General features: G+C 38.8%; 1 long non-coding RNA gene and 1 pseudogene across 3 annotated transcripts; one reads left to right on the top strand and one right to left on the bottom strand.

Moving 5' to 3' along the window:
* Positions 1-43,064: 43,064 nt before the first annotated feature.
* LOC122685284 lies at positions 43,065-67,108 on the bottom strand. Of its 2 annotated transcripts, XR_006338329.1 has the most exons (4): positions 66,941-67,108; positions 65,957-66,281; positions 44,209-44,260; positions 43,065-43,084 (listed from the first exon to the last, which is right to left on the bottom strand). It is a non-coding gene; the product is annotated as an uncharacterized LOC122685284 (long non-coding RNA). The 2 variants fall into 2 exon arrangements; XR_006338328.1 differs by lacking the exons at positions 43,065-43,084; positions 44,209-44,260 and adding an exon at positions 61,263-61,467.
* On the top strand, positions 44,304-44,950 carry LOC122685283 (annotated as a pseudogene). The gene has a single exon (XR_006338327.1). The product of XR_006338327.1 is annotated as a 60S ribosomal protein L17-like (transcript).
* Positions 67,109-72,089: the final 4,981 nt, after the last annotated feature.

Below are 72,089 nucleotides of genomic sequence, written 5' to 3'. Positions count from 1 at the left end.
AGAAATTGAAATTGAAGGCTTTGGCAATTGGAATATCTTCACTGAAGATTATGAAAGAAACCATATAGATTTGTATCAATAATGGGCAATTGCTATAGCCAGAATCAGCACAAAATGTCTGGATAAAGAAATTTTTATGTTTATTTCCCAGCAATCTGTTATATTCCTTCATTTAATCCTCATAGCCACCCTGAGAGACAGATAAGGCAAATATAATACTCATTTTAGAGTTGAGGAAAAATAAGGCACACAGGCATTGACTCGCTTTTCTTCACTTTATAAAGTAATGGCAGGATAAGAAGTAGAAGCTCTATCTTTAGTCCATTATACAGGGTCTGGTTTTAAGAATACAGCACAGTGTTCTCTTATGTCATGACCCTGACTCATGTGTCTTTTACAAAGCTGTAGAAAATGCAGGTGGGCAAATGTAGTTAGTGTGTTTATTCACAGTAAATGATCTCTTCTAATTCTTTGTTTGGTTCTATTACAGATTCTAATTACTGCCGTTGGAGGATATGCTCTTATTTGGAAACAGCTTTAAGAAGTTTATTAAAGTACTTATGATAGAACATCTGTGATCTCTTTGGGATTATTTATCATTCCCAGTGTTATGCACGATTCTTTCATTATGCTTGTCTAGTTTTCCATGTCATTAGAGAAGTTTAAAGACTTCTCTGTTCAGTGATATAGTTACAAAGAATGGCCAAATGTATATGACATGGTAGATTTTACTTCCCTCAGAAGCAGAGTGTGCAGCCAGCACGGCCTCTGCTCTTTCATTCTGAAATCCTCAGGAGACAACTGCCTGTATGCCAGGAACAGTGTCAGGATTTGTGAGAAACATCCTGGTAACTTCAACGTTGTTCCCAGAGGAGTTCACAGATGTTTAAAGAAGCCTTGACATGAAGCAGGCACCTGTGAAAATATCAATAACTCCTTCCACAGACATTTCTGTGGGCCTCCTGTATGCCTGCTCAATTGCTAGATGCTGAGGATAAAAAAGATGGAGACAATGTCCCTGTACTTCAGTAGGGATCTAAAAATCTAAAAGGTTTTCAGCTGGAATTTACAAGCAGTTCTGCTTTTGTGACATTATTTCATCTAGTTTTTATAATCACTGCAAAGTATATCATCCCATTTCATGGATAAGAAACCAGAGGTTCAGAAAAAATATCTCTTTCCCAAGATCACAAGAGTGGACACAAAAGAGTGGCCAGGTCGAGACTCAAACACATATCTTAAGACTCAGAGTCTCTATAGTTCTCCCCACAGTTGTATTAAGGAGGTTTATTCTAATAATTATGCCTCAATGATACTTTCTTTATGAAGGAAATTGTCTTCAATGAAAACAGATTATTGATTTAGGACAGTTATCTGATGCTAGAAAGACAACAAAAAGCAGAGAGAGATTCAGCTCTCAAGTATGTAAAATTGTGGGAAAATGGGAAATGAATCAGGATACAAAAGTAGCCAAACAACCCGCTGAGGGAAAAGGTGTGGAGAACACATTTTTAAAATGTTTTTCTCTTAACTCACTATCATGCCTACTGCAGGACTCAGTGAAAAACAGTAAGTTTAAAGAACTGTGCTGAATTTTGATTGTTAAATGTTTATTGTTTCTCTCATGTGAGATCCTTCCTATATACAAAGATCCCAATAATTATAGCCTGGCAGGTAACTTTGGAAATACAAGCAAGAAACAAGAAAACATGTTTCTCAAGAATTATGAGCATTTCTTATTTATCAATATCCATTTCCTCTTTCTATTTTTAGCCACTGATATTTATAACAGTTTAAAAAATGAAGAACTAATGTAAAAGCAGTTTTCAGAAAATTTAAAAAAAAAATCTAATGCTGTGTGAAACACACACAAATTCAGGGAACTTATTGTTGACTATCAGTTTTCTTTGGCTTTTTTCCATATGCCCCTAGCTGAGCACTAACTCAGTCACAGCAAGCACCTCAATCAAGTATCCTCAATTAGGTTGAAGCAAACTAAATTTATTCCCAAGAAAGGAGTTAAACACCACTAAATAAAATCAGTAGCATCTGAATTGCACATTATCATCTATATAATGCTATGCTATTTAATTACTGCCATTTATCCAAAGTACTCAACTACATTTTCAAACAAAGGTATGCTCAGTATACTTTGATCAAATACTTGTGACTTATCGTGGTCATTCCTGTACATTGAGGAAATTAGAGTAAATACCAAACTGCATGTTTTCTCCAAAAGAGTTTAGGCAAACTAGGGTGTCTCATTCCATCAGAAAAGTGGGCACTGGATCTCTAAGGAGTAAGTAGCTTTATCCTGGGGAAATGTTTTCTAGGACTCCACATTCACCATTTTGCCACCCCAAATTAGAGTCAGGAATTGAGTTAGAGACTGACGTCAGCAGCACCCAATCAGAACCAATCTTCCGGTTAGCTGTCCATAACAAATACAGATTCTAAGCTCACTGGCACCCTCTTCTTAAACATCAACAATGCTTCATCTGATTTTCCATCCTCTGTCTTTATAAACTGGGATTGGAAGGGATGACTGGAGACTACAGAAATGGAAAGGCTGCTTTTCTCCTTAGATCTCTGTTGGTATTAGTAGCTTGGTGGTTCCCTCTCCCGTCAAAGCCAAGCCTGAGGGCTGAGTACCTGAAAAAGCCTGGATAGTTTCAGTCAGTCAGTCAATCAGTTCAGTCGCTCAGTCATGTCCGACTCTTTGTGACCCCATGAATCGCAGCACGCCAGGCCTCCCTGTCCACCACAGACTCCCAGAGTTTACTCAAACTCATGCCCATAGAGTCGGTGATGCCATCCAGCCATCTCATCCTCTGTTGTCCCCTTCTCCTCCTGCCCCCAATCCCTCCAAGCATCAGGGTCTTTTCCGATGAGTCAACTCTTCGCATGAGGTGGCCAAAGTACTGGAGTTTAAGCTTCAGCATCAGTCCTTCCAATGAACACCCAGGACTTATCTCCTTCAGGATGGACTGGTTGGATCTCCTTGCAGTCCAAGGGACTCTCAAGACTCTTCTCCAACACCACAGTTCAAAATCATCAATTCTTCGGTGCTCAGCTTTCTTCACAGTCCAACTCTCACATCCATACATGACCAATGGAAAAACCATAGCCTTGGCCAGACGGACCTTTGTTGGCTAGTTTAGGTACACCTTTTTCCTGAATCTTCCCAGCAAAACAATAGGACAATCACTAGTATCTCCATGTTACAGATGTAACAAGTGAGGCTTGAACAGGCGAGAGGAATGCCTTAGGCTCCCATAGCCTGTCCAGGCTCAAGGCCTCTGACCTTTCCACTATTACATGCTACCTGTTAAAGGTTTTGCTCCATGAGTCAGGGAATATCTCCATATATTCTTTTCTGTCCTCCTTTAACCCTATTTCTCAGTTCTGCTTTCCCCAGTTTCCATCATGTTACCTCACAGCAGAATTCTGCTGGTAGACGTAATACTTTTGTTTTTTTGTTTGTTTGTTTGTTGGTTGGTTTTTGGGTTTTTTTTTTTAGACGCAATACTTTTGAATTGATACCCTAGTTCAACTGTCTACTTGGTTGTCTCTATCAATTTCTGCTCTACACACTTCTTTAGAAGCTCCTGGGGTTTCAATCCTGTACCCAGTTCAGGCCCCTAGGACACAAGACTTATGTCTAGAACAGAGTTTGGATGAGTAAATGGTCATCTATATATGCTCCAATCTTTTTCTTCAAGGATTATGAGGAAAGTCTTGCAATAGGAAAGAGACAGGAGAGAAGTGAGTGGAAAGGGAAGGAAGAGAGTAAAAAAGCCTGTCCTTAAAATGCCAATTCTCACTCAAACTGGGTCCCCTGTCATTCTGTGAGACTTAAGGCCATCTGTAAAATTGGGCTCAAGGTTGGCAGGAGGCTAAGGTCAGATCCAAGCACCTGCAAACAAGTTACATATCAGGTGACATTTGAAAACAAACATAACTGTTGGACCAAAATCCCACAACTCTACAGCAAAGCTGTGCCTAGGAGCACATGGTCCACTAATAACAGAAACCATGTATCTGCTGCTTACCATGTGCTGAGAACCATGGGAAGATTTTTACTGACATGTTCTAATTAACACTGTGAGGTGGGCATTATTGTACTCATTTTACAAACAATGGAACTGATACAAGAAAGAGGTTCAATGTCACAGGTCTAGTAAGAACCAAAACTTGTTTTTCAACCCAGGTATATTGATTTCAAAGGGCACATTCTTAGCCATTATGCCATTCTACCTCCAAATCCCTCTACAGAGCTAACATATTTCAATCAAAATGTTTACCTGGTCTTTAAAATAATTGCATTCAATATACTTTGGGAACTACAAAGAACCTTAGTCATTTTTCTTAACATTGCCTAACTGATCGGCTTAGGATTTTATCATCTGAGTCAATGACTGCAAATATTACATCATCTCAGACTAAGGACCAGGCTTCACATTTATTCAGCAAACATCTGAGTGACTACTATGTGTCTGGCTTACCTGGAGCTTGGCTCTCAGGATCTGGTTGTGAAATAATCACAATCTATGGCTCCCAAGGTGCTCACAACCTAGTAGATGAGACAAATGTGCAAGGAGATGGTTATTATTCAATATGGCGGCTACCTCTGAGCTAGACCCAAAATGTGCTTAGAAGAGGCAGACCTAAAAATGTTTGCTAGAGAGCTAAGGTTTTAAAGATGAACTCCTCTTCACTCAAGAGGCAGAGAAGAGGGTGGTCCATGGAGCAATCTCAGCAGGACCAAAGGTGTGGACGTGAGAAAGAGGGTGGTGTGTTTAGGGTTCCCTATCTTCCAGTCTGTGTTTTAGCGTCTATTATCTAGAACAACAATAAACACGGCTATGGCTACATGAGGCAAGAATTTCCAACTGCACTGTGTTCTTTGGCTCAAAATATTCTTCCTCATCTGTTTTATTTGTCTAGTGTACACAAAAGACATAAAAGATAAGGTGGGAACTTGTCCAGGTGAGGTCATTAACTACCCAACCAAGGCCTTGTCTAGAAGCCTTCCTTCTATATGGAAGAAACAGAGAACTGAAACAAAGGTTTAATAAAAGAAAGAAAAAAGGGGGTGGGGAAATAAGAAGGAAAAAAGTTATTTCTCAGCTAAGACCTAACAACAGCTCAGGTGAAACAATTTTATCTCAATATATTTGAGTTTTTCTTCTGTTGTCAATCACAACACTTGAATAAAACTATCTCAGAAATCACCATATGTACTACATTTATTATTGTAGATAACAATATGAAATAGCCCATAAACCAACAAAATGTGAGTAAAACTTTGTAATCTATTTCTTTTCTTTCTCTTCACTGATCATACCCAAGAAGGAAGTGGTTCAACTGGTTTGTGTTTATTAAAAGAAATAACAACATTAGTCCAAAATGTCTACAGAGAACTTCATATATTAGTTAAGGACCAGAAATTAGACTACAATTGATTTAGATGCAGCAGCTTTTACATGAGTAAAAACTGAAATAAATAAAATGTGACTCTTCTTCTTTGTTTTTGACTCTTAGAAGGAGTATAGAATAGCATGGCATTTGAAAATTAAATCTTAGTTCTGCCACTGCAGAAGTCTATAAGCTTGAGTAAGTCACTTCACCACTTTAAATAATTTCTTCATCTTTAAATAGGGTTAATAATAATATCCACAATGCATACTTGATAATCAGACAAGGCCATGGCCCTAGAGTTCACCAATGAGTCTAGACTCTGGATTCTATTGAGTAATGACCCTGACATTAATTTAGTTAAATCTTTTGTTAAGAACATGCTGGCAAGTATTAATAGAGAGACATGTATGGGGTGTTAAAGGGATTCAGAGTTTGGACACTTAACTCAGCAGAGGAAGGAAAAAGTTAGGCAGATAGAAAAGGGCAAAAGGTATTGAAAACTACTTGTGAAAAAAAACTGAATGCCTGCCAGTCTGGCCCATTCTGAAGATTCAAGTCATTCATTAATCCATCCATCCAATTATTCATTCATTCATTCAAGTTTTACTCTATTATAATAAATTACTCAACATTTCATTCATTCAACACATACATATTGAGACATAGTATGTATAAGGTGTATATTATATCCAAGAGATTTAACATGTTCCCAAGGGGTTTCCAGGCTAGTAGGGAAATGGAAATTGAGTCATGAGGACAAAAATACTGTAAATTCATACTATGGCCATACTATGCACATGATGATGGCAACCACAGAGGAAGAAAGGGCACTTAAACCAGGCTGGCTCATCAGGATGCCTTCCTAGAGGCGGTAAAGCCCGAGCTAACTTTAAGGCAAGTCTGGAGGATAACCAGATGAATCAAAGGAGAATGGGAAGAAGAGTCTAAGGTATAACCACACATGAGAAGGTAAAGACAGTTGGAGACTTAAGAAAATCCAGGTGTGATTGGTTGGGGGAAGTAGCAGGACTTAACTCTAAAGGGACAATGGAAAGTTGTCCCTCCACCACACTGTGGAGGTAGACTTGACTGTGAACTCTACAGAGAGCCACAGAAGAATTTAATTTGGACCCAGCCAAGATTAGATTTGCATTTTAAAACTTTATTTTGGCTGTAAGTGGATCAGGGAAACTGTGGCAATGATACAGTCAATGAATAAGTAAACCATGAGAATAGCGAGGTAATAAATTCTAGAAGATTTTAGAAGGTTGAACAGTACTTTGTGAACAGTTGTAAGATGGAGTTTAATTGTAGGAGAAACAGGCCCAGGGTGACTTCTGGCTAAAGCAATTAGGAAAAAAATCCAGAACAGCCTAACACTTAATAAAAGTTTTCTATGTTCTAGGCATTATGCCAGTTGTACATGTCATTGATATGTACAATAATAATCCTATGAGATTATTAATCTTCATAGTAATTCTATGACATAATTGTTACCACTTCAACCTCAGATGAAGTTTAGAGTCAGAGACATAATTTTCACAAGAGAGTCCAAAAAGGCAAAGACAGGTTTTGGATTCAGATGCATCTGTCTGTCTTATCTGTCAGATGACAGTATCCTACTATCCATATCATCTTGGGTGGATGGGTCCTCTCACTAAACAAGACAGCAAATTTTGAATGAAGAGCAGGTTTCAGAGGCAACCGGGTATGGAAAGGTTGAAGAAAAAGGACTATCCATGTGATTAAGAGGTAAACAAGTACTGAATGTTAATGGTGGATCCCAGGAAATAGAGTGAGTGATCACAATGTTGACGACTTGTAAACAGATAAGATACTGATTGACAAGTGTTTATTAGATTAGGTGACAAGAATTTCAACAGTAGGTAACCTTGAAAAGAACATTTTGGGGTAAGTAGTAGGGGGGAAAAATGGTTGAAAAATGGCAATCAGAAAAAAAATTAAATCCAACTTGAAACTCTAAGGGCCGATTTGATGTAAAAGAATGAGCTGTTTTTAAGGGGTAAGCCTTATCAGGGAAGGTTTCCTGCTGGACAAGGCTAGCAAATACATATTTATGGCATCTAGACCCCTGAATAAGGTGTTGATATTAATCTTAAAAGAAATGTGGGAAGGTTTCTTGTTCTGTACAACTGACATAATGGGTTTACCCCAAGGATTCATCACCAAATGTAGCCCCCAAATCTTCCTCAACTCTTACATGCTTTATACTACATGGAACCCCAGGGAGGGAAGGGGAGCACGGGGCAGGCAGTAGGGGTAGAATGTGATCAGGTTCACAACACACATTGAGAGAATTAGAAAAAAAAAAAAAGCAAATTATATCAAGAAAAAAATGTATGTAATTGCATGTATATGTATATCCATATTTATCTACATAAACATCTGCTTGTACCTTTAGGATATGTCACTTGCAAAGATGACAATCTTGAAAATAAGCATCATTTCAATACTTAACCGCCTGTGTTATTTGAATACCTAAGCTTTGATATTCTAAACTCTGCCCAATCTAACACCAGGTGTACACAAAGAAAATAAGAAAGTTGTAGAATAAATAGTACTACTTTGAGTTCTTTTAGAAATATCTATGGAACTGCTTTAAGTAACAAAATGCACAAGAAAGCTTATCTTTCAACCACATAAATTTCAAATAGGTTTACAATTTATTAATAGGTAACAATCCTATATACTAAGTTCTCCTTAAATTATAAAAGATATCACAATCATCAAAAATTTCAAAATATCTTGTTTAGAAATTGAGCTAGCAGAAATTGTAACAGCTTTGTATTTAAGCTGTTCTTAGCAATATATTTTAATATAACTAATTTTAATCATTTTTATTTGGTCACCTGGAGGTCAGTGACTTTAATTTCAATTTTAACAGTTATAACTGAGAATTTTAAACTATACTTCCTCAGATTTCACTTCAAAGACATAAAGTAATACCAACTGAGCTCTGTGGCTTATTTCATAAGAAATTATGTAACAAGCAACCTTGAAGCTGCAAGAAAAAATTTTTAAATCAGCAATTTTGATATGAGAGAGCAAAGCCTGATTATAGTGAGAGAAAACTGTTTCATTGTTTGACACTCTTGTGCTATAGTTTATATATAAACTATGTACAAACTGAGTCAGAAACAATAACAAAACTAATAATCCCATGAAATGTTCTCAGAGTATAAATTTCTGATTGGTTAATTAGGGAACTTTTTAGGTGATAGGAAAGATTTCAACAAAGACAATACACAAGAAAGATTTAAAATCAGGGTTTCCTTGGTTTTATTCTTTATACCAATTCTGATACTAATTCAAGCTCATTTTTCCTCCAAAGATATTTAGCTTTTCATCTTTTTGTGAACTACCCAAAAGGATACATTCTCCCACAAGGTTTTGGGCATACTCTGTGTCTTAGTTCAGACTGGGTGGCTTAAAATACAAACATTATTTCTCATAGTTCTAGAGTCCAGGAAGTCCAAGATCAAGGTGCGAGCAGACCTGTTAAGAGCCCTCTTTCTGGCTTGCAGATGGCTATCTTCTCATACATATCATCATATGGCAGAGAGCAGAGAGAGAAGAAAGCCTTCTTCTCATAAGGCACTAACACCATTCATAAGGGCTTCACCCTCATGACCTAACTACCTCCCAAGGGCCCCCACCTCCAATACCATCACCCTGGGGTTAGGATTTCAACATATTAACCTGGGGTGCATGTAAACATTCTGTCCACAACATCCTACATTATTTTTATTTTAGGCTACCTTAAAAGTGGCCTAGCACCATAGAAATTTGCCAGATCTGTTTAGTGAATCTCATTCAACCCTGTCACCTCAGACAGCTTGCCAGGAAAGCTGGAAAGTTTATATCCTTCATCTGGTCACCTTTATGTCTTCTTATTCCTCCAGAGAGATCTTCCCCAGACCTCCACAGAGGCTGCCAACATTTTTTTCCAGGTGGTCAGCTGGTACTATGAGAGCTCTTCTGCTGCCTGTGTCAGCCTTGGTGATAGCCCTTCCAGACTCTGTGCTGTTACCCCTTTAACTCCTCATGAGCTTGGGAGCCTTGGGAGAGACTGAGATTCAGGCTCACTTACACAGGCAAATAACACAATGCAAAGTCTTGCCTTGGCATCCTAGCCCCAGTGTCTGAACAGCTCTTATACTTGAGCCCTCCCAGCTATGGGCATTTGATGGAGATCCACACTCCCTACCACGCTCCCAGGGGATGGCTGCAGCAGTACCCCGGAGGCAATAACCAGGAAGTGGCTTTCCAGAAGCCACAGTCCCCATCGGTGATCTCTGTAAGGAGGGCTTTCATTTTCTCATAAACATTGGTGGTTGGTGGTTTAGTCGCTAAGTTGTGTCCGACTCTTGTGATCCCATGGACTGTAGCCTGACAGGCTCTTCTGTCTGTGGGATTCTCCAAGCAAGAATACTAGAGTGGGTAGCCTTTCCCTTCTCCAGGGGATCTTCCCAACCCAGGGATTGAGCCCAGGTCTCCTGCATTGCAGACAGATTCTTTACCAACTGAGCTATAAGGGAAGCCTCATAAATTTTAGTTTCTTTAATTTAACTCTGTAATTTTTCCTAATTTTCTATGGCTTTATCTTGTTTTGTTTTTCAAAAGAGAAGATGACATCTTTTGATAGTTATAAATACTGGTCCCCAGATACCTAATGGGGATTTTGAGGATAGCTGTTCAGTTGATTTAATAAAGCCCATGACAAAGTGACCAGAAGTGACATCACCCTAGAGGAATATCTCCAAATTTCTGATTTGTCACTTTCCAAGCTCCTAGGAGATGTGGTGATCATAGCTGTAACAATATAGAGATAGGAAAGAAAGTTCATTTGGGTCACAGAGTAGTCAGATCAGTTTTCAAGCAGGGCAGTATATTACCACCGCGTTTTTTAAAAAGTCATTTTTTCTGTACCTGAGGAATAGTTTTTCTTTTCTGGTTTCCAACATGCCCAAATGAGCAGCCATGGGCTTTCTCATTTTCTCACTTAGCCTATTCCATGTGTCTCTTAAAGTACAAGTCCTCTCCAGGGCTGGAGAGTTTACCCACAACTTCTCTTTGGCACAAATCGCCACATTGCAAGAGGTTTGGATCTCCTTGCATTCGTACATGCTCAATTGCCTCAGTCATGCCGGCACCTTGTGAGTCTATGGACTGTAGCCCATCAGGCTCCTTTGTCCATGGGATTCTCCAGGCAATAATACTGGAGTGGGTTGCCATGCCCACTTCCGGGGCATCTTCCTGACCCAGGGACCAAATTCCCATCTCTTATGTCAAGCAGATTCTTTACCATTGAGCCACCAGAGAAGCCCTTGAGTTCCTTTACACTTTCAATAAATTTATGTCCAACTTTCCTTTGGCTTAATCCTTTCCCCACCTCTAACTATCTGTACTACTTAACCACACCCTAACCAAGCTGTTATCTGAAATGTTATCAGCAGTATATACTGTCATTCACAGATTCATAATCGAATTATAGCGGTTTGCATACCACGATTACTCAAAGTCAGGTAAGAAGTTTCTGGAACACCTAACAAAATACCAAGTGACAAGATCCCTACCCTGAAGTGCTTACAATTGAGGTATCTAGATCAGACAAAAACTGGAGAGGGTAACAAGTAAAGTAGATTTGCAGAAAAGGAGATGAACATTAGAAAGATGTAAAAAAGAGATGACTGGACATGTAAATGACGGCTACCTTTTCGGTGAGTAATATAAAAACAAAGCATGAAAATAAATATATATATTAAAAAAATAATAGTCCCAGAAGCTGACACAAAAGTAAAAGCTATGAAATGAAGTAGAAGATCAAGCTGGATTCCAGACTAACTATGCAGAGGCCCAATGAGAACAAAATCACTGAACTCACTTTAGAAAAAAACTAAGTGAAAGAAGCTCATCACAAAGCAGAGTGATATCTTATTTATGGGAGGAAAAAATAGCACGCCTAACAGAGATCTAGACAAAATTTTAATGTAAAAATTTAGAAGGTGAAAATTCACAGTTCCAAATAGATTTAAAATTGCTTTTACCTCATTGTAATATAATTTTAGATAACTTTTCATTGTTCACATTTCATAGATTGTGGTAACTAAAGTAGCAAGGGAACATTAATGAAATCAAAATCATTGTGAGATTTTGTGTGTTTTTTTCCTCTCAAATGTTCAAAATTCCTTGGTATTTTGAAGACACTCTCATTTGGATTTTGTTTTTAAATTATTTTAAAATAATTGTTGTACATCAGATTGTACATATTTTAGCTTAGTCAGCTGGCCTCTTATTCTGTTTTACAGATGACAATTTCAGACTTTGGCACTTCATTTCTTTCTTTTTTAATTTCAATTATCCCACACTGAAGTTGGCAGGAAAACCAAGTAGATGGTTTATAAACACAGATAAAGTGCCACAGAGTAAATAACACACTATGAGAACACCCAGCGATTTACTGTTGAAATCCAGGGTAAGCTTGTGAAAGCTGGTTGGCTCCACAATGGCGCTCCTCTCCAGAACTGAAGGCTGACCTGGCTCCGTGTGTCTAAGGTGGGGCTGCAAGGGCGTGGGTCAGGTGGGACCAGGACCCTTCCCTGTGCTGGGAAAATTGCTCACTAGTCATTACTCTGTGTCTCTCCCCAGCACAGAGAGTCTGAGCCAAGCTGAAACAGACTTCGTAGCGGGGAGATTTTCTCAGTTTGCCTCTGGAGATGAGGACTGCTGCCCTCCTGACTACCCTGTCTGGGATTTCCCAAAGGACAGTCACTTTTCTTTGTGGGGTGAGGAATGGCTTTCCTGACAAGTCTCCTCTGGCCACTGCAGAGACCTGCTAAAGACAGGTCATTTGTGCTCAGCGCCTTAGGAACCAGTGCTCTGGCTCATGTAGGAAAGTCTCAAAATCACTCATTACATCTAGGGGAGAGTTGAACAGTTATCTAGAACCTAAAATCATCCAACATAAAGGAGACCCAAAGATCACTGTCATAGGTTGAATTGTATCCCCTTCAAATTCATATGTTGAAGTCCTAACCTCAAGTATACCTTAGAACAGGATGTTATATAGACAGAGGGTTTAAAAAAAAAATACCCTTTTATCTTGATTATGAGATAAAGCAAGGTCACTAGAGCAAGCTCTACTCCAGTAGGACTAGTATCTTCATAAAAGGGAGAAGTTTGCACACAGAGACACACATAGAGGGAAGAGAATGTGAAGAGACAGGGAGAAGAGGCCAACCGCAAGCCTGGAAGAGACCCTTTCCTTCACAGCACTTAGAAGGAACCAACCCAGCAAACACCTTGATCCAGACTGCCAGCCTCCAGGACTACAAGAACTGTGAGAGAATGCATTTTCATTGTGTAAGCTGCCTAGTCTGTGGTTCACTGTTTTAGCAGCCCTAGAAGAACAATTCAACAATTCAATCACTAAATTTCATGAAGAGATCGTCTAATACAACTGTGATTCTAGCTGAGGAACCTGAGGCAGAGGGACAGAAAAAGAGCTGCTTTTGCCCCAGTCTGTCTGCCCCACAGTGCCAGGCCTGACACCGGATTCAGTGTGCATCACCTCCCCAGATAAGCGACACCCCCCCGCCACCATCAGAAGGTCATTAAAGGGTCACGTTTAAGGGATCAGTAGAGGTCACACCGAAGAACCCACACTCACTCAGCAACTGCACCATGATGGGGGCTAAGTGTGGACAGACCCAAATCTTCACAAGAAGATGGATGCTCTGAGCTTTCAGCACTTCATTCGCCTTCCTGAAGTGAAGCATCCGCAGCAAAGGCCCTTTGAGGGCCTTCCTGAAATAATGGAGCTGCAGGGGAAGGTTTAAGATAAATGTGCCTAATGGTTTATTTTCATACACCTATTTCAGATCCCCAACTCCAGGGCCCAGGACTAAACTTCCACCAGCATAACATAAGCAATCTTTTTCCACCCTCTCCAACTCAGTACGGGAAGCCATGGAGGAAGCTTGTTCCAGGGATCTAGAGAATGAATAACCCAGGAGAAGCTGCCCCATGGGATGACGAAATCTCACAAACAACACCTGTCTGCAACTTCACGCAGTCTCTTCACGGTGGTCAGGTCACAGGTCTATACAGGCAAACAAGTGTTACATCTTGGTGTGTCCGCTGCCCTACCCTGCCGTGTGCTCTACTTTGTATATAGTCTTTTCCTCTAGTTAATTGGCAAGAAATGTCTTAGAAGTGACATATTTGAACTGGGAAGCAGTGGAAGTTTTTACATGACTACTATCTACCTCTTTCTATAATACAAGGGGAATTTTAAGCTGGGGCTTGAATTCAAGCAGAATATAAGCTCAAGGTTAGAATTCAGGGAGTTCATGAACTCCCTGATGAGGGGGGAAAAAAAAATCACATCTTTATTCTCACAAACTTCTAACTAGCCTTTAGCGTTTCCTTCTTTTTGAATGTAGGCAATAAAGCAGTGGTATTAGCAATATGCATTGGAGAAGGAAAAGGCAACCCACTCCAGTATTCTTGACTGGAGAATCCCAGGGACAGAGGAGCCTGGTGGGCTGCCATCTATGGGGTCACAGAGAGTTGGACACAACTGAAGCGACTTAGTAGTAACTGAAATAGAAGTCATTAATGCAATCATAGACACATCAATTGTTAAGAATATAAAATTTTCACTCATGCTCATCACAGCTTTGAAATATTGGTAGTTAATATACCTATCATTTGGTATTACTGAATATTATTTTATATATTCATTTTAAAAGGCAAACAATTTTTTTCTTTGATAATTGCATTTCAGTATAATTCATTTTTGGAAATCCTCTATGTTTTATTTATGAATTTATAAACATTATCCTAAGAAGGGAGTTGTAGACTTACCAGACTCCCAGATCATGGCACAAATAAAAGGTTAGGAACCCCTACTGTGGCAGCAAGCAGTCACTGGGAAAAGGGATCAGAACTGTGAACGTTCCAGCCTGTCACTTTTAATCAGAAAAAAATTAGAAAGATCCTCAATAAGCTCCTGAATCATAGGAAGCTGATTAAGAATGTAGATAACTGCATTCTATCCCCAAAGAGTTGAGTCCAGGTGGCCCTGGGTGAATTTGTTTGTTTTTTTAAAGAGATTTTGAAGCAGGTGGTATAAGGCCCCACTTTAAAAAACCCAGATGTTGATATTCTGCTAATCTAACCATTTTACATTAACATTTAATACCTATCCTGGATTATTTCTTTTCCATCCCTGGCTTCTAAATCCATGATTAAGTAGCATAAGCAAAAAATTGAAAAAAAAATTTTTTTTTACTTTACTTTTGGCAGCAAAAAATAATTTTAAAAGTATTTTCACAAGTAACCAGTTTAGAATAGCATTTATGCTTCAGCACTTTTTAAAGATAGAGGCAAACAATGTCAAAAAGAGAAAAGTTAGAGAGGTGTGCAGATGTCAGGGACCTAAAAAGGATTAATATTTTTTCTGAGCATGATGTACTTTGTTGATGTGAAAGATGAAGGAACTAAAGGCTGTAATGCTTGCGGGCTTGTCCAGCTCTTTGAAAGTTTGCTTCTGCAAATACCTCTGCCTCTCTTGAGTTCTGTGATTCATCTTGTGTTCACATTGACAGCTGACTGCCATTTTGCCAAGAAGTTGACACAATTTGCAAAGCAGTAATTGACATCTCCTGGAGAGGTACATAGCCCTTAAGGTAAGGAGGCTTTAGTTAGCGGCCCTGTAAACTCAGCTCAAGTGTTCCAAGTAAACAGACTAATTACAATAGCACTCAAAGGACCAGCATGTTTGCTCTGGGAGTGGAGCAAGCATTGTTTTCTCAAAGTTACTGCAGAACCTTAGAAGCCTCTTAGCTCAGCAGCTACTATAGTACAAAGCATCAGAAATTACAAAATAAGTTTTAAAGAAATGATTTGTATAGTATGCATCCTTTTCTAATCATTAAGTCATGTCCGACTCTGTGACCCCATGGACTGTAGCCCACCAGGCTCCTCTGTCCGTGGGATTCTCCAGTCATTACTAGAGTGGGTTGCCATGCCCTTCTCCAGGAGATCTTCCCAACCCAGGGGTTGAACCCGGGACTCCTGTGTCTCCTGCATTGGTAGGTAGGTTCTTTACCACTGTGCCACCTGAGAAGCCCTTATGCTTTTACCCTGGCCCGTTTTAATTGCATATCATTGTATCTGGAACAAAAATGCATCCAACTATTAAGAAATTTAAATTGTAAACGTTTTCCCAACTTTGTTGGTAGCTTTGTGCTGTGCTGTGCTATGCTGTGTTGTGCTGTGGATACGCTCAGTCGTATCCAACTCTTTGCGACCCCATGGACTGTAGCCCTCAAGGCTCCTCTGTCCATGGGGATTCTCCAGGCAAGAACACTGGAGAGGGTTATTGGTAGCTTTACTAACATAGGCCTCATTAGAGTCTACCTTGCACTCTCTCATCCTGGACTGAAAGCCCCTGGAGGACAGGAATGTCGTTTCAGAGCTGGCCTGGTTCAGAGCTTGCCTGACACCACTCCTGACATTAGAAACCCTTCCGCAGCAGGAGCTGAGATGGAGGGACTCAAGGACCTTACTTGGGATCTGTCCTCCTGGCCCAGGGCTGGGGCCTGGGTTGGAGTCTTGTCTCTGCCACTTACCAGCTGTTATGACCTCACTTTAGGCCAGTGAGTTACTAGATATTTCCAAACCTCAATTTCTTTGTCTGTGTAAAGGAGATAATAAGAGCCTCTTTCTCTCAGACTTGTTGTGGGAATCACAAGAGGTGATGTATATGAAGTAATTAAGACAGAACCTGAGAAGTACTCAGGAACTGTCGACTACTGTTATTTTCAACCAAAAGCTTGGACAAAACATAAAATGATGCTACTGTGAAATCCTGAACTAGGAAAACCTCAGATAATGGCAGTCAACAATCTGAGTATTAGAAATCCATGACAGCAGCTTTTAGCCAGTGATCATGCATCAGAATCACCTAGAGAGCTTTCTCAACATTCTAATAAGCCAGAGTTCCCAGGACGCTGTGAGTAACCCTCCTTTTGAACACTTATCTTTCTGTGGTAATGACCCTGGAGCAGTATTTCTGGGCAGATGGTGCTGAGGGAGTCTGGGATCTATAAGGCCTCTGGGAGTCACAGGGCACCTGGCTACTGATGGAGTCTCTTAAGAACAGTTAATAACTTGCTGCTCATTTACAGAAGAGTCCATGTCAGCATGTCTTTTCAATTGGTCATTTATATTTCAGTATATTTATTTTCTTTTCAGATTCACAGTGACAAGCAAGAGGTAAGTCACAGAATTCCCCTGTAAAAAATGATTTAAAAACTCTGCACTCAATTGTCACTCAAAAATGGTTAGAATGGAAAGTTTTATGTCATATATGTATATATTTTGCTACAATTTTTAAAAATTAATAATAATATATACCAAAACCCAATATACTTTAAATGGGTACCTTATATATGAATTATATCTCAATAAAGCTGTTTTTTTTAATGTCTATTCAAAATATGGAAATTTTTTTCAATCTTCCTTGCATGAAAGAGGCCCCAACAAATGTCTTCGTCCTCAGTAGCTAGAACTCATAACTAAATTCCTCTATGCATGTTCTCAGTCAAAGCAAAGCTTTCAGTCACTTGGGATTCAGGGATTTTCCTTGGAAAATGCTACCTTACATCTTCCAAGAAGAAGAAAAGGGAGGAAAAAAAGGAGGAGGAAAAAAAAAAAACAAACTAAAAATAAATATGTAATTATAAGGGGTTTTTTCCTGTCTAGCTCAGTAATCCTATGTTTATCATTAGGACATAGCACAATAGTTCAATTCTGATATTATTGTTCTCCAATCTCTCTTTTCCCCTTAATCTTGCTTTCTATTCCCTAAAAAAATAAGATTCTTTTCTGGGATGCTCTTGGGAAGGACAGTCACTGCATCAACTCCCCACTGCAGCTTGCCCTTTCCTCAGACACACAGAAGATTGCTCTTCTTATCTGCATCCAATAAAGTCACAGGAAGGTGTGAAGGGTTATAAAAAACTACAGTGAGAAAAAAAAAAAACCCACAAAACTACAGTGGGTTAACATTCCCAGAGATGCTTCTCTTTGAAAAGTTTAGCTCGTTAACTACAAGGGATGACTGTCTGGGGGCTGTATATATCCAAGGTAATTTTGATCAGATGGGCTTTTCCATCCATCTCAGATATAACCACAGTACACTGGGTCTATGCTGGAGGCTGTCACCATCTGTCTTTCCCTTGGAATTAGAATCTTCCATTTCGGGTGGATGCCACAGAGATGAATGATACAGTTGGCCTTACCTTCAGACTCAGTCTGCTTGACCTGAAGGTGGTCATTTAGAAAATTCCTTTCACTGGTGAAACAGCAAAGGCATTTGTAGTGCATGTGTCCACATCCTTCACTGTTTATGAGTAGCGATGGAAGATTTTAAAGGTTCTTTTTATTTATTTGGCTGCACAGGGTCTTAGTTGTGGCACACAGGATCCAGTTCCCTGACCAGGGATCAAACTCAGGCCTCTGCATTGGGAACGCAGAGTCTTAGCCACTGGACCAGGGAATTCCCAGATTAAAAGTTTTAATCACTGAGAAAGCAACCACTTTAGTGTTTTAAAGGTTAAGAGATTTAGCTATGGTCAACTGGTCAACTAATGGCCAATAGAGCTGGAAATCGAAACACCCAGTTATTCAAGTCCTCAAATCACTGCTGGGCTTTAATCTCCTCACCTGTTTGCTACTGTTGAGATGCCAAGAAAAGGATTATATAACGTTCAAGGTCCTTCCTAGGTCTATGACACAATTTTATAGCAGGGAAATTCTCATCAAGATAGTGACAAATTAGCCAGCATTGCCCCACCTAAAGATGAAAGGATGATTCAGGGTCATTCTGTTGTTTTATCTAGGGTAGTGGGGCTAACTATCCCTCTTCTGAATACAATATTAGATATACAAATGCACTGATGAGAATCTGTGATCATCATAGAAAAATATCCAAGGAGTGACCCAAATATATGTAGTCTGATATAATGATGTCACTGCACAGTGGTAGATTGAGATGTCTGTGCAGCAGGGTTGTCAGCAACCTGTGATGTCAGCTGAGAAGAGGCATTATAGTCAGATTTCCTTTCCCTCAGCACCTCTCTTTATGGTCTCATTTGTATCAGGAGAACAGGAGCCACATTCTCCATCTGCTGCTTGAGAAACAGCACAGGCTTTGGGATCAGCTCACCCTCCCTTGGTTCCTTTTAAGTCAGAACCCTTACTTGAAATAGCCCAAATCTCCCCTGTGATCATGTTTCACTCATATTTATCTTCCACATATCCCCAGTAGTGTCTCCACCTCATCCTGTCTTTATTTGACGCCCCTCTACCCCCTCCACAGACCCCACTGTACCCTGGGCCTCCCTGTTTCTCCCTTGGGAGGTAGTTACTGTTGTGTGTGTGCATGTTCAGTTGCTCAGTTGTGTCCGACTCTTTGTGACCCCATGGACTGTAGCCCGCAAGTTTTATCTGTCCATGGGATTACCCTGGCAAGAATACTGTAGGGGTTCCCATCTCCTCCTTCAGGGGATCTTCCCCATCCAGGGATCGAACCCGCATCTTCTGTGGCTCCTGCATTGGCAGGTGGATTCTTTGCATTGAGTCACCTGGGAAGCCAGTTACCATTATTATCCTCATTTTACAGAGGAGGAAACTGAGGCACATTGGATGTTGACTTCAAACAGTCGTGGAGATTTTGAAGGGGAAGAATGCGTGATGAAGCTGTAGAGAGCAAGAACTACTTAAGGAGGCTGACCCAGAGGGTAGGAAAGAGGAAGGAGACTCTCCTCTCCTTGCCTTTCTCCTTCATTTTGCCCAGGGAGCTGGATAGAAGTCAGGATCCTTGGAATGACTCAGTCAGCCAGTTAAATCACTGAAGTAACATCTTTTATGATGTGACCCAGGTTAAATGAGGACTAGGGAATTTGCTACTGATTCCACACTTCTTTGCAATATTAAAGGATTTCAGATGCTGCTTTGGGCACACTTATTACGAAGACAGACCTATGTGGTGCTCAGTTCTGTGTGTGTACTTAGTCACTCAGCTGTGTCCGACTCTTTGTGACCCCATGGACTGCAGCCCACTAGGCACCTCTGTCCATGGGATTTTTCAGGCAAGAAATACTGGAGTGGGTTGCTATTTCTTTTTCCAGGGGATCGTCCTAATCCAGGGATTGAAACCCATGTCTCCTGTGTCTTCTGCATTGCAGGCAGATTCTTTACCCACTGAGCCATCTGGGTTCTCTGCTTCCTTTCAATATTCCCAGAGATATGAGGAGCATAGCAGCTCCTGGGTGACATTTTCCCAAAGAAACTCCTATAAAATATAGATTTGTAAATTAAAGAAAAAACCTACCACATGTGATTTGTATCTGAAGCCAAAATTATACCTGATCTGTGGTCCTTTGGTATTCAATTGACATGCATAATTTTCAATTATGAAATTCTGGTGATGATCAGACTAACAGATGAATTTAGCTTCTTTATTTGTATCGGCTTTGTTTCAATACTGACCCAAACCACTTTTGAAATGTGTAAAGAATACTAGTTACTTAAATTTCCTGGGCCTCAGTTTTCTTATGTACAATGAGGATAAAAACAGTTTCTGCTTCTCGGTTGGAAAAATTAAATGAGTTTGTTTATACACACACACACACACAGTTTATATATATATAAACTGCCTAGTCCATAGTAACATTCAAATATTGCTATTACTATATCATGTATAAAACATACATTTGAGTACCTTAGTACCATCCAGTGCTGTGTCAAGCCCTAGGGATCCACAGATGAGTATTTTCCTTCTTAAACACTTCCAAGCTTAAAATTTTTTTCAGATGATTTACTAAGATATAAACAATGATGCCAGATAACAGGAATTAGAAGTAGATAAGACAGATAAGGTCAAGGGAAGAAGAAGAAGGGGCAAACAGGGGGCAGGAAAACTTCCCTGAAGGGTCACATACTTACTAAGGGTGGGCCACCTTTCTGGCTCTGACTTCCCTGCAGCCAACAGGAAGCTGCAAAGTTGAACAAGAGGAGATTTCCGACCTCAGGGAGCTCTGAGTCTAGTTGAGGAAACAGATGTGTAAACAAACAATTACAGTGCAATGTGATGAATGCAAAAGTGGAAGTTCTCTGGCAGGCTTTGCAGAGGAAATGATATTTGAGATTGGCTTTCAAGGATGGAGAGGGTTACAGAGAATAACCAGGAAAAGAAACAGCGTAGGCAAAGGCTTGGAGCCTTGAAGAGCACTACTGTCAGCTCGGAAAACAGCATAAAATTTTTTAGTCTCATCAGAGAAGTTCTAGAAAACATTCAGGTCCTCAATATTTTTTTTTTCCCATGAAATAATGACAGGGCTCCTGATAAGTGTTCCATGGCAGCAAGAACAATAAACATAGCTTCAAAGAAATCAGAGTGAAGTTAAAAAATCAGGCAAAATGCCAAAGAATGAAAAGAAACCCTAAAACTCTACCCCTCTCACTATTTGTCCACTAAGATTTGGCTTTCCTCAGTAATCTGTGGGGAAGGAGAAGGTTTTATGCTTAGATATAAATATTGAGTAATTCACAGTCATCTAAAAACAGCATCAGAAAAAGAGAACTAATAGGATGGAATTTTGGAACTGTGTCAGATTATTAGAAATTATAAAATCCCACACTCATTTTAATTAAAAAGAAGCATAAGCAATTAAAAAAGAATAGCTATATAGTGGTAAAGCTGAATTGACACTAAAGTTTTTCCTACTTTCACTTTGAGTCTCTTTCTAGTTGACCACATGGTTTCTGCAAATCCAGTGGCAGGGTTTTGAGATCTGATATAATTCTTCAAAAATTAAGGAGCAACACAGGGCCAGAAACAGGAGAGAGTAGCTGAGGAACTAATTCAAATTCCAAAGAATATCTTTTGCAATATGTGAGAGGTTATTAAATTCATGAAGAATCCTATACAGGAGTTATGTATTTGAAAGGGGAGGAAATTACAATTAAGTACATTACAATGTTTTAAAAAATCTTCCAACTTGACATAAATTTTCCTTATATTTACAGCTACCCAATTCGAGAATAATTTATTTTCAAAGAACAATGACTGTAACTTGACAGAAGTTTTCTTTCTGCACATTGCCATGCCATTGACTGCACTGGCTTAAACTGTATCTTCACAGAAATCCTTTATCCTCCCGGCTAATGAATGATCTTTTAGCACTGAATCCTAACGCTGCATAGTGGGCTGGTTCCATCTGGCTCTCAATCAGGTCATCTATGAACATATGTTTAAGAGCACTGAGACAGTTCCATATTCAAAGAAACTCTTTGATGAAATCTTTTAAGTGAAGCAAAGATAAATAATTACTCCCTTATTGTATTCTTTTGGAAGTTCTGTTTACATATTCTGCATTCTATTGTTCTGCTTTAAAAGGGATCACCTGTTTCTTTTTCAAAACTGACTGGATTTTCCTGGTGTGAATGATTTGCACATATTCACTTTTGTGGCATGGCCAGCGATTTCAATGTTATAGAACCTGCTTTGCCAGGTCCAGAGCCTGCTTGCCAAATGAGCTTTTCAGGGGCACAAAAGCCCTTCCCAGCCAGGACAGGGATCAGTATGCTCATCATGGTATGGGACTTCCCTGGTGGCTCAGTTGGTAAAGGATCTGCCTACAATGTGGGAGACCTGGTTTCAGTCCCTGGGTTGGGAAGTTCCCTGGCTTGGTATGGCCAGTGCCAAACTAGTATCTGACTGGAGAAGCACTCAGAGGAACTCTGGTGAATGAACTGAAAGATTAATGATCAGGACCAGGGTAACACAGGTCAGGATGGGATGTGTATCTCTGGTAACTCCCAACTTCCTTCTCAGCTGTACGGGCTGTTCTTTCTCTCCCCCACTGAGATATCAATTACACATTGCCCAACCACTGTCGAAAGCCTCCACTTTTATTTTTCACCCTTATGACTGTCAAACACTCTACATTATTATTAGCAGTATACTACATAGTATAAAAGGTCATTTCTATTATCACCCCAAATCCACAAAACAAGCAAGGATTATCACTAGGACCCACACACAAGAAAGCCAGGAGGAGGAAGCCTGAAGGACCTGGCCATTAGCACACAGTGAAGTAGCAACGGGGTTCCCATCTTCACAGCCCTTCACCCTGCTTCACAGAGTTCTCGTTCTACAAAAGTAGCCCTTACTCTACCCTACTTTCATTCCACATTAAAATATCCATAGCTTAGCTACATCATTCAGGAGACTCCTAAGATAAGGAGGTAAAGCTTAGTTTCAAATCCAGTCTCTGCCACATACCCAATTGCCTAACCTCTCTGAATCTCAGTGGTCTAACGTATACACTGGGTTCGTATACAATTTCCTGTTACAATAAGTATATACTCTTTCACCATCTCTGCAACTTATACATTTCAAAACAAATATAAATAAATACGTGACAGTTCACTGAAATGACACATGTAAAGTATTTGGCAGAGAATAAGCCCCAAAATGTTTGTTCTACCCTGAGCAGTTCAATTACCTCGTTATCAAGGCTGATGAGTTTTGCTGTGACACATTTCTTGTACGAAGGTGTCCATAACTTGAGTGTGTTTCTAGTTGGTGGAGTGTGTGAGAAATAAGCTCACTGGCATTTCCTCTTACCCTATCCTCCTAGGGAATTTCAGGTTTCCCTGCCTGCTGGGAAGAGTGCACTAGGGTTGGATTGATCTCTGGGCAAAATAATGAAGTAGGATAGTTTCCTTTTCCTGTCCTTTCACTTTCCTCTCTGATTACTTTCTCACATTTGGGTTTTTCCTCTTCACCCACTCCATCTTTCCAAGATCCTGTATTTTAGCATTCCCCTCAAAAACTAATAATTACACATCTGTTTTTTTTTAAGGTTAACTATTCCACTGCATTAAATATCCCATGTACCAAATATATATATCTGGTTCCTATCCTTTAATGCCCAGTGGACAACTAACTACATACACTGAATCTAGGGTTTAGAATTGCAACTATTGTGTATGTATACACACACACACACAGCCATAAATAATTTTTATAGCTAATGATTACAGGTATAGAGCTTCAAGACATTCTCTTTCAAAAGGAATATATCCTTCTACTTCAAGAATGTTCAACAGCTTTGATTTGTCATGGATAATTATCCTGGTCTCTCCACACTGGGATGGCAGTCAGGAAGTTGTATTTTCTGTGTCCTAGGGTCAGGATTTTTACCAATACTTCCATGGCATTATGACTTCCATTAACCAACAAGGCCACTCATCTTTCAGAGAACACAGGGATACATAAACAAGCATGCCAGTGAGTATGTGTACACAAGAACACACATACACTGACCCTGAAATAAGACTTACTCTTTCCTCTGACTGAAATGTACTTCCCCAAAGTGGAAAAGTCGGAGAAGGGAAAGTATTTTTTTCCCATTTGGTTGTCTTCAGTGATTGCCAGTTAAACCTTAACCTTGATGAATAATGCAATGCTATGTCTAGTTCTACCTAAACATCATCTATCTAAACTTTGTAGATGTACATTTTTACACACACATGACCTGAGGAGAACCTATCCAGATCTAAAAAGAATTGGATCATTCTTTATGGTTGTTAAATACAGAAGAACTGAATCCAAATCTGTGAATTCTCCAAATCTATGCTGTCCAAAACGGTAGCTACTACTCGCAGGCAGCTACTGACCATCTGTCTGAGTAAATGCAAAATACATACTCTAAGCATTTAAATACATAGTGGGTTTTGGAGATTTAATATGAAAAAGGCATATGTAATATAACCTTTATGCTAATTACACATGGAAATGATAATCTTTAGAATATATTGGGTAAAGTGTTATTAAAATTAATTTTCACTTGTTTCCTTTTCTTTCTTAATGTCTATATAGCTTAAACCTGTAGGTTGCATTATACATCTATTGGACAGCACTAGTCTAGATGTTAATTCAGGCATGAGAAAGTCATTGACATGAAATGTTTTCTTACTCTAGAGTATATGGGCTAGCTGAGCAATAATCTCCAGTGGCCATGTAACATCTGACATACCTTACATTTACATGCCGATTTGTTCATTATCTCTCTCTTCCCCCACTGGAAAATAAAGTTCATATGATAGCTCGGTTGGTAAAGAATCTGTCTGCAATGAAGGAGACCCCAGTTTGATTCCTGGGTCAGGAAGATGCACTGGAGAAGGGATAGGCTACCCACTCCAGTGTTCTTGGGCTTCCCTTGAGGATCAGTTGGGAAAGAATATGCCCGCAGTGCAGGAGACCCTTGTTTGATCCCTGGGTTGGGAAGATCCCCTGGAGAAGGGAAAGGCTACCACTCCAATATTCCGGCCTGGAGAATTCCATGGACTGTATAGTCCATGGGGTAGTCAGACATGACTGAGCGACTTTCACTTTCAAATAAAACTTTATGGACTGTTAACCCTCAGCGTGTAAAGTAACTGAAAATTCAAAATGCATCTGCCCTCCTCCTTTACAAGCAAAGCTTTGCAGGAAGGCATTTCAGCTTTTGTCCTTTGAGATGTGTGGGTATCCTGCATGTGGATGCACGCCTATTGCAGTTGCCCGAATGGTGGTGTGCTGGTCTGACAACTGTCAACTTCTGGGAAAAACTCCACCTCCCACAAAGTGTCTGAGAAATCCTGGGGCCCACCCCTGGAGACTGTAATTCAGTTTTGTTTTAAATTTTAATTTAAATAGCCACCATGTGGCTGGTGGTGGTTTAGGCACTAAGTCATGTCTGACTCTTGCAATCCCACGGTCTGTAGCCTGCCAGGCTCCTCTGTCCATGGGATTTTCCAGGCATGAATACTGGTGTAATTCAGTTTTGGCTTATGGCTTTCCCATTATCCCCTTCTTTCCTCCTTTCTTCCTGATGCTTAAGCAAAAACCCTCCAAGTTATTCTTGACTCTTCCTCTCTCATTCTCCAATTGTAGTTCATTAGCAAATCCCATTGTTTCTTCCTTCAAAATCCAAACTCTGCCACTGCCACCCTGGTCCAAGTCACGTGCATCTAAATGAATGGACGTCAGATCATAGAGCTCCTCTCTTTAAGAGTATCCAATGTCTCCACTGCAGTCAAGGCAAAGTCAAAGCTCTTAAAATGACTGAAAGGCTTATCTTACTCCCAAATTCTCAGATCTCAGTCCCCTAATGTTCTCCCTTTGGCCCACTGTGCTCAAGGCATACTAGTCTCCAAGTTGTTCCACACACCCCAGGCACACTCCCCGCCTTGCGCTTCTGTTTCTGTTGCTTGGAATACCCTTCCTCCAAATCTTTGCCTGGCTGTTTCTTCACTTCTTTCATCTCTGTTCACATTGCATGTCTTCCTTGGCCACCTATTGAAAATACCATCCTCTCCCTGTTATTTAATTCATTTTCCCCCATATCAGAATCTTACATAGCATATATTTACCTGTTTGTTTGTCATGTCTCACCACGAGAACTTAAGGTTCAGAAGAGTAAAGATTTTGCAGTTATATTTTCACTGCCTACATATGGCTTACACCATGGGTGCTCAATGATATTGCATATAAAAAAAAAAATACTTCGTAACCCACTCCCAAACTTCAAATTGTAGGTTTTTAAAATATTTATTTATTTATTTATTTGATGTGTCAAGTCTTCATTGCAGCAATCAAACTGTTGGTTGTGACATGTGGGATCTAGTTCCCTGACCCGGGGTTGAACCCAGGCCCCCAGCATTGGGAGCACGGAGTCCCAGCCACTGGGCCACCAGGGAAGTCCCAAATTGTAGGTTTTTAAACATTCATATCTACAATTGGCAAAGCACACCAGAGGTTTTTTTGGAACCCTAGAAAACAAAACATTTCTTTTAGTATTCTCCCCCTCATTGACACTTATAAATCATTTCATATACAAACTATATATATATATATATATATATATACACACACACACACATATGTAAAATGATGGTTCAGATTACAATTAATATATATGTGAATACATTCATACATATACAAATTATATATTATTGATATATATAATAAAATTTATACATTTACATGTCAGACTTCTGTGGGTTAGACATAGCTAGAAATTTCCAGTCTTAATTTACCCTGCTAACTAGACCTGGAATACCCTTCCATGCATTAGAATTCTATCCACTTTTCAAACACTGCATGGGTACTCAGTCCCTCAGCCATGTCTAACTCTGTAACCCCCAACAGGCTCCTCTGTCCAAGAGATTTCCCAGGCAAGAGGGTGGCTCTTTCCTCCACCAGTGGATCTTCCCAACCCAGGGATCGAACCTTTATCTCCTGCACTGGCAGACAGATTCTTTACCACTGAGTCACTTGGGAAGCCGTTATTAAACAGTACATTATCTCTATTTTGAAGCTCTAAATACATTTTAAAATGCATGTTAATTGTCAGACTTAGTTTCTTTTGCCCTCAGAGGTTTCGGGTGAGGTCTCATTCTGTATTATCTGTTTTTGCACTTAGCTTAAAACACCTCAAGAAGATTCTGTCTTTTTCATTTTTATTTCCTGTAGCTGCTAGCACAATTCCTTGTGCATAGTAGGTGCTTAATTATATTTGTTGTATAGGATTTACATATATGAATATTTCTATTTTTAAAAAGCTTCATGAATGTTTCTTAAACCAAATTTGAAGCAAACTTTTTAGACAGAAATAATTTCTAAGTTAAAGTCTAAACTATATAAACTGGCTGTGTCTTGGCATACATGTTTGTCCTGTCCATTTAAATTTCCCACTTAGGAGAATTTTATTCATTTCCACTACCAGCATCTCTTAGTACTTCAGCAATAGCATCCCTTTAAAAAAAAATTATTTTAGTTGGAGGCTAATTACTTTACAATATTGTAGTAGTTTTTGCCATACATTGACATGAATCAGCCATGGGTGTACATGTGTTCCCCATCTTGAGGCCCCCTCCCATCTCTCTCCCCATCCCATCCCTTAGGGTTGTCCCAGTGCACTGGCTTTGAGTGTCGGTTTCAGGCATCAAACTTGGACTGGTGATCTATTTCACATATGGTAATAAACATGTTTCATTGTTATTCTCTCAAATCATCCCACCCTCGACTTCTCCCACAGAGTCCATAAGTCTGTTCTTTATATTTGTGTCTCTTTTTCTGTCTCACATATAGGCTCATCATTACCATCTTTCTAAATTCCATATATATACATTAATATACTGTATTGATGTTTTTCTTTCTGACTTACTTCACTCTGTATAATAGGCTCCAGTTTCATCCACCTCATTAGACTGATTCAAATGTGTTCATTTTAATGGCTGAGTAATAGTCCATTGTGTATATGTACCATAGCTTTCTTATCCATTCATCTGCCGATAGACATCTAGGTTGCTTCCATGTCCTAGCTATTGTAAACAGTGCTGCAGTGAACATTGGGGCACATGTGTCTCTTTCAATTCTGGCTTCCTTGGTGTGTATGCCCAGCAGTGGGATTGCTAGATCATATGGTAATTCTATTTCCAGTATTTTAAGAAATCTCCACACTGTTCTCCATAGTGGCTGTACTAGTTTGCATTCCCACCAACAGTGTAAGAGGGTTCCCTTTTCTCCACACCCTCTCCAGCATTTATTGTTTGTAGACTTTTGGATAGCAGCCATTTTGATTGGTGTGAGATGATACCTCATTGTGGTTTTGATTTGCATTTCTCTGATAATGAGTGATGTTGAGCATCTTTTCATGTGTTTGTTAGCCATCTGTATGTCTTCTTTGGAGAAATGTCTGTTTAGTTCTTTGGCCCATTTTTTTTATTGGGTCGTTTATTTTTCTGGTATTGAGCTGCTTGTATATTTTTGAGATTAATTCTTTGTCAGTTGCTTCATTTGCTATTATTTTCTCCCATTCTGAAGGCTGTCTTTTCACCTTGCTTATAGCTTCCTTCATTGTGCAAAAGCTTTTAAGTTTAATTAGGTCCCATTTGTTTATTTTTGCTTTTATTTCCATGACTCTGGTCATAGAGGATCCTGCTGTGATTTATGTCAGAGAGTGTTTTGCTTATGTTTTCCTCTAGGCATTTTATATACATTCAGATCTTTAATCCATTTTGAGTTCACTTTTGTGTATGGTGTTAGAAAGTGTTCTAGTTTAATTCTTTTACATGTGGTTGACCAGCTTTCCCAGCACCACTTGTTAAAGAGATTGTCTTTTCTCCATTGTATATATATTCTTCCCTCCTTTGTCAAAGATAAGTTGTCCATAGGTGTGTGGATTTATCTCTGGGCTTTCTATTTTGTTCCATTGATCTATATTTCTGTCTTTGTGCCAATACCCTACTGTCTTGATAACTGTAGTATAGTCATGAAGTATTTGTAGTATAGTCTGAAGCCAGGCAGGTTGATTCCTCCAATTCCATTCTTTTTTCTCAAGATTGCTTTGGCTATTCGAGGTTTTTTGTACTTCCATACAAATTGTGAAATTATTTGTTCTAGTTCTGTGAAAAATGCCATTGATAGCTTGATAGGGATTGCATTGAATCTATAGATTGCTTTGGGCAGTATACTCATTTTCATTATATTGATTCTTCCAATCCATGAACATGATCTATTTCTCCATCTACTTGTGTCATCTTTGATTTCTTTCATCAGTGTTTTATAGTTTTCTATATATAGGTCTTTTGTTTCTTTAAGTAGATTTATTCCTAAGTATTTTATTCTTTTCATCACAATGGTGAATGGAATTGTTTCCTTAATTTCTTTCTGTTTTTTCATTGCTAGTGTATAGGAACGCAAGGGATTTCTGTGTGGAATTTTATATCCTGCAACTTTACTACATTCATTGATTAGCTCTAGTGGTTTTCTGGTGGTGTCTTTAGGGTTTTCTATGTAGAGGATCATGTCATCTGCAAACAGTGAGAGTTTTACTTCTGCTTTTCTAACTTGGATTCCTTTTATTTCTTTTTCTTCTCTAATTGCTGTGGCTAAAACTTCCAAAACTATGTTGAATAGTAGTGGTGAGAGTGGGCACCTTTGTCTTGTTCCTGACTTTAGGGGGAATGCTTTCAATTTTTCTCCATTGAGGATAATGTTTGCTGTGGGTTTATCATATATGGCTTTTATTATGTTGAGGTATGCTCCTTCTATGCCTGCTTTCTGGAGGGTTTTTATCATAAATGGATGTTGAATTTTATCAAAAGCTTTTTCTGCATCTATTGAGATAATCATATGATTTTTATCTTTCAATTTGTTAATGTGGCATAACACATTGATTGATTTGCAAATATTGAAGAATCCTTGCATCCCTGGAATAAAGCCCACTTGGTCATGATGTATGATCTTTTTAATATGCTGTTGGATTCTGTTTGTTGAGGACTTTTGCATCTATGTTCATCAGAGATACTGGCCTATAGTTTTCTTTTTCTGTGGCATCTTTGTCTGGTTTTGGTATTAGGGTGATGGTGGCCTCATTGAATGAGTTTGGCAGTTTACCTTCCTCTACAATTTTCTGGAAGAGTTTGAGTAGGCTAGGTATTAGCTCTTCTCTGAATTTTTGGTAGAATTCACCTGTGAAGCCATCTGGTCCTGGGCTTTTGTTTGTTGGAAGATTTTTTATTACAGTTTCAATTTCCGTGCTTGTGATGGGTCTGTTAAGATTTTCTATTTCTTCCTGGTTCAGTTTTGGAAGGTTATATTTTTCTAAGAATTCATTCACTTCTTCCAATTTGTCCATTTTATTGGCATATAGTTGCTGATAGTAGTCTCTTATGATCCTTTGTATTTCTGTGTTGTCTGTTGTGATTTCTCCATTTTCATTTCTAATTTTATTGATTTGATTCTTCTTTTTTTTCTTGATGAGTCTGGCTAATGGTTTGCATATTTTATTTATCTTCTCAAAGAACCAGCTTTTAGTTTTGTTGATTTTTGCTATAGTCTTTCTTTTTCATTTACTTTTGCCCTAATTTTTTACTATTTCTTTCCTTCTACTAACCCTTGGGTTCTTCCTTTCTTCTTTTTCTACTTGCTTTTGGTGTACAATTAGGTTATTTATTTGATTTTTCTCTTGTTTTTGAGGTAAGCTTGTATTGCTATGAACCTTCCCCTTAGCACTGCTTTTACTGAATCCCATAGGTTTTGGGTTGTCGTGTTTTCATTTTCATTCATTTCTATGCATGTTTTGATTACTTTCTTTATTTCTTCTGTGATTTGTTGGTTATTCAGAAGCGTGTTATTTAGCCTCCATATGCTTGTATTTTTAATAGTTCTTTTTTTTTTCCTGTAGTTGACATCTAATCTTACCACATTGTGATCAGAATAGATGCTTAAAATGATTTAAATTTTTTTGAATTTACCAAGGCCAGATTTATGGCCCAGGATGTGATCTATCCTGGAGAATGTTCCATGGGCACTTGAGAAAAAGGTGAAATTGTTTTGGGGTCAAATGTCCTATAGATATCAATTAGGTCTAACTGGTCCATTGTATCACTTAAAGTGTGTTTCCTTGCTAATTTTCTGTTTGGTTGATCTATCCATAGGTGTGAGTGGGGTATTAAAGTCTCCCACTATTATTGTGTTACTGTTAATTTCCCCTTTCATACTTGTTAGCATTTGCCTTACACATTGTGGTGCTCCTATGTTGGGTGCATATATATTTATAATTGTTATATCTTCTTCTTGGATTGATCCTTTGATCATTATGTAGTGTCCTTCTGTGTCTCTTTTCATGGCATTAATTTCAAAGTCTATTTTATCTGATATGAGTATTGATATCCCTGCTTTCTTTTGGTCTCCATTTGCATGAAATATCTTTTTCCAGCCCTTCACTTTCAGTCTGTATGTGTCCCTTGGATTAGTCAGTTTATTTAATCTCTTTCTCTCAGAAGATGTTTTGTTTGGTGAAACTTTACTGTACACCACACAGTCACAAAGATAGTGTCTAGGGCTGAACCAAATTACTTACAAACTACCTTCCTTCCTCCTCATCTCTGCCCTATCCAAATAAAGTATGTTTTTTATTTAATTATTTTATTTGTGTCAGGTCTTAGCTGTAGCATGCAGGATCTTTAGTTTCAACATGTGGATTCTAGTTCCCTGATCAGGGATCAAACCCAGGCCCCCTGCATTGGGAACATGGAGTCTTAGCCACGGAACCACCAGAGAAGTCCCAAGTATATGTTTTTTAATTCTGAAAAAAATTAGTTCTAGAGAAGAACCTATTTCTTTATTTTTATCTTTGGAAAGAAGTGAAAAGGGGGGGAAAAAAAGCAACTGTCACCCCATCAAGGTTTTTGTTTGTTAAAAACTCTTCTGCAGGCAGAAAATTTAGAATTTTTTTAAGGATCTTCCCAAAATTGCTTTAGCTTAAAACAAAGTGAAAATTATTCCCAGCCACCTCTCATTTTCTTACCCATCATTCAGGCCTCCTAATTTCATCTCATCACCACCTTGAAATGAAACAAGCTTATATGAATGACATGTTACTGGTCTAACTCAAAAAAGTCTTTTTAGACAGGATTTTAAAATGTGTTCTCTCATTGGGTAAATGCTCAAAGAATACACTGAGGTCTTCTAAGCTTAGCTGGAATCAATTTATTGGGCAAGTAATGAATCTAATTGTTATGCTAGCTTCCATGTCAGCAAAATAACAGATGTACAGTATAATGGTGGGGGGAGGGGGTTGCTTTGGGATTGCTAGAGCAGGTGCGACTTTTAAAAAAAAAATCACATGGAACTTTATCAAGTGCATTTGGAAACAGTTGGAAATGAGCCAGGAGGAACACTCTCCTTCAATCCCTTAGACATCCAGTTGTGGACTTGGATTAGGCCCCTGAACAGCTGAGTTAGGAGGACACTGACACCTTGTCACTCTTTCAAGCTCTTTATTCCCTCCTCACCCTCCAACAAAAGCACCAGAGATTGCCCTCCCCTAACTAGACACACACACACACACATGTCCAGCTGCCAGATATGCCAGTTCTCTTTCAGAGAACACTAGACAGTGAGTCCAGGCAAGTTACCATGGTTCTCTGACTATTATTGTGTCCAGCCCATCAGGGAATGGAAATAAGTGTGCACATGTTCTTAAAGGCCCTTTGGGAAAGATCAGTGGGGCTGCATGGGGGACACAATGGCAGGCTTTGTCACAAAGAAAGGATTTGGGCTGGCAGGCAGCAGCAGTCCTGCTGGACACAGAGTTTGTCTACAAAGGCAGTCGGGGAAAACCATGTGCTGGGTTACAGAGCATCCTCACTGAGAAAAGTAGAGCATTTCGTGTAATTAAAAGTCATCCTGAAGACATCAGGTAAGAACCTGCTGTTTTTAATTAACTGCTCCTGTGATCTTGTGGCTTTAAAAGGGGTGCTACTCAGAGAGGTTAAGATTCACTCCAGAAACAAGTTATTCAGATGAGGGCAAAACACGGTGTATCTGAAAGTTTGATGAAGGCAAAAGAGGAAAGAGAAGGAAAACTATGTGAGAGAAAGAACTGAAAGTCGAAGTCACCCATGTATAATTTGCTAAAATAATCGTGTTCTCTTTTCATGCTCTGTGCCTCAGCACCTTCACATTCAAAGGACAACTTCCCCCTGACCTACATCCTGCCTTGATATATAAATTATTTTGAGGAAAAAATCCTCAGAGTCAAGGTTAACAGAAAACAGCTGGAAAACAAACTGAGAGCCATATGTCATAGATTCCTCCAAGTAGAAAGATTAAAAAAAAAAACAAAAAAACTCTGTTATGAAGAGTCAGCACGTCCAGAACAAGCAGGTGGAACCAAGGACTTTACATAGTCTCCATGATGATGAAAATAAACATGGTGAGGACTATATAATTGTGTCAGCTATGAAAAGAGGGACTGGACAACATGAGAAATCTGATCTGAAATCTTTTTTTCTTTCTCCATTATAAAATCCGCAACTCAATTATCTTAAGCAGTTAACTGCCATTCCGCTTTTCTTGTGCATCTCCTTAGATGGAGAAAGGGTTGCATTTTGAAGAATGTATCACAGCTCATGCTTTTCAAATTTCTGATACGTAAGCCTCTACTCATTATAGATCTTTCAGATGAAAGAACACTGGTGGCAGCAGAATGGCCCCTTGATGACATCAGGTCCCACCACCCATCAAAAAGAAGAAATTTGAGACCTAAAACAGGGCACTGTCTGTGTCCTTTTTTGAACTATCTACACTGTTTTCTCTTTTACAAATCATGATAATAAAACAAAGTTTTTCTTAAAAAAAAAAAAAAGAATGCTTCCATTTATACTCACTACTTATAAGGTATATTATATAAAGTAGTATCAGCACAGGAGATAGAATTTGATTATACTAAAGGTTATAAAGGAAAACTAGGGAGTTCCCTGGTGGCTCAGTATTTAGGATTCTGTGCTTTCATTGCCAAGGGTCCAAGTTCAATCCCTGGTTGTGGAACTGAGATCCTGAAAGCTGCTCAGTGCAGCCAAAAAAAAAAAAGAAAGAAAGATAGCATTAACTCACTAAATCAAAATATATTTTTTTAAGTTGTATGTTTTCTTCTAATTTTCCCCATTGTTTTAATTGTTGTATAAATTTGTATCCTTTCTCACTTAATATAGTAAATATTAGTATCTTCCCATGTCACAACAACAATGTAGTTGATATTCCTTGAAAGGTGCCAGAAAATTATTCTTCCCTCTTTTCAGAAGCCCTGGGCTGGGTGTGGGGGGGGGTGGATAGGTGTGGCTGTGTGTGTGTGTGTAGAGCCAGGCTCTCTGTCATGTGGCTCTGCTTCCATAACCTGATTCAGTACTAGGGTTGACATCATGCTCAACATGGACACTCTCTGTTCTACTGCATGTGTGCTAAGTTGCTTCAGTTGTGTCCGACTCCTTGAGACCCTATGGACTGTAGCCCCCCAGGCTCTTCTGTCCATGGGATTCTTCAGGCAAGAATACTAGAGTGGGTTGCCATTGCTTTCTCCAGGGGATCTTCTTGACCCAGGGATCAAACCCAGGTCTCCCACATTGCAGGCATATTCTTTACTATCTGAGCCACATGCCACTCTGTTCTATTAGGATTTGTCAAATCTGTTGTATTTTCTATGACAGACTGCAACCCTTACAACGTAAGAGTTGGTGATTGGTGGAGTGATGAGGAAGCCCAGAGAAAACCACAGAAAAGGTAATACAACTCGTGATGTAGGGAGTGGAGTAGAGAGAAGCTGTGGCTCATTGAAATTAAGTTGAGTCACCCTGTTGTGTAAATTACTAACAGATAGTCACTTTCAAAAAATGATCAAATAATTGAGTCAGCAGAGATATATTAAAAGCTCTGTAAATATGTACGGCTGAGCCCTTTCACTGTTCACCTGGAACTATCACAACATTGTTAATTGTCTATACACCAATAAAAGTTTAAAAGGAAAAAAGCTCAGTATTAATAGTTAATATCTAAATAACACAGCATGTCAGGCAATATTCTCTGTTCTCCATGCTTGTCCTTCTGTCTAACCTTCCCATCATTCCTACAGTGTGGGTTCTATTATTGTCTTTATTTTAAAAATGGGGAAACACTTGAGCAAAGCTGTTAAGTGACTTGACAAACATTCAAACTCAGGAGGGCTGGTTCCATGGCTGTAATATTCTTTTTTATAATAAGAAATACATTTGGTTTTCATCCCCCATTCTGGCACAGAACTCCTGAAACTCCTGGAATCTCCTAAGTGATAAGAGGAGTTAACGGACCTTTATATTCATAACAAACTCCTTTCAGCCACAATTGAGTTTATGCTAATGAGGCAATTTGAGACACACCTAAAAGTTAAGGGCTAGTTGCTAGAGGAATCAATCACAGGATTAGAGGATTGGAAAATTTAATCCCACCTCTCTGACTCTGGGGAGGGGAGAAGGGAAAAGGGTTAGAGACAGGGTTAAATCATGATTTAGCCAATTGCATCTATGCAAAGAAGCCTCTATAAAAACCTAAATGCGAAAAAAACAAAAACAAAAAACAAAACCTAAATGCGGGACTTCCCTAGTGGTCCAGAGGCTAAGACTCCATGCTCCCAAAGCAGGTTGGGGAACTAGACCCCACATGGGGCAAATAGGAATACACATGCTACAACTAAAATGCTGAAACAAAGACCAAAGATCCCATGTGCTGCAACTAAGACCTGGCACGACAAAATAAAATAAATAAATAAATATTTAAAACAAAAAGTCTCTAAAAGCATAGGGTTCAGAGAGCTTCTGGGTTGATGAATACATGGAGATTCTGGGAGAGTGGTCCATCCAGAGAGGGCATGGGAGTTCTGCATCCTTGCTCACATCCCTTGCTCTATGCATCTCTTCCATCTGTCCATTTTTGAGTTACATCATTTTATGATAATTAGACTGATCTAGTAAATAAAATGTTGCTCTGAGTTCTCTGAGCCATTCTAGCAAATTAATGGAACCCAAAAAAGGAGTTGTGGGAATTTCTCATCTATCGCTGAAACCACACAATCAGAAATCCCACATCAGACAGGATTCAAATCCAGCCAAAACTCAGACTGGGTCTTGAACCCATGGTCTTTTAATTGAAATCACAAAGCTGACCTCAGAACTTAATGAAGCTCAGGTTCAAGGGTAAGAAGCAGATTTACTGAGAGATATATAGACACCATAGACCATGAGTTTGAACCATCTCAGAAGGCAAGAGGCCCTGAAACATACATATTCCATAGACAGAACATGGTCCATCTCAAAAGGGGAAATGGATCCTGAAATACTTGGTGGTTAGTTTTTGTGGGCTGAGTAATTTCATAGGCAAACAAGTGTGAGGGTTATTCCAACTACTTCAGGGGAAGGTGCCGGGATTTCCAGGAATTGGGCCACTGTCCATGTTTTTGCCTTTGGTGGTCAGTTGAACTGTCGCAGCATTTGTGGGTATGTTACTTAGCATATGAAAATGTATTACAATGAGCATATAATGAGGCTTGGGCTTCCCTAGTAGCTCAGATGGTAAAGCATCTGCCTGCAATGCAGGAGACCTGGGTTTAATCCCTGGGTCGGAAAGATCTCCTGGAGAAGGGAATGGCAACCCACTCTAGTATTCTTGCTGGAAAATTTCATGGACAGAGAAGCCTGGCAGGCTACAGTCCATGGGGCTGCAGAGAGTCGGACATGACTGAGCAACTAACACACACATAATGGGCTAAAGTCTACTGGAAGTCAAATCTTCCACCATCTTGGGCCTAACTGGTTCTAACCAGTTTTTGTCATATCCTCCATGGCAATGTCATTCTTTTGAGGGTTGTACCCTGCCCCCTGTTCCCTCCATAGCCCATGGATCACAATCGCCAGTGACAACCTGGACTTGCTATAGCAGTCTGTAGTGTGTACACTGGGACAGGGGCAGGGAACGGGGTTCTTATAGGACTGAGCCCTTAACCCATGGGATCTGATGCTTTCTCTAACTTTTGTATGCACATGAATGCCGAAATGCCTGATTGTGTCTCCATTTTTACAATCTGAAAGAGTTCATTTCATAAAAGTCTTTGTTCAATTCAGTCACTCAGTCACGTCCAACTCTTTGCAACCCCATGAACTGCAGCATGCCAGGCTTCCCTGTCCATCACCAGCTCCTGGAGCTTGCTCAAATTCATGTCCATCAAGTTGGTGATGCCATCCAACCTTCTCATCCTCTACCATCCCCTTCTCCTCCTGCCTTCAATCTTTCCCAGCATCAGGGTCTTTTCCAATGAGTCAGTTCTTCATATCAGGTGGCCAAAGTATTGGAGTTTCAGCTTCAACATCAGTTCTTTCAATGAACAGGACTGATTTCCTTTAGAATTGACTGGTTTGATCTCTTTGCAGTCCAAGGGACTCTCAAGAGTCTTCTCCAACACCACAGTTCAAAAGCATCAATTCTTCAGCACTCAGCTTTCTTTATAATCCAATTCTCACATCCATACACGACTACTGGAAAAACCATAGCTTTGACTAGCTAGACCTTTGTCAGCAAAGTGATGTCTATGCTTTTTAATATGCTGTCTAGGTTGGTCATAAACTTTCTTTCAAGGAGCAAGTGTCTTTTATTTTTGTGGCTGCAGTCGCCATCTGCAATGATTTTGGAGCCCAAGAAAATAGTCTGTCACTGTTCCCATTGTTTCCCTATCTATTTGCCATGAAGTACTGGGACAAGATGCCATGATCTTAGTTTCTTGAATGTTGAGTTTTAAGACAGTATTTTTCTTCACTCTCCTCTTTCACTTTCCTCAAGAGACTCTTTAGTTCCTCTTCACTTTCTGCCATAAGGGTGATGTCATCTGCATATCTGAGGTTATTGATATTTCTCCCAGAAATCTTGATTCCAGCTTGTGCTTCATCCAGCCTGGCATTTTGCATGATGTACTCTGCATAGAAGTTGAATAAGCAGGGTGACAACCTTGACATATTCCTTTCCCAATTTGGAACCAGTCTGTTGCTCCATGTCCGGTTCTAACTGTTGCTTCTTAACCTGCATACAGATTTCTCAGGAGGCAGGTCAGGTGGTCTGTTATTTCCATCTCTTGAAGAATTTTCCACAGTTTGGTGTGATCTACACAGCCAAAGGCTTTGGCATAATCAATAAAGCAGATGTTTTTCTGGAATTCTTTTGCTTTTTCTATGATTCAACGGATGTTGGCAATTTGATCTCTGGTTCCTCTGCCTTTTCTAAATCCAGCTTGAACATCTGGAAGTTCACGATTCAAGTACTGTTGAAGCCTGACTTGGAGAATTTTGAGTATTACTTTGCTACCATGTGAGATGACTGCAACGGTGCAGTAGTTTGAACATTCTTTGGCAAGTTTTTGTACATACATATGCATGTACATAGGCTTCCCAGGTAGCACTAGTGGTAAAGAACCTGCCTACCAATGCAGGAGACAGAAAAGATGCAGGTTCAATCCCTAGGTCATGAAGATACCCTGGAGGAGGGCATGGCAACCCACTATAGTAGTCTTGCCTGGAAAATCCCAAGGACAGAGGAGCATGGGCAGACTACAGTTAATAGGGTCACAAAGACTCAGACACGACTGAAGTGACTTAGCATACACCCACACATAAATTTACATGTATGTATGCATATGTATGTATGTATTTGTGTGTATGATAAAGAGAGACAGACAAAATGTGTATGTATATATATATAATTAAACTACTGCCTATGTCAGTATTTACACAGCCCATAGCCAATTCAGAGAGATAGAAAGACAAGTGGTTGGGAATTCCCTGGTGGTTCACTGATTAGCACTCTAGGCTTTCAGTGCCCAGAATCTGGGTTTGAGCCCTGACCTGGGAACTAAGACCCACAAGCCTCTTGGCATGGCCAACAGAAAGAAAAGAAGGAAGGAAGGAAGAAAAGTGGTTGTCAAGGATATGGATGGGGGAGAATAAGGAGTGACCGTTTATGCATATGGGGTTTCTTTTGGAGGTGAAGAATAGATTTTAAATTAAACAAGGATGCTGGTTGTGCCATAGTGTATTAGTGTAAACACACTAGTACCATTAAATAGTATACTTTAAAAGATGTGAATTTCATTTATCTAAATTATAGTTGAATAAAGCTGTTATTTTTTTAAAAAGTCACACTACACAAGCATTTCTCCTATAAATAACATTTCCTACCTCTGCACATCAAAAGTCATATCAGAGAGATGGAGAACATTTTAGAGGTCATCTACTTGCCTATAGGCAACCAATTCTCAATTCTTGGCAGAAGCTTAAAAATCTTATCAATCTTTAGGGCTTTCCTGGTGGCTCAGGGGTAAAGAATCCACCTGTCGGTATTAGAGACATGGCCTCAGATCCTTGATCCAGGAAGATCCCACATGCCTCAGAGCAACTAAGCCCATGCATCACAATTATTGAGCCTGTGTTCTAGAGCAGGAGCCACAACTACCAAAGGCCACTAGACTTACAGCCCCGTGCTCCACAACAACAGAAGCCACCACAATGAGAAGTCCGCGTACTGCAGCTAGACAGTAGCCCTCACTCGCCACAACTAGAGAAAACCCAGTGCAGCAGTGAAGACCCAGCACAGCCAAAAGTAAATAAATAAATTATATTACTTTCAAAAATCTTATCAACCTTTAGAATAATGTCAAACAAGATCTATCTTCCTAATCACACTTTAGCAAAATGTTCACAAGTATGAAGCCCCTGATTTGGATAAAAGGAAAGGATTCTAGTTAAAGGTTGATCCAAAATTCTCTCTGAGGACTTCCCTCGTGGTCTAGTGTTAGGAATCCATCTTGCAATGCAGGGGACATGGGGACACAGGTTCAGTTCCTGGTCAGGGAAGTAAGATTCCACTTGCCCCGGGGTAACTATGCCTGCATGCCCAACTACTGAGCCTGGATGCTATAAAGACCATGCAATACAACTAGAAAGAAACCTGTGTACCGCAGGGACAATTCCATGTTCTACAACTAAGACCTGACACAGCTAAATAAACAAAATTCTCCTTAGATTTTATAGCATATATATCCTGATGGAAAAAAATTTTTAATTCTTTTACTATATATATATATACACACATATACATATATACATACACACATACATATATATATATATATTTAAAGCTAAGCAATGCTAATAAAGGAACATGGATAAATGTGTTGCACCTTTGATTCTACCTACATGTGGCAGGCTATTAGCTGTGAACTCTAAAGTCAACTTATAAGTTATCGTCAAAAAAGAGAGGGCAAATGTTAACTTATGGTTCATTTCCTTGCTGCTCACCTCCCCCCCTCAAAAAAACTTGTTTTCATCAGGCACAGAGCCAGAATTCACTGAGACTGACTATTATTCATGCTCATCTACAGTGGTCAATAATACATGGAGTGTCCCTAAACACTTCCCATGAGGAGCTGCCCACTTTGAATGGATGTTTGCTCAAATAAACTCTTAAAATCTCTAACATGCCTCAGTTTATATTTTAACAAAGTAAAACCTCATTCTGTGAGATATTCATGGGCATTCCACAGAAGAAAACAAAACAAAACCTTCTCAGCATTAGCAGTATTTTCTCTCAAATTACTCTAGAACATATATAAGAGAAATGTCAAACATGTAGTTATTACCTTTTTATTTTTTGTGATAATTTTCCTTTAAAAACAGTGTGGCAAGAATGTCAGTCAAGTGAAACGATATATCACAATCCACGTGATGTGAGGTCTGCCACTGCTACACAAGCTATACTTACCCAGCAGCTGGGATCAAACTGTGTTATCTATTATTATTACCAGTCTATGTTAGGTATCTCATAATTTTAGCATGTATTTTTAATGTCACCCAATGTCAATTGTATATTTACATATAAATTAAATGCTAATAGCTTCTAATTGAAATTAGCTTTTTTCATGAGACCCTTTTATGATTTCTGTTAGTTCAACTCTATTTCTCATGAACTCCAGTAGCTGTCCTATTACTATGTTATACTTTTAAAAAGTATTGTATCAACAAATGAATTTGGGAAATTCAGACCTAAACATATAAGAACATTTGAGCTTAGAGAACTCTATAACTCTGAGTTTTAATCCAAATTCCACCAGTTATCATCTAGTGAAACGAGATCATCCAGATAAGAATAACCAGTTATACTTGCCACTCATCATACCCTAGGCACTTACAGGAGTAGAGATAGAATGAAGAAAACTGCCTTTAGGTCATCACAGTCCAGAAGCACCATTCCTTTCTTCTAGCCACACTATGATAGCAAATAGAAATGACTGTTTCCCAGAATCATAGAACTTCAGAACAGAAAGGATGAAGATCATTTAAGTAGCCCATTTGATAGCTGAAGATCAGAGAAAGTATTGTGTTGCATATTCAGGAAGAGGTGATAAAATTATGATTAGAACTTGAAATAGACTGTATCTCTGATTCCAAATATTCACTTCCCTTTCATATGAAAGGTTTAATTAATTCCACCCATTGCAATATAACATGCATTGCCTGGTACAGAAGTATATACCTCTACTCCATTGACATTGGGCTTGACCATGTGCTTTGGCCGCTGGCATGAAAAGGAACATTGCATATGCCATGGCCAAACAGAAACTTTAAAAGTCACCATGTGATGTTGCCAGCTTCCTATTCTTTTCCTTCTGCCACAGACTCACATGTCCTAGAAGAGACAGCCTCTTCAGCCTGGAATGAAGAGGACACTGGAAACAGACATGCATATGATCCATCTTCTCACGTGTCAAAACATGAAAAACTGTTTATTTTCTATTGTTGTAAGCCACTGAGTTGTAGAGTTGTTCATTCCTAGAGCAAAGATGAATAATTTAGAACACAGAACCAAAAGGGTATGTGATTTGCTCAAGTTTACACAATTAGGCAGCTAAATGGCAGAACCAGAATTGAATCTCACTTCTTTTAACATCCAGTCCAGTCTTCTCTCCTTATTTCAGAACTCCTTAAATGACCGATGTAAATATCTACACAGAATACTGAGATATTTAGAACATCTGAAAAAGCAATTTACTGCAAGACAATGGCTTTGTCTAACTAATTGTTCCTTATATGCAACTAATAGGCTACTAGCAATCCATGAAACTCATTGTGGTCACTAGTGACCATACCAACCAGGACCATTCCTCTTGATGTGAACTGGGTGGTGTGGAGTTGGGGATTGAGTAAGGTTTGCCCTTTTACATTTGTTCTTGTTAGCCTGGTCGTCTTCAAGTGCCTGTTATCTGAGGTGAGATACTGGATTCCAGCAACAGCTCCAGTGTATCAGTATAGTCTTATCTTAGGAACATATGGACTCTTTCACACTTGGTTTCCCTAAGTAGGCTTTTAAAAGTGATGGCAAATTCTGTCAACAACTCACACCTGTTTTGTGTCCTCTCCAGTAAAAAAAATCTGTCTAGGCACTTCAATAAGCTCCTTCTACTATGAGGCCACTTTGTCCCCTCTTCCATTTGCTCCTGTAGCCATTTCCCTCAGGAGGTTTTTCAAAATATATGTCTTCAGTGAGCCCTTCTGGTTAGAACTAGAACCTTTTATCTACTGATTATGTTCTTTTTTAGACCTTTATACCCCATCTGAACTATATGATATAGTTTTCTATATCTAACTCAATATTTGTTCTGTATTCACTTGGTCTATCAGTCATATTAGACTATAGGAATTTGAATGTGGAACTCAAAACTAACGTACTATGTTCAGTGCTATAGACCTTTGAAGGTATTAATTATATGCTGAATGCTGTTTTATTCATGGTACAGTTTGTACAGTTATTCATTCCTAGAGCAAAGACAAATAATTTAGAACACAGAACCAAAAGGGTAAGTGACTTGCTCAAGTTTACACAAATCAGGCAGCTAAATGGCAGAACCAGAATTGAATCTCACTTTTTTTAACACCCAGACTCTTAGTCGTGTCAGACTCTGCAACCCCATGGACTGCAGCACGCCAGGCTTCCCTGTCCTTCACCATCTCTGAATCTGTTCAAACTCATGTCCACTGAGTCAGTGATGCCATCCAACCACCACATCCTCTGTCATCCTCTTCTCCTTCTGCCTTCAATCTTTCCCAGCATCAGGGTCTTCTTTAATGAGACAGCTCCTCACATTAGGTGGCCAAAGATATGCTGAATAATTATATAATATGATTAATTAGGCTTGTCTTATGAGAAGTTAACTGTTCTTGGTTAATTTAAGGTTGAACTCTTGAGTTTGGTAAAGTTGGAAGTTATACAGCTAATATGCAGTGAAGGGTATTTTTGGGTGAGTAATCATTGTAGACAACCAATCTGACCCATTATTTAATAAAGAGGTTCAATTTTTATTCTAAACTATAAGAAGGTTTTATCTTAGTTTTTCTGATTATGTCAAAAGATTTATCTGTATCTTATATTGTACACCGAGATAAATTCCAAGGGGATCAGAGATATAAACATAGAAAATTAAACCATAAAAAAATATTTTTTAACTTTGGAGTATGGAAGAATTTTAAAATATGGCTCAAAATTTAAAGACCATAACAGAAGTTGATAAATTCAACAACATTTAAAAAAATTCTGAAACATAGACACAAACACATATACACAGCCAAGTAATTTTATAAACTGGCAAAAAAAAAAAAAACTTTTCAAGTTAAATTGAAAAATAATTTTTCTAATATACAAAGAGCACCTAAAAATCAATAATAAAAAACATGACAACTTAAAAGTAAGTTTTATGACCAGAGTATTCAAAAATGGAATTATAAATTACTCTTAAACATATGGATAGATACTGACCTCACTCATCATAAGAGATACAGATTAAAATTACACTACTACTTTTCATCTAAGAGATTGACAAAAATTCAATGACTTGAAAATGTACCTATATGAGTATAAATTTAGACAAAATCTCTATGATGGCAATTTGTCAATATTAACCGATTAATAAATGCATACAGAAAATTTCCAGTAATATTATTTTTGAAAATTTATTTGACCAATAAACTTAACAATTTGCAAAATGACATTTGCACAAATTTATTCATCGAATAATTGTTTATAATACTAAAACAATGGAAACTACCTAAGTGTATATCAGTTGAACACTTTATACTAATTGTGATACATCATTACAAATACTCTATAACACTAAAAGAGAATAAGAAAATTCCCAATGCACAATATGAAAAGATAGTTGAGGAATATTGTGTAATGAAAAAAGACAGAGATGGGGAACAGCCAGACAAAGATAAGAATAGGAGACTTACCTCTGAATAGTTGTTATACCTTTCAGTTTTTTGAACCATGGAAATATATTACCTATTCAAAAAATTTTAGGACGAAAAAAAGATGGTTTAAAGGGTCAGTAAATGGTCTTCCTTTTCCGGTAAGCGGCCTGAGCTGACCCTTAAAAATGGTGCGCTATTCACTCGACCCAGAAAACCCCACAAAATCATGCAAATCAAGAGGTTCAAATCTTCGTGTTCACTTTAAGAACACTCGTGAGACTGCCCAGGCCATAAAGGGTATGCATATCCGAAAAGCCACCAAGTATCTGAAGGATGTCACTTTAAAGAAGCAATGTGTGCCATTCCGTCGTTACAATGGTGGAGTTGGTAGGTGTGCACAGGCCAAACAGTAGGGCTGGACACAGGGTCGGTGGCCCAAAAAGAGTGCTGAATTTTTACTACACATGCTCAAAAATGCAGAGAGTAATGCTGAACTTAAGGGCTTAGATGTAGATTCTCTGGTCATTGAGCACATCCAAGTGAACAAAGCCCCCAAGATGAGGCGCAGGACTTACAGAGCTCACGGTCGGATCAACCCCTACATGAGCTCTCCCTGCCACATTGAGATGATCCTTACTGAAAAAGAACAGATTGTTCCTAAACCAGAAGAGGAGGTTGCACAGAAGAAAAAGATATCCCAGAAGAAACTGAAGAAACAAAAACTTATGGCCCGGGAATAAATGCCGCAGAAAATAAATGCAAATCAAAGTAAAAAAAAAAATAAAATAAAGGGTCAGTAAATGAAGAGTTAGGAAAGCAAATTAGATGAATTAGTTTTCAAAGTCTATTTGACATTAATAAATAGAGCCTTAGATATTTTTCTTCTTAAAACTCTAGAGAAATGTTGTATGCTAAATTGAATTGCATCTCACAATGCAGTTAGCCAAAACCTCAATGAAGCATGTTCTAACACATTTTAAATACATAGGGCCTGAACATTATTTCCTGGCACTCTTTTAAGAGTAAGTATATGAGAAGAGTTTGGGGATATAGCAATTTTTATTTTGATATTTTGATACATTTCCCACAGTGTCTGAAGAAATACCTGGCATTTTGCTTTTTTATTTTTATTTTTTTTGGTGTGGGGTGGCAGGAGCTGTATTGGTTAGATAATCTATTTCCAATCATATGGTTTCACACTTGATGGCTATATAAGAGGAGGAGGGCTGCCCTGTGTTTCTTTGGATATTATTGTGGATCCATGATATAATATATTTTAAACACTAGGGGTAGAGATTATTTTCTAGTTAGATCATTAACCAGGAACCTCATAGAAGGAGCTACTTGGTGAAAAAGAAAAAAAAAAAAGAGGGCCTGGCAATAAGTAGAATACATATGTATGAAGATACATAGATACATACTACATACATAGAATAGATAAATCCTATGTATTAAACTTCTATGGAGAGCAAAGCAGAACTATAGGCACAAAGAAAGATACTAAAGATTACTAAAATATGATTCCTATTAAAAAGAGCTTAAATTTAATACAACACATGAGATAGGTAAGACAGTACATAGAAATACAAAGCTGAATGTAGTAAGCTATTAAGGAACAGATTTGTGGAGCACAGAGTTATATGTCTTGGATAGCTGCACTGTCAAAAAAAAACAACAAGAATTGCAAAGTAAAAATGTAGGAGCATTCCTTTAGCACCGTATAAGGAAGACGGGGTCTTCAAGTCTTCTTGGTCTTTAAGTGACTTCTGGTCATGTATGAAGACAATTTCTCTGGCTCTACAAATGCCTGGACAAAATAACCTCCAATATTGACTGGTGTCCTTTATTATGTGGTGATTCTTTTCACCATGAGAAATTTTCTGGTTACTGACCTAGGATTTCTTGAAGACCAGAAATTCTTTGTTGTTGTTGTTGTTCTTAATATTTTTGGTTGTAGTGGGTCTTTGTTGCTGCACATAGGCTTTCTCTAACTGCAATGAGCAGGGGCTACTTGTGGTTGCAGGGCACAGACTTCTCACTGTGGTAGCTTCTCTTGTTGTGGAACACAAGCTCTAGGTGCTTGGGCTTCAGTAGTTGTGATGCAAGACCTTAGTTGCTCTGTGGCATGTGGGATCTTCCTGGACCAGGGACTGAACTCACGTCCCCTGCATTGACAGACAGATTCCTATCCACTGCACCACCAAGGAAGTCCAACCAGGAATTCTTTAGAGTAGACTAATTCCAAATATGAACTATTTCCATTTCACACTGCAAATTACTAAGTCTGTATGAACAAATCTGTCATGAGTAAACTAGTATGAGAAAGCAAGTCACCACAAAGCCCTATTGACCCTCAATCAATAGAAAACCTCCCATTTCAGAACTTGGGAGGATGAGCTCCAGGCACAAGATCTGCTGGGACTTCAGGGAAATGTTAGCAGCAGAAGCCGCTCAGCCAGAAACAAACAGGAGGCCACACTTAGCCCCCTCCTCTATGATGTCTTTTCATCTCTTAGTAAATTTTAGTATTTTTGGAAAATAAAATTCAGTGAGCAAATAAACAGAAAAACAAGAAAGTATTTTCTGAGGCAAATGCATGTTTAACAACAGTGTGAGCAAGGCAGTTATAACAAGTCCCAGGGCAGGCCGTCTAAAACATTTGCCAGGAAAAGACTGTCCAACTTAGAAACACGGTTCAGCAAAACTCCATTTTTTGCGTCCTAACATTAAATATTGATGAACTAGCTTCGGGTTGTTTTGTGTGCCAGCGTATTTTATCAGAACTTAACAAGTTTACATACAAAAAAAATTCAGCCTAAGCAGCTGTTTCACAAATTGCTGTAACACCTCTAAAACTGTCATGGAGTGGATTACAAATTTACAAAGAAATGAATTCTTGGATTAAAGTGGATTGCAAAATAAAAGTCAGATCTAATTTGTGAAGTAAAATACATAGCATTATGCTAAAAATGATCTAACTTCATACAAGAAACTCATTCATATGGGTACTTCTGACATTTACCTCTCAGCACTGGTCTTCCTGTCTTTGAACATGTCTGGAGGACACTGTAGTGATAGCTGAAGTTCTTCTTCAGAGTCTCCTCCAGAAAACCCATCTTCCTTTCCCTCCATTTGTCCTTTTCTCCCTGCCATCCCTCCACACAACCTCTCTCTCCATTCACACTGTTCTTTCCATGTCAGCATTAAGAATCCTCAAACCAAACTTTAAATTTCTAAGCAATAGTTTCATCATTAGGTTTTTGATTATACACTCTGCTCAGAGTTACATTTGCATTACAGAGTAAAGGTTACTAAAGTTCAACATGTGTTTGGCATTATTTCTAAAAGGCGTTGGTCTCTAGTAAGCTACAGAGAAATTTAAGATTGCAAACCTGCAAGCTAGCAGCCCAAAGCATCTACTCCATGAATTTGCTGCAAGAGAAATCTTCACTTTTCCCTTCTGCTTTTGGTTACATCAGCTTAAAACAGGAAAGGCTCCATAACACCATCACCAGCAGCCAACTTCTGTTATAAACTGAGCACTGTACTTGTGCTAGATGTGTCTCTGCCCTCCAAGAAGGTAGACAACATCAAAATACCTTCAGCCTACAAAGATTCGAGGAAATCCTGGAGCAGTGCAGGGAGGATTCTAAACCCTTCAGAACGTTTGGAAGGAGAAAAGCTTGATACCAAGTCTAATAAGAAACAGGGAAGTAGTTTTAATTCTGGCCATGGTATATTAATCCTGGCCCTGGTATATTCTTTTCCCCCACCCCCCGTTTTTTAAAAAATAATTTTTTTTTAAATTTCTAATTGTGCCCCCTTGGTATATTCTCTTCCTTGAGCCAGAGACAAATCATTAAATGACTTAAAATTCTCTCTCTCCCCCTCTCCTTCCTTCTTTCTCCCTTGTCCTCTTCCTCTTTCTATTTTAATAATACTTAGCTACCTCAAAGTGTTGCTGGAAGGATTCTTAAGTATGTTAAGTGCTTTGAAGATGAAAAGCAATATATAAATGCTTAAGTATTACTATAAAAGTACAAGTAAATGAGCTCAGAGCATGTGATTTAAATGGAATGCCTGTGAATACACAATCCACAGATAGCCAAACAACTAAAGAAGCTTCAGCTAAGACTCATAACCCACATGACAATAAACCTTTGATATGACAGAATGTTTTCAGAGCTGAGAGGCTCTCAGAAGAGATCATTCAGATCTAGGCTTTCCTTTTACAGGCTGAGAAAAGGGAAGTCACAAATGACCCGTTGAAGGTACTTGGAGGGATAGGGAGAGACATGAAGAAGACACCTCAGTGCCCATCAGCACTTCTTGCGTCACTCCAGCTAACTCTAAGCTGTCTAATATAGGGAAGAAAACAGCAAGTGCAGTTCAAATGCTAGTATTTGTTGCCACACATCTGGATATTGGTAAATATACTAATTTAAGATTAAATTCTCTTTTATTGAGAATAAATGTTCTTCTTTAGATATACCTTGACTCTGTATATTTGAAGTTGTTTTTCCATTAGAAGGGTAGTTGCAGTGTGAATATTTTCATCTGACACCAACCACAACAACTGGAGCAGTTGGTAAAAAAGAGTAAATAAGCACTGATACAATCCCCAGGGGCTTCCCTGGTGGCTCAGCTGTAAAGAATTCGCCTGCCGGACAGGAGACTTGGGTTCGATCCCTGAGCCGGGAAGATCCCCTGGAGAAGGAAATGGCAACTTACTCCAATATTCTTGCCTGGGAAATCCCGTGGACAGAGGAGTCTGGTGGGCTACTGTCCATGAAAGAGTTGAACATGACTGAGTGACTAATCAATGACAACAACCCCTAAACTGACAGATATTCTTTAGCAAACTTCTCAAAGGAGACTCTCCATGCTACTTTGGAATTATCTTTTTAAATGAAATATACAGAAGTGTCTGGGACTTCCCTGGTAGTCCAGTGGCTAAGACTCCTTACTTCTAATGCAGGGAGCCTGAGTTTGATCCTTGGTCAGGGAACTAGATCCCACATGCTGCAACTAACAGTTCAAGTGCTGCAATGAATATCAAAGATCCTCAGTGCTGCAACTAAGACCTGATGCAGCGAAGTAAGTAAATAAATATTTTTTAAATAAATATACCAAAGTATCAATTAATGGGGTAATGATATCCGGCACCATTTGAAATGGAGCACACTGGCCTTGGATGCTGGTAAGGAGTTCATCTTATTACCAAACCAGTAGATCTGTTCTGGTTTAATAAGGCTGCCTTAAATTCTCTTCAAGTAAATTGGGGCCCTCCAACTTTTAGTAGGCAGCAAAATCACAAGGAGGGGTTTGTTAAAACAGATTTCTGGCTCCATTCCCAGAGTTTCTGACTAAGGTTGGGGCAGGCCATCTGAAATTAGCCCACTTTGCAAGTTTAATTTGTATTTCTAACAAGTTCCCAGAAGACACTGATACACCTTTGGACGACACTTTGAGAACCAGTGGGTTAAAGGAAAGCCATGCAAGTAAGAGTCAATAATTTGTTTGGCTCTGCTTCAATTAGCTGCCTGGGTAGAAATCTACTCAGAATGCAAAGAGGAGTTGGTAATTAACCAGGAAAAATGAATCCCTGAAGATGAATTTACAAATTAGCAAGGCCAAATCTAGCTGGCCCAAATCTGTTTTGTTTGACTTACATAGTATTATTTATTTTAATTGAACTTGTTGCCAACAGTTAAAATGCATAACACTTTGCATAAAAATTTGTTCTAGCTTCTCTCAATAAATCAACTATTTGGCAGCACTGGGCCATATGCTCCCACCAGTCAGGACACCACATCAGTCTCTATCTGACTTGCTTCATTTGCTCAGATTGCCTCCTGCCTTTGACTTTGTGTTTCATGTGAATAATGAATCTAAAAATTTCAAGCCTCCAAATCACTTTTTCAGTTTCTACTATACAAAGTTTTACTAAGTAAGCCAGGCATGTCACTCTTCATTTCATTTTACTGTATTCTGTTTGAAAGCAGTCTATGCATATACAGAGGAGCAAAACGAAATCTCACATCGTTGACCAGTATCCCTAGGACTGGCGAGGCAATTTTCCATTTTCTTTTACCTTGGAATAGCTAAATATTATATCACTTAAGTTTCCAAGGAATTTAGAAGCAAGAAAAAGCCCAGGAATGACATATTTACTATATAGAATTAATACTCTCAGATGTATATTTTATTAAATAGCAAAATATATTTTATTTTCTGTATCTTCTTAAAATAGTTTTTATATGTTTTAATATTTTATATATTTTATATATGTGTTTTAATATTTTATATATGTGCTGTTTGGTTTTATTTTACTACTCAAACTTTACTTTTCACTCAAATTTCCTTACCTTCTTTTTTTTCTTGGGCTGCACTGGGTCTTAGTTATGACATGTGGTATCTAGTTCCCTGAGCAGGGATCGAAGCCAGGCCCCCTGCATTGGAAGGGTGGAGTCTTAGCCACTGGACAACTGAGAAGTCTCCTTTACCATTTTTTTTTTTTAAAGTTTAACCTATTGATCAAATCTAGTTTGGAATAAAAATAATACTAAATATTCACATTATTCTTTACACAATTATAATGAGCTTTTGGGGAGAGGTGTTCAAGTTCTACTTTAGTTTGCTGTGGTCCTAAGACCAGCCTCACCTGGGAACTTGTTAGAAATGCAGATTATTTGATTCCCACCCCAGACTCATCAAACCAGAAAACCCAAGAATAGGACCCAGCAACCTGGATTTTACCAAGTTCCCTGGGTAATTCAGATGCACAATAAAGCCTAAGAACTACTACTTTAAAACATCAAATGGGTATGGAAAATAATTGTGCCTGTGTGAACAGTGAAATATGAAGCCAAAGGATTTGTGAAAGTGACTCCTGAATCATTTGAAAGTATGGTGTTTTGGTTAATGTTGTTCTCTATTCAGTCAGAACATAGAGATTTTTCTTTCTCATCTTTTTGAAGGAGGGTTTTGTACTTTAGAATTTGCTTTCATAACTAGCTTTGGGAACTATAAGACATTTTATTTGAGACAGATACAGGAGACCACAATACTAGTGAAAAGGGCACGGAGATAAACTTACACTGTCATTTTGCTTTATCTTTTTTTGATATATTCTTAAAAATAAATTGTCTATGGATAATTTGGACAACAGAACCAATGTATTCTCCATCTTTTTTATACTTATCATCAGCATGATAATATCCACGATGAATCCAATGATTCTCAACCATGAATGCTTTTAATCGCTAAAGAACTTTTAGAAAATATACTGGCCTCAGCTCCAATCTCAGAAATCCTGACTTGGTTGGCCACATATGAGGCCAGGGCCACTGGTACACTTTTAAGAGCTCCCTAAGTGATTCTCATGCAAAGCTGGGGCTAAGAAGCCCCGTTTGCATCCTTCTTCACTGTTGGCAGTGACCTAAAAACCAAATTTTTGATCTCAGTCCTTATCTCCCTGTGGAACATGAAACTACCTCTCTTTAGATGAGCAGAGATAATTTCAGTAACTAGGAAATCTTGAATAACTATCAAGTGAAAGGGCCTATATACAAAGTCACTCTATTTATATCAAGCAAAGATAAAAATATGTGTGAGTAATTCAGGTTTCCAAACACTTTCTACCAGATAATTAAAGCCAAATCTCTGTTTCTTTGGCTTGAAAATTTGGATAATTAGCTTATCTCTCCACCTTGCTCTGGGGTACAGATAAAGTCCATACATACAAAGGTAGTGCATTCTGCTGTTTGCTTGACCTAAATGGTGAACAAGAGGGGAGGTAATCAATTTCTAATTTTATTTTGTGGGTGGAATGTTGATACAATCAAATCCAAAAGCCTTCAGTCTTTTGCTGGATGAATTTACTTCTGAAAACATTAGAACTGGATCAGAATTCAGAAACAAAATGTTAATTCCTTTTCTCTACCCCCTCAAAACTCCTATTTATTTATGCAGCTCCTGTTATTTTTGTGACAATACTTTCTTTCCACTATTTCCTCATGGCATGCTAAAGGATCTTTAGTTTTTGACCTTTTGATATGAAAACAGGCATTACAGCCATGCTTTGTGGCTCTTTTTTTCTTTGATTTAGGGAAGTGGCAAGAATGTGTGGAATAATCACAGAAGTTCATGTTTCCTCTTATAAACAAATGAAAAGGGCAACTCACCAGTTTCTCACTGACTTCAGGGGCCTTTTATTTAAAAAGAATAAGAGAGAAGAAAATTTAGAAAATATTTTATTTTATGATATCCACAAAGACCATGATATTAAAGAGGATCCAACATTTATTTTCAAAGTCTCAGCAAAATTGTTCTATTGTGTTTACCAGAAAGAAGATCTGAGATGGAATCTTAGTTCTAGTCATAAACTAACTGTGATTTAGGGAAAATTACCTAACTACCCTAAGCCTTGTTTTGTATTCAGTAAAATGATCTTATGTAGATTACATTAGGTAATATGTATAAAGTATTTGCCCAGTACAAAATCAGTAAGTGGTAATTTATCATTATTATTACTCTGGGCAGATTCTCTGAAGGCTAGCTTTGACTGCATTTCTCAAACTCTTCTCTGCTACACCAAACTGAGGCATTAAACCATTAAGAAACAGAGATTTGAGATGCTTCCATAGTAGATGAAGTCATTAAAAAACTGCTTTTAAGAAAGGCGGGAACTGGCAAACTCAAGAACCACAGGATATATGAAAACTGGGTAAGCAGGTTTCTATATTGCAACATTCACTTTGGAGAAATAACCCATAAATATGAGGGTGATCAATCCAAACGGATCAGTAATTAACACAAAGGCTGTGTCATCAAGAAACTAAGGGAGCGTCTTTGTTCCTAATTCCGTCGGATTCTACAGTGATTGGACTTTGAAACATCTACACGATACATACACTTCAGCAGACAGTACAGAGCAAGCCTCCCAGAGCACTGTCAGAAAAGTCAGCTGCCCAGTGACCTCCTGGTTCAGAGCCTCTACAGGACCTTCCAAGCAAGCCACAACCCCACTTCCTGCTACACTCCAGATCCTCCCCTGGGCTCACATTCCAAGCTGCCCTGACTCTTCCTCCCAGGGACTCCCTCTAGGTCACAGCTTGAGGAATTCTAGGGTTGGAAGAAGACACTCTGAGAAGACTGAGGATGGGAAGTATTTTAACTCACAAACAAATCTGAACGGGGGATGGGACTCTGTGCTCCCAGATGAAAGAGATTCAAGCTTGTGAATCACTGAAAATAGCAGGATATCAGACAAGAAGGGCCTTGTCCCAGAGTAATAGCCTTACTCAGAGATTAAAATAGGTCTGACCTTTGTCTCTGGGACTGTGTTGTCTCAGTCACATTTAGTTGCTCCAGCTGAGGGCTTCTGGAAACCTCTATATGTGTGTTGCGAAACTGCAACAGGGGGTGGTCTCTCCTTCAACACAGAGGAGCTACTTATTCAGGGCAGCACTTAACTGGAGCTTGTGACTTCAAAGCCAAGAAAATGGCGCTTACTGAAATTCCAGTTGTCTTTTTTTCCTCTCAAATGAAGTTAGACACAGAGAAATGTGACAGTCAAGGAAACTGAAGTTCTCCAGCCAACACTGAAGTTCCTTGGTCATCACCCATACATTTGCTTGCTTCTGGAGGGGCCTAAAGATCCCATTCTTCTTGTGTGGCTTCTTTACTTTAAAAACTTATTCAGAGAGCCAACTATTGTCATGTTTGGGGACACAGAGGTGCAGCTCTGTTCAACAGGATCAACAGAACAGAAGGCAAGCTATTCATAAGAAGAGGACCCGAGATTAGGAAACTAGAAGCCTGTTTTCTAAGGCTACCTTGCCAATGAGTCACTGCCTCAATTTCAAATTATTTCTCTATTTCTCAGTTTCACCTTCTATAACTATAAAGTAGAGATAATAATATCCATTCCTCCCTGGTTCCTCGGTATATTGTGAAAATACATTATTATATATGTGAGCCCTGGGGAGAAATGGCTTAAATCAAAGCATTATTATTTCTTACTACCAAATAGTCTCCATGGTAATCATAGTTTCACCAATAACTTTCACCAATAACCCATGCTACCTCTGGTCTAGTAACCTAAATGTCAAAATGTGGATATTGCATTGCAGGTTTTGAAGGCTTCTCTTCTCCAAAACTGTGCTTTTAATTCACCATGACACCTAATTTGCTTACTTCATTTTGCCAAACATCATTTTGCACAAGCAGCCTCCATTTGGAGCTGAAGTGAACATCCAGATCTTTAAATCTGATGTAGATGAGCTAGGGATGTAAGCTCTCCATCTAAGAGACTCATAGACTCTCATAGTACCATCTCATAGACTGTGGCTGCTAAGTCAAGAATACTGGAGTGGGTTGCCATTTTCTTCTCCAATGCATGCATGCATGCTAAGTCGCTTCAGTCGTGTCCGACTCTGTGCAACACCACAGATGGCAGCCCACCAGGCTCCCCTGTCCACAGGATTCTCTAGACAAGAACACTGGAGTGCGTTGCATTTCCTTCTCTGATCTCATAGACAGTGGTGGTCATTTCCTATTCTGATTTACTTTTCTGTTGGTCTCTGACCTGGAAAGAACAAGGTAATACTGCTTAACCTTGTGTTGTATTCAAACCATAGTGACCACCAAGCATGATTTCCAAACTTGCCTGGAAGGAGGTAGAGCATGTGGCCCATGGCATCAGACTCTAACGTCCCTAAAACAGCTCTTTGTTATTTTATATTAAGAGTGACATGGAGCTTCCCTGGTGGCTCAGTGGTAAAGAATTCACTTGCCAATGCAGAAGACACGAGTTTTATCCCTGATCAGGGAAGATCCCACATGCCACAAGCGATTAAGTCCATGCGCCACAACTACTGAGCCTGTGCTCTAGAGCCCAAGCAGCAATTACCAAACCCTTGCACCCTAGAGCCCCTGCTCCAAAATAAGAGAAGCCACTGCAAGCACAGAGCAACCACAGAGCAGCCCCCGCTCGTCACAACTAGAGAAAAGCCTGTCCAGCAACAAAGACTGGGGGTGTGTGTGTGTGTATGTGTGTGTGTCTGTCTGTCTGTCTGTGTCTGTGTGTGTCTGTGTGTCTGTGTGTGTGCATGTGCACGCACATATGTGCATGTTAGTTACTCAATCGTGTCTGACTCTTTGCAACCTCATGAAGTATAGCTCCTCAGGCTCCCCTGTCCATGGGATTCTCCAGGTGAGAATACTGGAGTGGGCTGCCATGCCCTTCTCCAGGTGATCTTCCCGACCCAGTGATACAGCAACAAAGAGCCAGCATAGCCAAAAATAAATAAATTAAAAAAAAAAAAAAGAGTGATGTGTAACAAACTTGAAATTCTATTTTTTAAATTATCTTTTATTGTGGTAAAACACCCATAATTATTTTTCACATGCAGTTTTCTGGGATTAGGGTTAGGGTTAGGTATGTAATTTTGCCATATTTTCTCTTCTTTTTTTTAAATTAAGGTTAAAAACACATAACAGAGAATTTACCATCTTAACCATTTTTAAGTATACAGTTCAGTCTCTTTAAGTACATTCATATTGTGCAATCATCATCACCTCAGTCTCTTTAAGTACATTCATACTGTGCAATCATCATCACCACCCATCTCCTGAACTTTTCTTCTTCCCATACTGAAACTTTGTATCCATTAAACAACAACTCTTCATTTCCCTCTCAAGCTAACCCTTGGTAACCACCATTCTAATTTCTATCTCTATGAATTTGGCTACTTTAGGTATCTTCTGTAAATTAAGTTATATAGTATTTGTCTTTTTGAGATTGGCTTATTTCACTTAGCACAGTGTTCTCAAAGTCCAAGTCATCACATGTGTCAGAAAGTCCTTCCTTTTTAAGGCTGAGTAATATTTCCTTGTATGGATATATCACATTTTGTTTATCCATTCATCAATGGACTTGCAGCATCTCCCTCTTGGCTATTATGAATAATGCTTCTATGAATATGGGTGCCCAAATGTCCTCTCTGCTTTCAGTTCTCTTAGGTGTATGCCCAGAAGTGGAGTTGTTGGATCATGTATTAACTGTTTTAAATTTTTTTAGGATCTGTCGTAACATTTTCCATAGTGGCTGCACCATTTTACATTCTCACCAATGGTACACAAAGGTTCCAATGTATCCACATCTTCACCAATACCTGTTATTTTCTATTTTTTTAATAGTAGCCATCCTAATGGGTATGCTGAAATTCTGTTTTTGATAAGAGAGTAGGAGATAGAGGTGCCATGAAACAGGGTACAAGGCATTCTCATATACGAATTTCTCTTGGACAGAGCGATGAAGACTAAAACAATATGACTAAGGGCCATCTCAGAGAACTGTACTTCTTGGATACCCTTGCTCTGACTGGAGAGGAAGTGTACAAAAATGCCTACAAAGGATGTTGGGGGTTTCCATGCCAGCTGTAAGTCAGCAAGAGAAAACTGAGTCCAAGAAGAGAACAATGGCGGAAAGAATTTAATGCAAAGTACTCCCTACTTGTACCACACATCTGGCATACAAATGTTCTGCATGACCTGAGATGTATTTCAGTGTTTCCCCATTTTACACAGTTTTACTATAAAATCTCCAGATTATTGACAGAAGCAGATAAGCCACTGAAGGAAGAGTAGGAGGGGTCTTCTCAGGAACTGAGCAAGGGAATGGAGAAAACAGTATGTATGGCTAACCCTGGTCAAAGGCAGAAATTAAAAAAATGAGATGGGAAGTTAAGCCTAGAAAAACTCTCTTGCTTCTGCTCTTCCCATCAGCAACCCCAAACAATCACCAAGAGAATGGAACATCAGTTCTTTGTTCTACCCCTCACTTCCCTTTGTAAAATGCTGACGTTCTAATGTGCTGCCCCAGGGGCCTCATACTAGCCGGCTACTCTCCAATACCCACAGTCTCCTTCTGAGAGATTTCACTCATCCTCCATTCTCTCTTCTAGTTAGACATTCAAAATATATGTTGGATACCTGCAAGCCATGAAACATCTTTAACATTTTTTTTTCCCTAAAATTGTATTCAAAGCAAAATTCCTATCTTCCACAATAGTGAACCCGGGACAGGGAAATGGGAACAGTGTGCCCCAGGTGCAGGCAAGTCATCATTGTCTGTAGAGAATTATAAAATTTGTAAATATTAAGAATTTTTCAATAATAAACTAAAAGAAATAAGCTTAAAGGCATACTGCTTTCTATTTTCCCTATGCTCTGTCAACTCTAAACAAAGTCAATGACAAAATACTCCTCCCACTTAAAACGCCTTTTGTTCATCAAAGTTCTGAACAATTGCTGTGGTTACTGCTGAATTTTAATAGGACATACGTAATCTTCATATATATATGTATAACATCATTTACAAATAAACTCTGTAATCTGGAACCTCCACTTGTACACCCAGAGACTCAGCTGTCCACATTCTTTTTTTTTTTAAATTTATTTATTTTTTAATTGAAAGATAATTGCTTTACAGAATTGTGTTGGTTTCTGCCAAACAGCAACATGAATCAGCCATAGATATAGAGAGTAAGTTCAAAGTGGTCTGGAATCCTTTGAGCTTGCCTCGATGGCAGCTAGCAACTTCAATTCCTAGGGTACTACAGCTTCAAGTGTTTAGAACAGTCAAAACAAACAATGATTGTAAGGACAAAGAAGGAAAACTTGAGTTACTTCAATCCTCCCTTTGGAAGCCATGGAGTACATGGCAGTATAAAATATTTTCCTTTTTCCCAAGAAACCATTAACGTCTTATATTTTATAAAACTAAAATATTTTTGTTCTATAACATTTGTTTTGATTTTTAATTTATTTGCATGATTATATATTGTTTAATGATAGTTTATGTTTTTCTTTTGGCTGTTATTATCATTCATTTCATAGCACAATTCTTACTGAAATACATCTTTCATATAAAATGCATATAAAGTGCATACCATTAAAAATGATAGGCACTGGGTGTCAAAAATACTAGATACATGGCGGCTTTGCTAGTTTTTTCTTAATTGGCACATACTTCATCATTCTATTATCCAACAAAACACCTGACATCTGCCAGGCACGGCTCAATCGTGGACATATAGAGACCCATACAGGCCAGACCAGGCCTCAAGGTTGGTGTCTCTGGGACACAGCAGATGGAAATATCCCAATTTATGGCTATAGCATGAAGTCGAACTGAACACACTGACGCAAGTCTAACTTACTGGAGAAGTTCTAGACAACCCAAGACCAGACTGACCAGGTTGCTTATTTCATTCATTTTCCCATAAATGAGAGACCTAGCATATGCCTAAAAGAAAGGGCCTAATATTTTTTACACCTACTTAATATTTATGAACCTCTTCTAATCCAGTTCTGTGATTATGTTTAAGAACTGCCCACTATCATTATGTTTCCTTAGGCCATGTCAATAAGCACACAAAAAATAAAGCAGACCTATGCATGGCAAACATAAATGAACCTAATTCACGTTAATTATTATGAGTATTCCTATCAAAATAAGCGTTCTGCAAACTTCTTTGAAGGACTATACAGGCGGTCCAAGAGGTAAAAGAATGAAATTGAGCAAAACAAAAGTTTAGATTAAAAATTAGGTAAAAAATGTACCTGCAACAAATCCCATTTTTCTGAGGAATAACCTCCCAGGGAACCTGTAAAAATGGTCCCAGCACTTGTGTACATTATTCTAAACAAGGATGGAAAAATTATTTGAGGATATTCTGTGAGGAAAGGAGCCTGTATTGGAAAAGAAAAAAAAAAAGGACCTAATTTTCCACTTGTAATTTTCATAATTCTGCCTTGACTGGCTTCATCACACATAATACCTGACAATTTGAGTATAAGAGACTAAAAAACACAAAAATGAACTTCAGCCAACAGTTTAAGGCAAGAGTTAAAGGACTCTAAATGGAAACATTCTTGACAATAAAAATCAGACTTAAAATTATGAAAAGGCACTCATACTTATTTCATATACATTTATAGACTTATTCAGTGTGCGTTAAGATAAAAATTCCAATATGTTTCCACGCGCTTGTCACTGCCTCAACATCTCTGTCACTGCAGCTGATTCTGACACTTCCGGTTGCAAGTTAAAACCCATTTTTTAGGCTGAGACAGGAAATACCAGTCAGCACTGGAACACTTACGAAAATCAGGACACTTTCAAAGATGTAATGCAGGAAATAACACGAGAGAATATTCAAATAATCACAACGTGCCTAACATTTAAAAAACTTTCAACATTTTCTTCCTCTTTGAAACAAATGTTGAAGCAAAGCTTTCTGTGTCTCAAAACCAACATCCATGGACTCTCAAAATGGCAAGTCTCACATATGCATTATTCCTTCTCTTCACACTTAATTTCCCTGGCCTGATGTGAGGTTTCCAGGGCTTTAAAGATGGCCTATAGAATACAACTATGTATTCACACTTAAAATTCCATCTTGTGGAGTAGATAGAAAGTAATACTGGCCATTAACATCAACAATTGGCTCCTTTGAGTTACTACTGTGTCGGGGGAAACTAGGATACCAAGAGATGAGCAACCTGTTTGCAGTTCTTGAGAGGATTACAGGTAGGTGGGGAGAGGCGATGTAATCTAGCAACATATATAATAATGCAATGTGACCTGTGTTTCCTTACCTATAAAATATGCATAACAGTACTTACCTGGTGGTAAAGAATTAGAAGGCATGATTACTGCAAAGAATTCAGCACAGTGCTTGGCACACAAATACTGTATCAGAGGTATTGACCTTTTTGGTCAGGAGACTTGCCAGATAAGTAAATTTTTTAAATACCTGGAGCTGAGGAAAAGCAGAGGTCAAGGAGAGGTGAGGCTGTCTGTGGGAACTCAGGAAAGTTTCTTGGACAAAGCAGGACTTAAACTGGGCCTTGAAAAATGTGGAAGCCCAACCCAAAGGCAAAAAAGTCCCCATTCACTTCCGAAAATGGCAATTGACAGGGCTATCCAAGGTGATGGCACATTCTTACAAACTCCTTTCTTGAGTGATCGTATGGCTTGATTTCCTGGATCTTTTAAACCTGTTTTTCCAGGTAAGTACAAACATCAGAGCATTAGCTCATTTACAATTTAGTCCAAATTCAACTTTGTGCCATTTCAAAACTCTGTAGCACAACTGAAGAGCACTCACCAGCCAATATTTCCTGAAAGACATCTGGGGGCAGTAACTGAAGACCCTTAGAGAACAACAGGGAATGGGGTTTCAGAGAGGACTGAGACTACTTTTTCAGCAGGAGTCAAAGCAAACCAGGTAATTCTGTTCCAGTTGGTGTGGGCCAGTGACAGCCCCACACCCTTTGTCAGTGGGAAATAGTTTCTTAACTCACTTCTGGGAAATGCTGCTAGTGATTCAGCACTACAGGCTGGCTCACTGGGACAGCAGGGGCACATTTCCCTCACAGCCTCCCCAGCCCCTGGGTGAGAGGCAAGGTTCCCAGGCTCCAGTGTTACCCTCAAGTCCTGCTGCTACAGTTGGAAAGTGTGTCAGAGGGTCAAGGGCAGTCTTTCCTTTAGCAACATGACTGAGGCTCTAGAAGTCTCTTTGAGTAGATACTGCATTATTTATCATCCAAACTGGGAACTTTTTGACAATAAAGTGTGGCACTATTAATAACTGTGCTACAATAGCAGATGAAAATGCAGAATGTCCCAGGCAAACTGGATATATGATCATCCTGTCTCAGGGTCCTGGGTCCCTGCACTCTAGAAATACTGTATTAATTATCTTTGCCCTAGAAGCCTCAGATTAGTAGGAAAAATAAACACATAAATGAGAATTTATATGCATTTAGAGGTCAGTTCAGTTTAGCTCAGTCGCTCAGTCATGTGAGACTCTTTGCGACCCCATGAACCTCGGCACGCCAGGCCTCCCTGTTCATCACCAATTCCCGGAGTCCACCCAAACCCATGTCCTTTCAGTCAGTGATGCCATCCAACCATCTCATCCTCTGTCGTCCCCTTCTCCTCCTGCCCTCCATCTTTCCCAGCATCAGGGTCTTTACAAATGAGTCAGCTCTTCACATCAGGTGGCCAAAGGACTGAAGTTGCAGCTTCAACATCAGTCCTTCCAGTGAACACCCAGGACTGATCTCCTTTAGGACAGACTGGTTGGATCTCCTTGCAGTCCAAGGGACTCAAGAGTTGTAGAGGTCAAACAACCCGGAAACTCCCTGAGGCAACTTTTAAGAGAGACTTCCAAGGAAAGGGGCTAACCTATCTCCATCTTCATCAGATGATGAGAACAGGACCTGAATTCCAGGAAGAAATGTCATTGAAAAACAAAAATATCTAATATTTATCAACTACTTACTGTGTATTGGCCACCTTATAAAAAGTCTCACTTAACCCAGACTTCTCGTACCTCCATTTTACCTCCAAGGTGCAAGTTTTAAAGTGTTGAAAGAATCTATGTTCCCTACCCTTGAATCTTGCTACCATCAATAGAGTACAGTGGAAGTGACACTATGTGACTTCTGGGGTCAGATCATACGAGGCCAAGCAGCTTCCACTCGGTTTGCTGAAACACACATATTGGATCCCTGAGCTGCTTGGCAAAATGTCCAGCTACCAGCAGAAACCATTCTGATATCCATCAGCATGGGCACCAGACTTGTGAGAAGTCATCTTAGAAATGAATCCTCTGGACCCAGCATAGAACTATCCCCACTGACCCTTTGGACCCACAAAATCTGGTTTTAAAATAGTTATTGTTTTACATCACTAAATTTTGAGCCTGTGTTCTAGAGTCCCAGTAGCCGCAACTCTGAGTCTGTGTGCTACAACTACTGAAGCCTGCATGACAGAGAGCCTGTGCTCCACAACAAGAGAAGTCACTCCAATGAGAAGCCTGTGCACCAACTAGAGAGTGGCCCCCACTCACCACAACTAGAGAAAAAGCCCATGCAGCAATGAAGATCCAACACAATCAAAAATAAATAAATAAATAAAATTATATAGAAATATATATATATATATATTATATATCTAATCAGGCAATAAAAGAGAATTCAAATCCAGAAAGCTTGGTATCAAAAAACACTCATTCAATTACTTTTTTGTATACATACAATCACTTGTTGTAGCTGACACAGGAAGTTCAGAGAAGAAAGTGATGAGAGATGAATTTGGAGAGAAAACAAGAATCTATCAAGTTATAGATTTTTCTTATAAACTGCATTAATGAATTTGAAGCAATAAGGAAGCCATTGAGAAATTTTAAAGCAACAGAATGTTGTACTCAGCTCTGTGTTTTAAAGGGATCACTCTGGTGTTTATGGGGAAGAAGATCTTAAAGGTAACAAGATTTGTAGCATTTAGGAACCTGTTAAAGTAATTCAGTCAAGAAATAAGTCAACAGCAGCGGCAGAACAGAAAAGGAAGAAGCAGGGGTAAAGTGAAGAAATAGTAGCTAGACTGAGGACAACTGTCGAATGGTATTCCCTAGTTCCACAAAGATATTCTATAATCATTCTACCACATTTGGAGGCAGAAAGAAATTGAAAGACAGGTAAAATGATTAGGAAATACTTCCAGAGGTGCACTATACTGAATGCTCAGGGCTACAGTTGCCAAGTAAACGGAAAACTACAGCTGCTTTCAGTTTTCTTCTCTTTCTTGAAGATGGTGGAGAAGGAACAAAGCAAAAAAGGAAGATTAGTTACAGACAATCACTTTGAGAAAATGTAACTGCATTGTCAGTAATGAGAGTCAGGCTCCTCACTGTCAAAGAAAGTAAATAAATGAGAAAGCTAGGAATACGCCTGAGGTTATTGGAAATACTAGGTGAAGTGGTAGTCTTGGATAACAGATGACAGACAGACATGGATTGGTGTACATAAATAATAATTATATGAACATAATATATATACATACACATAAATATACATGCATACCTATATATGCATCTGTATATATATATCAATACATATAGAATTTCAGCTCTGTTTCCCAAGAGAGTCTAGAAGCAATGACACTCCAGTAGCAATGAGCGCTCAGAGCAGATTTCGGCTTCCAATACCATGCTCCACTGAAAGGAACCAGGACTCCTTAGATAAACAACTGACTCCAGCACTTGGGTGAAGAAGATGCAATATGGGCTTGGATTATCTTTTTTGTCATAGAAAGTAAGGAAGTGTTCAAAGAATGATATAAACACTGTCAAAAAGACTTGGGAGCAAATTTACAAAGGTTCCAACTGGCCAATTCTGGAAACTATCAGAATAATGATAGTAACAGACCATAATCCACTGAATAAAACAGGAATCCATAAATCTATATTGATATAAATAATTAAATGAACACATAAATGAAGGAGAAGGGGAAAATCTATCCAATCCTAGAATGCCAACTGATAAACAATGGAAATAGAAAATCATCATTTGACAGTCATATAAAAGTCATTAATTCAGGCAGGAATCAGCAAAGGATGCCAAAGCTGGTGAGTGAAGGCTTAAAGATTTTGAGGCTACGGGCATAGGTTTGAACTATCTCAACATAAAATCTTTATCAATTACAAAGGGGAGAAATGGTGATTTTAAGGTGGAGAAAGCTGGTAATTGCCTGAGTGCTCTAGGTTGGCATCACCTGGGGTGGGATTGGTGCTCATCCTGAGCCTCCATTGTGTGATCAATTTGGGAAGAGAACATTTCTGAGGTCTTCGTACCAGGAATGAATGATCTGATTCTGGTCATAAGAAAACCTCATAAAAGGCCCAGGTTGAGGGACATGCTATCAAATGAACTTCATTTGATAGCATGTCCCTCAACCTGGACCTGGGAATTCATGACTAAGACTAAGGAAAACCTAAGCAAATGCTCCAGATATAGAAAACTAAAGAGTGGTAAAAATAACCACAATGCATGATTCTGGATGTTAAAGGAAAAAGCTGCTATTGCAAAAGCTGTCAAAATTTGAATGGGGTCTGTGGACTAAAAGGTAGTGTGTATCAATTTCTTAATTTGGAGGATTATTTGGGATTAGGAGGAGAATATCTTTGTTTTTGAGAAATGTGCACCAGAGTTTTCAGTATTGTGTCTACATGAGATATGGAAATATTCTGAACTGTCCATGCAACTTTTCTATAAGTTTGAAATAGTTATTTTTTAAAAGTCTTAAAGAAAAGTTTTTCAAAATTTGGAGGAAGTAATTTGCAACACAGATGGAAAAAATAAAGTATAAGTACTCAGAGCTTCCTTCATAACAGGAGCTAAAATAAAAGGGTTTTAATTCATTATTAAAAGAAATTAAGTGCCACTCTATAGCATTTCACATGTGCCTCACCAAACTCTTATGAAAATGACTAAATATAGATGATAAAATGCTTTGTTGTTTTGATTCACAGGTATCACTGGAATTTGAATAAGTAAAAAGAAAACTAAGGTTATACTTTTCAAACTGTCTTTCTGAAAATTCCTGGTGATTCATCTGTTCTATAAATATTGAGCTCACATTTCATTATAAAAATATGCTTTCAAATAAAAAAATAAAATATGATAAAAATACATTCAATAACACATAGATTTATAATTTAAAAAGAAAACCTATACTACACTGAAATACATTCTATACCAAATAAGAAACCACCAATACATTCATTTGAGCCACTTTTTCTTGACACCTCTATATAGATATTTGAATTTACTGCAAATATGTCACTTATTAATAATTAATAAATGTGCCTGAATTTCTTCTTTTTATTCCGGAGAGATTCTGGCTGTATAGCTAAAAGTGCAAATTCAGATACTAATTCTTAACAGGATGAACTATAACTTTTCTTGAGTCAATTTTACTTTTCAAATAAAAATACAGAAAACAATTGGATAGTAAAAATAATATAACACTGCAACTATCTTTTCTAACTCTTTTTAGTTTTTAATCTTTTCTAACTCTTGATTTTGAATACCAATGTTCATAGGAACAGTCTCTTAACATGACTGATTTAATAGTAAGCAAACAGTATAAATTGATCTTACAACTGGTATACTGTTTTCACTTATTTTATTATTTTACTTATTTATTTATTTTTGGCCATGTCTTGTGGCATATGGGATTTCACTTCCCCAATCAGGGATCATACCTGTGCTCCCTGCAGTGGAAGCACAGAATCTTAACCACTGGACCACCAGTGAAGTCCTTCATCTGTTAAATGCTATTTTTTTCTTTTATAGATGTTTAAGGAAGAGAGTTTTGCAAAAAAAAAGAAAAGAAAAAAAAACGTTAAAAACAGTGAAAGACATTGTTTTAAAATATGTTGTGAGACAAGGTACATTCTTCCTGCATTTTGTTAGGTGATCAACAAGAACAAAATAGAAAAGGCAGGTCATTCTGGAAAAGTGGGCTCCTATCTTTTAAATGACATATTTTTCCAGATAATCTGGAAGAGGGTGGAGTTAATGACTGATAATGAAACACAACTGTATGTCATTTGACATCTTTAGCTCCTTTGTAATACAAAAACCTACATTGTTTGTATCAGTCAAAGCCAATTGATTAGCTGTAAATAGATTTTTTACTGTTGATCTTTAGCAAGTTATGTAATCTTTCTAACCAGTGCTTATCTTATGTTTAAAAAGGGGAAAGCAGTTCTAGAATATTGTGAGAATTAAATAGGCCATGAGAAAATTTCTAGCATAATGCCTGCCCCAAATACATTTTGCTCTAAAATCACTGTGAAAGCAATTTAATGATTCATACTTAATGAAACATTATTTACATTTAACTATGGGTACAAATACTTACCTATTTGTTTTTTTAATTAATGAGATGAATGTTATTTAGAATCGTCCTTGTTTTTTTAAGGTAAGAGTAGAGCAGAAGAATAGGCCTGTGATTTGAGAAGTGCTGGAGGATGGCTCTGAGTAGAGTGATCCAGAGCTTAATCCACTTTCCCTGATGAGGTCATCCGTACAATAGAGAAAGCATCTGCTTGTTTGTAAAGTGATCAGATTGAAAGTACCAGGCATTGTCTGTTGAAATATTTCTTTTCATTTGTAGATCTCCAATCTTTGCCTTTATATGCAGCCTGACAAGTGAAGTGGAATGCCAACAGACTTCTCTCAACAAACTAAGAGGGGATAGAGCAGAGAAGAAAAGGAATGTAGTTAGACAAAGGGTCCAGGACTTCACACAGATGACACCCACTTAGGAAAAAACAAACAAACTTTAGCCTCAGCAGAAGCAAGACAAGCCAGAGGGCTTCTCACAGTCAAAAACTGGGATCTATCCCAGGCTGGATCCAATTAATAAAACAAACTAATCCCGATTGGTTCACCCATCTTACCTAGAAAAAAAGTCAACTGCTTAGAGTTCACCTAATTGTTCAACGTCATTAAATAATTATCCAAGAGCACCAAGTACATCAAAAGCACACATCTTTAATGTGTGTAAATGTGTAATAATTTTTAAAAAACAGTAACTGGCAAGGGGTTTCCCTGGTGGCTCAATGGTAAAGAATCTGCCTGCCAATGCAGCAGCCGCTGATTCGATCCCTGATTAGGGAAAATCCCACATGCCTCAGAACAACTAAGCCTGTATGCCACAACTATTGAGTCTGGGGCTCTAGAGTCCAGAGACCGCAACAAGAGAAGCCACTGCAATGAGAAGCCCAACCACCGCAACTAGAGAGTAGCCCCTGCTCACCACAACTAGAGAAAAGCCCACGTAGCAACAAAGACCCAGCACAGCCAAAACGTTAAACAAACAAACAAACAAAAAACACAGTACCTAGAAAGATTGTTGATCCATGCTTCCTCAGTTAATTGCCACTGCTTCCCCCACACCAGGGGCTTCCCTGGTGGCTCAGATGGTAAAGATTCTGTCTGCAATTCAGGAGACTCGGGTTCAATCCCTGGGTCAGTAAGATTCCCTGGAGAAGAGAATGGCTTCCCACTCCAGAACTCTTGCCTGGAGAATTCCATGGACAGAGGAACCTGGTGGGCTACAGTCCATGAGGTTGAAGAGTAGGACACTACTGAGCAACTAACACTTCCACTTTCCCACAAACTATTCCCCCAACTCTTTCACTAGCATTAGAAAACAACTAGCTGTCTCTCAGCTACAAAATCCTCATAAGCATTGCCTGTCTTTCCCTAGGTCTTTATTTTTTTGGCCTTGGCTCTCCCTTCCCCTACTTTTAAGCAAGCAAAGAGATTCAGTAGAGCACACAGCACTGAAAAGAATCCATGAAAGCTGTGTGACCTTAAATGCAGCAGAAAATGCTCACCTGAAAAATATGTATAATTCCTATCTCATAAGGATAGAGAATTAAGCAAGTTAATCCATGTAAATTATTTAGAATAGGACAGCACAAGACAGGTGCTGTTTCAATTGGGGAATCACACATCCCTCTTTCCTTGAGTTGAACCCATTTATGACTGTTGTCTCAACTTCCCAATTAATTTGCCACTTAGCATTCTCAGGGGGTCCTGGTTTGGATGATAATTCATGTGTACAACCTGTGTGAAAATGGTGATTATTGTTATCAGTAGACTAAAAATTTTCAGTAGTTTATTCTTGATTGCAAATGGTGAAGTTGCTATTGTTATTATTAGTAAACTATAATCACTTTTAGTAGGTTACTCTCGACTACAAATGCACATATATGTTGATATATTAATCAGTTCAGTCGCTCAGTCATGTCTGACTCTTTGCGACCCCATGAACCACAGCACGCCAGGCCTCCCTGTTCATTACCAACTCCCGGAGTCCACCCAAACCCATGTCCATTGAGTCGGTGATGCCATCCAACCATCTCATCCTCTGTTGTCCCCTTCTCCTCCTGCCCTCAATCTTTCCCAGCATCGGGGTCTTTTCAAATGAGTCAGCCTCTTTGCATCAGGTGGCCAAAGTATTGAAGTTGCAGCTTCAACATCAGTCCTTGCAAAGAACACCCAGGACTGATCTCCTTTAGGACGGACTGGTTGGATCTCCTTGCAGTCCAAGGGACTCTCAAGAGATATTAATACATGTTGAGATATTCAAGAATCATTATAGTGATAAAAAGAACTAATTCTTTTTAGAACATTTACTTGCTGTAGGATTTGAAGGAAGTTATCTCAACTTTCTTAAACTCAAATCCTCTGCAGTAAAACCAGATAATATATAGTCTCTGAACTCAGCAGCTGTAAGAATCCAATAACATAGTATATATGAAAATACTTTGTCAATTATAGAACTTGATACAAATGAAACATAATTCTTAGACTAAAAATTGAATTAAAATATCATGTTTCCATAAACGCCAAATTTAGAAGATGGCTTAATATTTCCACAAGGCTTCTATGTAGCTGGGCCTTCCCAAGTGGCTCTGCGGTAAAGAATCTGCCTGGAATGCAGGAGACACAGGTTCGGTCCTTGGGTTAGAAGATCCCCTCAAAAAGGAAATAGCACCCACTCCAGTATTCTTGCTGGGATAATTCCATGGACAGAGAAGCCTGGCGGGCTACAGTCTATGGAGTTGCAAAGAGTCAGACTTGACTGAGCAACTAAGCATGCATGCTTACACACCTTTATGTGCCTAGCAGTACAGACGTACTACTAGATTTACATTTTTTTTTAAAAAGCATTAAAAAATCAAAATGACCTGTTTGCTCAACCGTGCACTAAAAACTCTCTAACTTAGTACTTCCTACTTCTTAACTTGCTTTGGGTGCTTGAATAGGCACAACAGAATCAGACAAGTGCATGGTTTCAAGTCTGTGCCATTAATGAGCTGAACAGCATTAAGCAAAATCCTTAATGAATCTGGGTCTCAATGGGGTAGTGTTATTACCTATTTTGGCAAAATCATGAGCTATAAGTAAGATCATGATTATAAAAGTCCTAGCATACACACACAAAAAGTCTTAGCACAGTGACCTTGCTGTGCCTGATATATAGGGAAATCTGAATGTTAGCTATTGAATGAATTCTTTTTAATTTTTATTTTACATTGAAATATACTTGATTTACAGTGTTGTGTTAGTTTCAGTTGTACAGCAAAGTGATTCAGTTTATTGTATGTAATTTTAGCATACTGTTGTATGTAGTTCTTAGCAAAGCACTGAGGTCAGTTCAATCTCTCTATTTTAGAATGCGTTTTATCATTGTGGAGTAGGAGGAGGCCAACAAGCAGATGACTTAGTTCCTGACCCTAAAAAAATTCTAAATTGTATCTTAAGGTTGGCAAGAGGGCAGCTGTTAACTGAGGTCAGCAAATGTTTAACAACTGCTATGTGCAAAACACTGTTTCTGCTGCTGCTGCTGCTGCTAAGTCCCTTCAGTCGTGTCTGACTCTGTGCAACCCCACAGACGTCAGCCCACCAGGCTCCGCTGTCCCTGGGATTCTCCAGGCAAGAACACCGGAGTGGGTTGCCATTTCCTTCTCCAAAGCATGAAAGTGAAAAGTGAAAGTGAAGTTGCTCAGTTGTGTCCGACTCTTCGTGACCCCATGGACTGCAGCCCATGAGGCTCCTCCAGATTTTCCAGGCAGGAGTACTGGAGTGGATTGCCATTGCCTTCTCCAAACACTCTGTTAGGCACAGTGAAATATAAGAAAATGAGTAAAAGCTCAATGAAAATTATAATACTGAGGTCTCATGGAGATAAGCCCATGGACATAGACCTTTTGGACTCATTCTGAAGGTCAGGACAGGCAGGGGGAAGGCAAGAACAATCTAGGTGGGGCTAGAGAAAGAAATAAGAATTTATTTCCAGACATTTAGCTGACTGTTGGAGTTAAAGTGCATACATGAACTATTGGTGTGAAATTTAAAAACAAGACAATCAATTTTTAAAATCTCTGTAACAACCCTGCTCACAATAATCTACAAAATAGTTATAATTCACTTACTAAATTTATTGTGTCATAGTTACCTGGTATTGGGGGTTTTAGAGGTCAAAGGCATTGGGACCATACTGAACCTTTGAAAATCATTTCAAGTAGGATGATCCTTTTTTTTATGTTTTACTTGTATAAGCCCAAATTATAATCATGATACCTAATTGCCTTTTCCTCTCTCACTGACAGAACAGAAGATGCCTTGAAAAGTGTCTTTCAGTTCTAAGATTTGGGCTCTTCACTTTTCAGAATGTCAGAGATCTTTAGGGGGTAAGGAAAAAAAAAGGTTGCAGGTGTAGAAAAATGCAGATGTGGGGAGGGGAAAAGCTAGTGTTCAATTCTCTGGTTTGTATGGAGCTGCACCAACATCTGTAGTGGTACTGAACCCTGCTAAGCAAATAATATTTACTCCAAAAGGCACTTTGGAAGAGAGAACCAGAACAACATCCTCCTACTATAGCTCCTGCTCCTTCCTCCAGCAACTCTGAAACCTAGAAGAATACAGTCAGTCCCCTCATCCAGGGATAATGCATTTGGTTGAATGTGTGGATCCAGAGAGCCAACCGCAGTACACCCTTTTACTTAAGGGACTGGAACATCTGTGGATTTTGTTATCCACAGGAAGTCCTGAAACCAATCCCCCACCCCCACACCCTGCACATACCTACATACACACTACACAGTCTGTGACATCTCTCTCAGTTTCAGCGGCCTGCACATTCAACTGTGGTACACTGACTGCCACTGTCCTTTTCTCCACTCTCTTACGTTTCCCTTCATGCAAAGGGGAAGCTAGAGACATCCCTCCCTGACTAAATGGCCTCTATATCTAGAAAAACATGGAACTACTGTAAGGAGAGAATAAAGACCTCAGTGTGTCTCTATTTCTGTATCTACTTTTTTTCTAAAATCTGAAATATACACTCTGTGGGCCTAGACATTCCAACATCAGAGTTAGCTTCTATAATTTTGCATCACTCTATTACCCCCAAAGAATTCAAATTTAACATAGTTTGCAGCTTAAAAGTGGCATAAGATAAAATTTCAGAAAATGTCATGGCAACACATCAAAGATTTAATGTCAGGTTCCCTTATGTTCATTGCATTGCAAAAGGCAACCACCAATTATGCAACTTTAGAATGATATTTTACTTTGTAATTAAAAACCAGGTTCCTTGTATTTGGTATTTGTACAGCATATATGCAAAGCAATTGCTCCTTGGGAAGGAAAGATGATATGAACTTTGAAAGACCTCTGCCTGCAAGACTGTTGTAAATAAGCTGTTCTCCTTTGTTAGCATGGAGCACCTAACACTTAGACGTGTTATCACGGAATCACCAAAGAGCAGGCAAGTGTAAGTTCAAAACTTGGAGTAAATTTTATAAGACCGTTTCTTTGTTCAATATGACAAATACTGCCTTCGTTTAATTACAATATTGAGAACTTCATCTGATATGGTCTCGGCCTTTGTTTTTCAATCCTAAATCAACATTATTGGACTAGAATATAATTTGAATAATACTGTACCAATTGATCTGATGCTGAGGAAAAGGAGGTATGTGTAAAACTGCCTAAACACACCACCTTGTTTATGGTCTCTAGCTTCTCCTTTAGCGATAGAGCTCCAACAATGAGAGATGTACAACTAATAAAGTCTCTTCACTTGAAGTCCATCCATCTTGGTGAACTTCTCCTGTATGCTGATATGGTAGGCATCCCTTATTCTGATACAATACAGCTTCAACGTGCCTAAATAAATAAGAGTACTACAAAGATTTCCTGGTGGCTCAGATGGTAAAGAATCTGTCCGAAATACAAGAGACCTAGGTTCGATCTCTGGGTTGAGAAGATCCCCTGGAGAAGAAAATGGCAACCCACTCCAGTCTTCTTGCCTGGAAAATCCCATGGGCAGAAGACCCTGGCAGGCTACATTCCATGCGGTTGCAAAGTCGGACACGACTGAGTGACTAACACTTTCCACAAAGATTTAAGTATTACTTCATTATTTATTTTCAACCAGTGGAGTAAACACTTTATTTATCATATAAAGGTCC

Source organism: Cervus elaphus, chromosome 28 (genome assembly GCF_910594005.1).
Source record: "Cervus elaphus chromosome 28, mCerEla1.1, whole genome shotgun sequence".
Taxonomy (NCBI): domain Eukaryota; kingdom Metazoa; phylum Chordata; class Mammalia; order Artiodactyla; family Cervidae; genus Cervus; species Cervus elaphus.
This window is presented reverse-complemented; position numbering and strand designations above follow the sequence as displayed.